Here is a 71,317-nt window from a genome sequence, read left to right on the forward strand (position 1 = left end):
TGTATGCCAGCAGAGGTAGAACGCTCTCTCTCCCTCTCTCTCTCTCTCTCTCACACACACACACACACACTCTCTCTCTCTCTCCCTCTCTCTCTCTCTCACACACACACACTCTCTCTCTCTCTCTCCCTCTCTCTCTCTCTCCCTCTCTCTCTCTCTCTGTGCCCTGTTGTTAGGACAGTGAACGTGGTTTTTGGTTTTTTTCGTTGTTTTCGTCTTTTTTTTGGTTTTTGTTTTTTTGTGCAGGTCTTGGCCGTGGCCCACACTGGGAGGGAGAAGGTGTGGAGGGCCGGTCTGGACGCCGGCGTGTCGACACGGTCACCCGTGGTGTTGTTCCTCTGGCCCCCTCGGTGACATTTTCCTGAGTCACGTCCAAAGGGACGTACCTCAAGATCACGAAGCAGAGAGGCCGTCGGTTTCAATGTCTCTCTCTCTCTCTCTCTCCACCTCGTCACCCTCATGCTTGTCTCGCTCTGCATGTTGCATTGTGTAATATCTGACAGTAGCGTGTATACGTCACTTTCGTTGTTTTCCTCTCTCAAAATACCTGGGTGGCATGTTAGGGTTCCAACTGTGTATGGCAGAGTGGTTTCATTTACTACAAGAAATGTGTCAAGAAAAAAAAAAAGGCTGTTGACTGAGGTCTGTTGACTGAGGTCTGTTGACTGAGGCCTGTTGAGTGAGGTCTGTTGACGAGCTACGACGTTAGCACCTTCATACGGATTGACTCAACACTGGGCAGACACTCCTAATTCCTAATGAGGCATCTAAATGAGACACAAACCCATACATTCCAGTTAGAATAATACAAACCCTCCTGCCTTCACAACCGGGGCCTATTGTCTGCAGTAGGCGTGTTAACTCATTGGGGCCTTGTCTCGCTGGAGAAAGCAATTAAGGTAAATATGACACAGATCCCAGACAGACGCCCCGTGTACCTACAAGGAGCCAAGCCCAAGTGCCCGGACACTGACTCACATCAGGGCAATAATAGGACATACAAGAACACGTACACACGCACGTACGCACGCACACCACGCATGTTTTTTTTGTGTGTGCGTGTGTGTGTGTCAGATTAATCACCTTTGCGTGAAACTCAAACATTTGTCTCTTCAGAGTTCTTTTATGAAGTGTACAATAGCAAGACCTTTACGGCGAGCTTTCGACAGTCCGTTTGATCGGGCACAAAAGGTAACAATGAAACGTGGCCTGCGTAGTGCGTGACAATACGATTTTCATCATCTTTCACTGTACAGGTGTAAACAGTATATTTCACAGATGAAGCACAACGCATTCTAGATCCTTCTCTGCTTTAACACACTTGATACGACTCGATTATTTATCAAACTGAAGCAGACATGTTAGAGCAGGGAAAGACCCAGGGCGAGCAAAGCTGTGGACCTGTGGAACACAACTGAGAAAGAAAGCCTAAAAGGATTTCAAGAAATAGCTTTTTTAAACAGCAATTACATGCTGTCGGATCTAACTAGGTTTTAACCAGTATGATCTGTTTCATTGCGTGGAAACCTTTTATGTTTATACTGTTACTCATTTCAACATCTATAAAACAGTGGGTGCAGATTAATGAGTAGATTCAACCGTTGTGGCATACCACTGCTCAGCCCCTTTTGAGTTCGTCCAAATTCAATTTACCTTAGTCTGTCTCCACCTAGCGGAGGTCTTATGTACTACGTCGAGCCTCGTGCTAACATAAGCAGTAGTACATTAAGTTCCAGTGCGTGCTGCAGCGGGCAGAGTTTATCCTCGGAAAGAAGATAAAGATAGCGGTATTACATACACATACTGTGAATGTATTAGCAGATTCCTCTACTTTTTTGTGAACTGTGTTATGTCTGCTCACAGTTTACACAACATGTATTTATGCGTGTGGTGAAAAATCTCAGTAATTAAGAATATGTTTTAAAGAATCATTTTAAGGAATAATGTAGTTCATTTATACTCCCAAGAAGTAACACAGATTTTTAAAATATTAACAACAAAGGCGCAGTTGGCCCCAGTAGGTTATCCAAAAAATCAACTTTTCCTTCGAAGTCAAATCTTTAATCCTCGTCGTTACAAGTTACACTGCAGATTTTAGAGATTTGCACGTACCAGTTTGTGGAAGAGATCAGGGTATCTTTCTCTCTGCAGAATGAATCTTAGCCAGCCCAAGCCTCTAAGTCACGGCTAGCTGACACCGTGCAGCAGCTGCAGCCAAAGGATCGACTGATTAGTGTTATGTAACGGTACTGAACTGAAGAACTATGTGTCTCAACTATTGATGCGTGTCAGTCTTTACTCGTGTTCCATCTTCCCGATGTTCACCAGAGACATCGCCAGTAAAGTTTGATCGCTGCTGGAAATATTACGTCGCAGTTATCGCCTGTTGACTGCAACTTGTTCAAGTCCCTTAAATAGTGTTGTAGCCTAATTTAAATGAAAAAGACAGTGGTTAAATGTGTTAAATGTATAATTCTGGACGCCTGTCAGTACTGGCAGCTGGCGATAAAGAGTGTCACTGTTCTCTGGAGACCGTCTGTTTCATGACCTTGGCCGAGCTCGCCCACACGAAACCTCCTCTCAGTTCCACATTTGAGCAAGTTTACCTCGGTGAGGTATGCCTGACTAAATATGGCCGTTAGAAATGACACTATAATGTGATATGATAATAGAGTACAGTGACATTTTCGTTCGAAGTTGAATTCATTCCAGAAAAGTACCCCTCAAAAACACAGAGATGCTTGCATCTCGCCTCAGCATCTGCGGTTGTTGCTAGGATAAAATCCATCCAATCGGCTGTCATTTTACCCTCAGTTTAGGGGTTGGAATAGTATGACATCATTCATATCTGTTCCGACCCACTAAGATAGTCAAACGGTCAACTACCTCAAAAGAACTGTTACTATACTTCATTTACAAATACAGTTTGACCGCTTGAACTGGAATGAGAGCCTATCCATTCAAAATAGCGTGTCCCATTATTAGACAGGTCACGGCATCCCAGTTGATGAGCACTACTGGGAGGGGCGTCCCATTCGCAGCGGAATGGCGGATGCGGTGGCTGTACGTTTGGAGAAAGAGAGAGATGGAGATTAGAGGGGTAGCACTCCATTCCTGCTTAAATTGTTGATCCTTTTTTTTAATCATTTGTGTGTGCCTACTGGTATGGATCCAGAGAAAACACTGACGTTTTGCCTGGGACTGAAAGCAGAGGAGGTATGTATGGTTCATCTAACGTTATTCTACTAATGTTCAGTATCAGTCTCGCCCATTTAGAGTTTTCTCTCGCAACATTTTACACCCATGACATCGCAGACAATACAGATTTTTCAGCTGAAAAATGTGTGGCCTGCATTGTTGACAATGTTTTTTTATCACAGAGATGCAATAGAGCGAGCTCCATTTGAATTATTGCGCTGTTACCCGAAGACTTCATTGTCTGAAATCAGAGGCTGTGAAAGGACATTCTTTGCGCCTTCCAAAGTTTTTCCACTGACTATTAGCCCCTAAAGAAACATTTTAAACTGTTCATTAAATATTGAAATATTCGAAGTTAGCTGGTGATGTACTGCATACGTTTTTAAATAGAAATGCTTGTGTAGCCAAATGGCGAAATTGGCAGTTCCTGGAAATATGCAGGCTCTTTGTGGAAAGTTGAAGTTCTCAGTCAGCCAGCTGCCTATTCCGGTACCGTGTTCCACAATGCAGCACGGCATCAAACCAGTGCAACAGGAAGAAAATAGGATATTTCGAGCTCAACTCGCTAACGAAGTTACCTTGTGATCCTTAAACAACAACTACAACCAAAAAAAATGAGGCTTAGGTGCACAGTGTATGTATTGTTTTGCTTTTAAAGAAATGTCACAGCCACAAAATAAGCTTTTTTGGTTATGCCCTCAAAATGCTTTTTAAATATTATACCACGGAGGTGCTGTTGTCAACTATAACAAAAATTAAGTAGATTTATTCTATTTTGCTAGTTGTTAAATTCCTTTAAGTACAACAGGTGTGTGGTTAACAGATCTGAAGTGTGTTTTTTTTTTAAATAAACCTCATCACACTATAATAAAAAAGAATATGGTTACTCCCAGATCACATTTGTATGAGCAGAGACACTGATTTTTTCCGTGTAGTAGATATTTTTGGTCCAAGGACTTGCCATGTTATTTGTCCTGATTCTAGAACAATCGTCACCTTTGTCTCAGTTGTAGATGCATGACGTTACATAAGTCGTCCTTTACTTAACTCTTATGATGTCTTTTTGAATATTTGACCTCTTCAGCGTCATACAGCATTCACAGATGCATTTTCAAGCCTGCATATATGCAAACGGTTGTTGTTTACGATCGCGTTTATTGGAAATGTTGTGGCAACAATATTGAGGCAACATATTTTGCAGACAAACAATATGCTTGACCCAAAAGCATGACCCCCAACGCTTGCTGCAAACAACAGATGGTTTTGATATTCTGCATTCCAGTAGATTGTTTTGTTTTGGAATAATAACCGAACTTCAGAGAGAGACAGACGGCAGTAGAGAGAGAGACAATGGTTTGGTTTGAACTGACTGACAAAAATAGGCTCCAGGAGTAAAGCAGAGAGTATTTCAAGCATTTCTCCGCAGACCCCCCACCCACCCACCCACCCACCCACACACACACACACACACACACACACACACACACACACACACACACACACACTCCACACCCCCCCCCCCCCCCCCCCCCCCAGCTGTTCCACAACTGAAGATTGATTGAGTGGAGCCCAGTGGAGTCCACTCCACACCTGCTTGTTGTTCATGTCTTCTAAGGAACACTGGAAAGCCACATAATCAATAATTGGCTGAGAGAGCAGATCGGGTCGTAGCACCGGACTGCAGTGGCTCTCTTCATCCTGTCGTTGTGTTTACACAAGCTCGGTTGTGGCAACAAAAAATTCACCGCTATTCTACTGTTAAAAGGAAACACTTTGATTTCCTTGAAGTGCTCCTAACTGTGCCACGGAGAACGCCACTGACTTTTTCTGAAAAAAAAAAACAAACAAAAAAAACGTTTCTTCCCAATTCATTATATTAGCTCGAATAGAGCTGGTTCTCATTTTTAAGCGCATGGTAGATACCTCTGTTTTTCTCTTGTTTACGTGTATTTTTTATTGTGTAACCGACCAGCTAGCTGATTTCTTTTGCAGGGCATTCCGTACTGTTACAGATACACGCTGGGCTATACCTTGTAATGTCATTACAGTTCTGAGAGAAGCTCTTTGTGAGTCTATGAATGAGTATAGCTGGTGGCCTGAAACAGTATAAAACACTGATTACCCAGTGGCCTGTATGAGAATCAATGGCTGGCATGGAAGACAGGTACTGAGGCTAGTGAACCACTGCAGTGCTAAGGAGAGTAGTGCTTGTCAACAGCGGTGCCGTCGATAAATCAGTTCATTTGCACAAGGCATCGAGGGTTTAGACGAAACAGAAAAGACACCCCAACCCCCAACTGACTGATTCTCCATGCAAGTCTTGCCTCTCTGTCCCATAATCCAAAGCGAAAGATAAGCATTTCTCTCTCTTTTTTTCTCTCTGTCTCTTTTTTTTTTGTCAACGTGACAGTCGCATATTTTACATACACACCTTTTCTGGTCAGCAGGCTGGGACTGAACTGCAGATCTCAGAACTGAAGCATTGTTCTATGGCCCGTCAGTCTCGAGCTGTTTTCCTGATGCGTTTCATTGATTTTGTGGCCAGCCCCCCACACCCCCACCCCCCCATCCCCCGTCTCTGTTTCATCTTCAAGTGCAAGTTCAGCTTTGATGGAGTCCTTCATCACCACACTCATGCATAGGAACAGGCCGCCTTAAAAGCCTATTAATCAGTTTCCGCTAATGTTGTTTTAGTTAAAGACGTAAGCTCCGCACAAGTGGAGCGTAATATTGCTGGAAAAAAAAATGACCCAACCTGACCACGGTTCCCCGAGGCTCTCACCTGAAAGCAGAGGCGACCGTTTGAAACCAGGCAGAGAGATGAATTATAAATGAGAGGTGACATCAGGGCTGTTTTGGACTCGTTCAGAATGTTACTGCATTCTGGGTACTGAGAGAGTGGAGCAATAGAAAGAGAGAGAGAGAGAGAGAGAGAGAGAGAGAGAGAGAAAGGAACTGAGAGAAGGAAGAGGGGTGTGTACGACCCTTGGTGTCTGGCTTTTTTTGGAAGTCTCTGTCTAGGAGTTCTCTATAGACCCTTTGAGAGGGGGGAAAAAAAACCCTACCGTTAAAAAGTCATTGTCCTGTATCCCTGAAAAGCAGACCAGAATCCAGACGCTGCATTTTGAATCGAGGCTGAGACGACAGTAGAAGCTGGTGCTTAAATATAATGACGTCAGATTACTCAGCGTGTTTGTCTAGACCTGTGAAAAAAAGACAACAACAACAACAACAACAACAACAAAAAAAAACAGCATCACAACTTAAACACGATGATTTTAGTAAGAAATTTGAAACACAATGATAAAAAAAAAAATTCTTTATTCTCATCATTAAGAACTATGTAGCTTCACTCTTTATGGTCCTTTTCTTATTGTCTTCCTCTGCTTATCATCCCTCTTCTCACCTGCTCTTACCTTCTCCTCTTCCTCCTCTTCACTCTCTCTCTCTCTCTCTCTCTCTTCTTTGTGTGCCATTCCCCATCTATCTGCCTAAGCAAATGTTAGATGCATTAAAGCTGATCCCTGTGTGTTCCTCCAGATGACTATATCCCTGCAGGGGCCTGATGGGACCACAGCTAAGGTATGGCTCATTGTCCACTTCACAAGACTTTAGGAGTCATCGCAAAGCAATGCAAGCTTTAACCTTGTGTCATATATACAGGCAGGGTGTAGTAAAAATGAAATAACTACCACCTCTCTAACACTCTAGGTGTGTTAAGGAGAGCCAAACAGTACATTAATACAAACATCTTGCTCAAGCGTAAGACTGCGCCAGAAACTAATTTAAAAGTAAATCTTTGAGAAGGTTCTATTTTCCCCCCAGGTGGCAACCTTTCGAATATTGCCGTTTTTTTTCCTGATGCGAAAACACATGTCGAGCGTTCAACTCAAGTCTGTCGGCAAAGTGGATAGTTAAGTTTAGCTTCCCAGCATTATACAATATTCAAACATTCAGTGATCAATCGATCGCAGGAAAGTAAGAGTTTTCATCCCTTTAAGAAAAACACAGAATTATTTTTGGTTATAAGATAAGGTAAATATCATAAATTCTCTCAATTAGATGAGTGAAGAGATCGTAAGAGTTCGCTCGCTTACTTACATTAAAAGGCTAACAACAGGACGTTCGGTTTAATGTAAATCAAACAGCTGTCGGGTAGTCCGAAAATAATTTACCGTAGTCCATAGCGTTTTTCACAACATTTAATCTGCTTTTGACAATAGATGTGTATCTGAACATCTATCATAATATTTTTTTGGCATGAGGCAATGACTTTGCTGTATTGTGTCTTCCTCAAGGTGACAGTATCTCCTAAGGATCCAGACATGGGAACCATTAGCAAGGTTGGAAACGTCATTTTCCGTTTGATAATCATATCACAGGCGACCAAATCTTTAAAATACCAGAAAAGGACACTGCCGTTGAGCTATCGTTTTGATATACATTTTGGTTTTTTGTTTTGTTTTGTTTTGTTTTGTTTTGTTTTGTTTTGTTTTGTTCTGTTTTGTTTTGTTTTGCTTTGTTTTTTTTAAAAATCTCTCCATTTTTCCTGTCAGGGTGTGAAGTACCAGGGGGGACAGCATGTGATGGCCAGCCCGAAGTACTGCCCAGGGGTCAATAACAACCCAGCCTACCTGTGCGAAACTGGTCACTGTTGTGGAGAAACTGGCTGTTGCACTTATTACTATGAACTCTGGTGTAAGTATAATAAACAAGGATCATCATTTTCTGTTTAAACTTTGGGTTGGATTCGCAACAGCCCGTGGTCGTGTGTGCATTTGTGGTTTTGGCAGCGGCTTACTCAGTGTGTTTTCCAAATTCCACGGGTACAACGAGGCTATGTGAATGATTAGCTTGGTTGCAGCGTTGATGTCTGCTGTAGTTAATTTTAAAGCTCAGATTAGGCCATGCTAGGGTTTCCACTAATCCCACGTGGTTTAGTCTCAGAATGGTTTTTCGCCAACATCATTGTGTGTGTGTGTGTGTGTGTGTGTGTGTGTTTCTGACTATTCAGGGTTCTGGCTGCTCTGGACAGTACTGATCCTGTTCAGCTGTTGCTGTGCCTATCGACATCGGCGGGCTAAGTTGCGGATCCAGCAGCAGCAGAGACAGAGAGAGATCAATCTCATCGCCTACCACGGCGCCTGCAACTACCCAGCCTCTATGCTTGACCTGAGTATGGTTCCTGCACACACACATGCACATCTCGTGTACACATGCGCGCGCGCACACACACACACACACACACACAGCTCAACGTTAGTCTCAGAGGTCATTTCCAGTCAGAACTGACATTTTTGACTGTAGGGTGTGGTGGTCTTTGATGTCGCTAATACAATGCTTGCAGACAAGTACAAGCTGTAGTCCTGAATTTGAAGGCCCGTCCTGTAAATGGGCTGAAAGAGGCAGAATAAAGAAAGAGAGAGAACGAGAGAGAGAGAGAGAGAGGCGAAGAAAATGGTTTTATTGAAACTGACTCCCAATGTATAAGTAAACACATTTTGTTCTATATCACAGGTTTCCTGGCTTCTCTCAAACTGCCCTCCTATGAGGAAGTCGCAGCCCAGCCAAACAGTCCTCCGCCCCCTTACAGTTCCGTGTTTGCCCTGCAGGGCGGCGCCACACAGTATGCCCAAGCCGGCCCCAGTGGCATGACTTCCTCCCAGAGTTCGGACAACTACACCTCCTGCTCCTGCGAGTCCTGCTCCCTCACCTCCCCAAGCAGCACCTCCTTCTCCGTGCAGGTCACAGACGAGACCGACACCAGCAATGCCACCACGCCCAGCGACCACGGAGATCCGCGACTACCCGCCGCCGCCTCCTCCCTGGAATCATCTTCAGCTCCCAAGTGTGTTCCTGCTACCTCTCCGCCTCCGCCTCTTATTCATACACCTCCTCCATCGGAACTTCAAGCCACAGCGACTCCACCTGTGCCTACTCTTCCACCTCCTGCACCTGTGGCGCCCTTGGTGCTGTCTGACCCACTGGGAGCACTGGTGCAGCAGCAAGAGGAGGTGGATTTGAAAGATAAGGCAGCTGGAGAGCAGAGCCCATCGTCAAAAGCCACTCAGTCTCCTCCTAAACATGCCCTTTTCTCCGCGAGCGTGCACTTCTTCGAGCCCGACGCTAACGTGGGCGGGGCTTCATATGCAGACGGCGAAGGGGCGGAGCTAGAGGAGGACGAAGAGGACGAGAACCACTTCCGTCACCGCCGTCTCACGGGCGACTCCGGCATCGAGGTTTGCCGATGCAGAGTGAAGAGTGAGGAAGACGAAGAGGAGGACGGGGAGACGGGTCGAGGGGAAGGGGACGGCGGAGGGGGGAAAGACGCGGTCGGAAAAGACGAGGCGGGATTCCTCCACGATAGCGTGGACTGCTCCCTGCGAGCCCAGGCCCTCCAATCACAGGTCCCGACCGAGGACTACGCCACGCAGTGCGGCCACGCCCCTTCCATTCAGAGAGGTGGAGAATCAGTCATCACCGTGGAGTCCTCATGAAACACCAATTATAACCAACGTGTGTTAGCTGTCAGTCGTGACTTTTGAACTATGAAGCAGAGTACATAGGGAGTATTACAGCCTTAAAACCCCTGTGTAACCAGACTATGGGGAGGGGCTTGGTCGTCTCTCAGCGCTCTGTGAGACCACTGGTGTTTTTTCGGTGCTTTGTAACCTACACAAAAGAAAAAAAAAAAAAGGCAGAATGGTCTTTCACGCAGGTCGGAGCAGACGAGGACACAAACGCGTGGATGCCGCTGTCGTCCGTTTTCTGTTCTTCCTCCAAGAACAAAAGAGCGCCTTTTTTCTCTGAGAGAAAAATAAAAGCGCTTGTGAAAAATGCTAATGGGGTCTCTCTCCCTCTCTCTCTCTCCCTCTCTCTCTCTCTCTCTCTCTCTCCCTCTCTTTCTCTCTCTCTCTCTCTTTTTGCTCCCTCGCTCTCTGTCGCCTCAGGAAGGGGAGCAATAGCTCTGAGAGACTATGTGAAGTCACATAATGCCTACATAGCTCTCTTTCTCTCTCTCTCTCTCTCTCTCTTTCTCTCCACCCTTCACCCTCCTCCACACCCTGCCCCATCTCTTCTTCCCCCACACGCTGTTTCTGGAGCCTGGCCCTTGCCCTTTTCCTTCCCTGCAAAATCTGTCCGCCGTTTTATTTGACTCTCCCTCTCTCTCTCTCTCTCTCTCTCTCTCTCTCTCTCTCTCTGTCCTTACCTGTCTTTCCACACGGGCTTTGCTCTGTTAGAAGCTTTTTCCCTCTCTCTGTCTAGTTGTCTGCCGATAGCTACGCACACACTCTCTCTCTCTCTCTCTCTTTCTCTCTCTCTCTCTCTCTCTCTGCCTCTGTAACTGAGCAGTCATAGTGGCCTCTTAGCTGTCTTTGATCTGTATTGGATGTTGCTGTTGTAGTTTAAGGGCAGGTGAATCTGCCGACCAGTCCCTCGTGTAACTGGATCCCGTCTCGTAGACTGGACTCGACGTCACCCTTATCGATCGTCGTTCTTTAGGCGCTGCTTGGACCACTTGTCGATTTCATAGGCAATAACGATTTGTTTGCTTTTCTGACTGAGGTTGTTTGGGTGTGTGGAAAACCCCTTTAAGATGAATGTAAGATTTCTAAGGTCGAGGTTAATGGTTGGATAGGGCACTAGCTTTGAACTGTGGTCCATCACTTTAGCCAGATACTGCAGTAAAAAAAAAATTATTATAAATATGCGCTGAGGTAATATGAAAGTATGCGAGGGAAGTGTAGAGGTATGATGCTTGTGTTGCTTCCCGACAGCCGTGTGTCGTTGGCGTTTATCTTGAGGCCTGTTTGACTTGCTTATTTTCGAGAAAAAGAAAAAAAAAAAAAGAAAACCGTTATTGATGCTTTCAGAGACTAACTTGTTAATCCACACCACTGATAATGAATGTAATCTTCTTTGTAGCAATGGACACATATGTCTTCACTTAGCTGAGCTGACTCAAAACATATCTGGAACTCTCTAGAAAAATCTGGAATAAAAGAAATGTTAGCTGAAACCTCTGAGGGTTTCCTCTAATGTTTTTTTTTTTTTTTTTTTTTAAGACCCTTATTCATTTTTGCCTGTGGTGGTTTTAAATGAATAGCACCCGTTTTGTTTGATGTATTGTATTCCAAAGTGTACACTGTTCAATTTCATTACTTGGTACTTGTTTATATTTTTTTTTGTGTTTAAACCATGATTATGTTTTAGCATACTCTGCTTTAATTTTTTTTTTTTCGGCAAAAAGTTTGAAGATAAATTGACGTGTTTGTCCTCCTTTATTATTCTTGGGGCCGTGCACATTGCTCTGGTTTATTACGGACGTCTTGTGAATGCTTACATTAAACACGCCAGCAAAGATCATCTCTCAGACGTGTGCGAAGCGATAGCACATTTAAAAAAAACAAAACAAACAAACAAAAAAAACCTTTTACGTGTGGTCGGTGCTTGTTGTGGAAAAGTTAAAATACTTCTAGAGAATTCTAGAGAAATTTTCAGAAATGGTATTCTGCGTTTGCAGGTAAATTCTGCCTGCGTCTTTATCCAACAAGTGTTTCTACAACAACTGTTGATCGGGCAAGTGCAGAACAAGAGCAGTCGCAGTGGAAACCCCAGTTGTAGGTTCTCTTTGGTGCTAGAGCCTGACTGTATACTTGTTACTGTTATCGCTAGTTTTCGCCAGAATTATCATCAGTTAGCTGTTTCCATACATCTCTTTGCTGTTTTTCTTTACACCGCGTTGTTTATGGTGACCGTATTATTTTTCTTCAACTAGTGTTTACTAACTCTTTTGCCCAAATGGGTTAATACCTGACATGACCGTGCTTTTAATGAAGTATCATTACCGGTTGAGTGTGCGCACTGGGTAACAAACATTGTACTCATTATTTTATATAACACACTATTTGCCTTATACATTCAAAAAGACATAACCGTTTACTTTGACCCTAAGCTTAATATTACTCATATTATTGACTAAACATATGTTAAAATGCAGTAATGCTGTAATGTAAGTGATTACAATGCTTGTTACCGTGCATGTACATGACTAATGAAAGAAGAAAAGTGCTGTGGAGGTGAAGGTCTGAAGTGCTTGTTTTGATTTCTCACAGGAAGCCATTTTGTGCAGTAATTCAGTAAATGAAGTGATAGACTAAAATACCAGTGTAGCAGGGAGATGCGATGAATATATGGAGCGTGAGCGGGTGTGTGTGCTTGTGTGTGTGTGTGTGTGTGTAGAGGCTGGTTTTGATTTTATAAAAAGTTATATTTGGTTGCTTTTCTGTCATGCATCTTTCTTTGTGCACATACACAGCCTTTGGATTTGTCATGTTGTAGAAGGTGTGTGTGTGTGTGTGCGTGTGTGTGTGTGTGAGTGTGTGTGTGTGTGTGTGTGTGTGTGTGTGTGTGAATCATGTGTGCGCGCTGTGTTCTTTGTGTGTGTACGTGCGTGTGTGTTACGAGCTCTTATGTGGCAGCTGTATTCAACGATGTCTTATTTTAGAACGCTTCTGTTTTGTAGGATAAACATTAGCCACGAAGGCATAGACTGAATCATCTGAGAACAGCTTTGATTCTGAAGGATGCACAGAGCTCATTCAGGCTCCAAAGACGTTTCGACATATTATTAATAACCCTCTGTTTTATTTCACCGTCTGCACGTGGCTTCCGTTAATAAAACTTTTTTAGTGCAATAGCAAAAAAACAAAAAAAAAAAAGAAAAGTTTTGTATGTATCCATATAGTTTTTCATGAGAACACCAACAGCGATACGTATGTTCAAATCACTTCCAGGCTTTTCAGACTTTTTTTTTTTTGGAAAATATCACAAAATCACAAAAGCACCAACAAATGAGTGAAAAACAAGAGAGAGCGGCGAGACGCGGGCTGATTTTCAGTCATTTGAATGGTGCAACGCCGCGACCATCACGGAAGATCGCGTCAGGCCCGTCAGTTGGCTGACCCAAATCAAAGACCGCACAGTTCATGACATCAGATAAGAGCCTGTTTGCTCCCGCTTGTTCTCGCTCACCCAAAGGCCAGCTGACATAAACCGCGACGCACGCCATCACGGGATCGGCCGTTTCTCGAATGCATTCTTTTTTTTTTTTCCCCCCATTTGTGAATTTTTATGTGTGAGCTGATACATTAAGCAAGGGGAGCCGGTGTTGCATGTAAAAAAAAAAAAAAAAACCCTGCGTCGTGACTTTGTTTCTGGTGTCCGATCCAACTTGAATAGTTTGATATGAAGCATGTTTTATTCCCAAAAAAAAAAGCCTCTGAAAATGTCAGAGAATTTAAGAAGGACGTGAAGTGCAATAAGTCATATTGAATTTCGTCACATTGAGTTCTTACATGCTCTCAACTCCACCAAAGCACTTTCCATGACTCAAGCCCGGTGACAGACTGTTGCTTCTATTCCAAGACTGCGGATGGATGTTTAATGCTCGCATCCCGAAAAGAAAAAAAAAAAGAAAAAAAAATTTTTTTTAGTACTTTTGTTTTATATCGTCAAGTCACGTTTAAAATGTGTCAGCTAGAGAAGTCCATAAGAATAACTGATTTTATTTGATTTTTATTTTTTTTTCTGGAAAACTCACTCCAGAATCCTGTAAAAACAGGACGTAACAGACTGTTCCTTTCTAGAGTAGACTAATATTGTCTCGCAGAGACAAAACGGCTCATGTGTAACCAGAAATCTCTTACGGTTAATACCTGTCAAGTTGTAACAAGTAATACGTACATGTGACTGTTGAGTGGTTTGATTTTAAAAAAACAACAACAACAAAAAAAAAACCTACTGTTTTGTGCTGATAGTTTTCTAGTTTTGTATTTTCAGAGGGTTGTGGGTATAGCCAGCTTGTGTGTGAACGTGTGATAACTTAGTTGCTTCCATATTTTGAAATTTACTTTTTTTTTTTTACTCGGCCTGCATTTTTGTTTGTGTTGCGTTGTGTGCTTTCATTACTGTTTAAATTCATAGCTCTTCAAAAGGTCACACTCATAGGGATTCTTAAGTGCTTCAAAGGCCGAATTAATTGTATATCTTAATTGCCTACCTAGTCAACAACCTTATCAGACTCCATCTGTCTGTTTGAGCGATATGTTGTAAAATGAAATAAGCTTTTTTTGAAGGGGGGGGGGGGTTAAATGGCAGATCTAGTTCTGGCTGAACCCTAAGGCCTCAGTTTGAAGTGTGTGTGTGTGTGTGTGTGTGTGTGTGTGTGTTCTTCACAATAACTATGTGCAGCCCAGAGAAATAACTCAACAAACACATTTTACAGTAAAGCATTGCAAGCCTCATTTTTTTTCTATAGCTCAAACTAATGTGTTTTTGGTTTTGTTTTACCTATACTGTAGTTACAAGTGCAATGTGTAGAGGTTGTTGAACTGTGTTGAACTGTTGCTTTTTTATCGACCCGTTTCAGAGGCGATAAGGTTCTTTAACCCGTCGTCTTTCTTTGGTCTGTCAAAACATGTTACAGCTTCTCTTGGGCCTTTTTTGTTTTGTTTTGTTTTGTTTTTGTTTGTTTTTTTTGACTTGGCAGTCTGCGGTAATTATGAGAAGAATTTATGTTAATTTGTGTGAAAATAAATGTTGGAAAAAGCTCTACCTACGAATGTTTCCCTTTTTTTTCCCACTTCCTGTGTGTAGAAGCTTTAAAACTCTAACGCAAATAACAAAATAACATGCAAAAATAAAATAAAATAAAATAAAAAACAGTGTGAAGCCAAGGGATGTCCACAAAATTCTATTCTCATATTTTTGCTACTCCCGACACCTCAGCAAAGGGTCGTTATCTTTATATATCAGTTTGTTTACTTAAAATATTCTCTTACTGAAAAACCAGAGTAACCACTCTACAGAAGGGGTTCTGTAAACGCGGAGGTTGGGGTACCTGGGGGGAGAACGGTGGGCCAACGTGTCTGCTCTACGGATGTTTAAAGGCTACCCCTCACATACACTGCAGCCCAGCCAGCCCCTCTCAAATTTCCACCGCTCGCTGCTCAGACACTGACGGGGGAAAAAAACGAAATTTTGGATACCGCTCACCGCTGTCTCTGCCATTATAGAGACGGAACCTCGTAAGTGTTCCTGTAGCATTTTAATACTGCTTAGTAATATTGATGATTTGTTGAAGAATAAATAGGAACCTCAGATCAAATATTCGCATTAATATTTAGGATTTACAATGTCTGTTTTTTGTCCCGGCCTAATTGTATTTTGAACTTATCTTTTTTTTTTTTTTTTTTTTTTTGAACGTCACAAAGATTGATTTTTAGGTTTAATACATAATGTCATTCAGTGACCTTGAGATTTGCACAGACACCCACCCCCCTCCCGCACCTTCTCTTCCCCACCCCCTCCCCACTGCTTTGCAGTGAGGTCTGAACATCCCTGCTACGGTTTCATGTTTAAAGTGCAGGAAACCAGTGGAACGTTTTCCTGTCTCTGGCTCCACCTACTGGCTCATATCAGAACTGCAGGAACATTCATCGCTCGAAAAAGCGTTGTAATGCATAGTGATTGCAGAGTACTGCTCGTTATTTTACACGTTCGTGATGTCTGCTGTTTTACTCACAAAACACAGTCTTTCTGGATATGCCTTGTTTGACATTTACTTTCATGTTTTTGTTCAGTGAGCAGGAAATGTGAACACAATCAAATGCACACACACACACACACACACACACACTACCCAAAATGAAGCACCAGCTCTTGTCACTCTCACACATACTGTTAGCAAGCGCACACAAGGGCTTCAACACCCTCTAGATTAAACCAATAAAAATGGGGGAGTAGATATTTCAAATATTGCCTGTTACGTTTCTAAGGCCTCTCCTGCCACGGTTCTTTTCTCAGAGGGGTTTGTCTTTCAGCCAGTAAACATGACCTTTGACCTTCAATGTAATCACAGATCCATGAAGACAATGCAAAAACTCTGGGTAAAATGGGTCAGGGTTTTGTGGGTCTGAGGTTTCTGACTTGAACTGTTCACAAAGTATTGTGTACCCAGCTGGTAAAGGCACAAGTCTGTCCAGTTTGTGTGTGATCTTAGGTGGACAGTGTTCCAAAGTAAAGAAAGAAAAAGAAAAGCGTACAGTTTGACTCAGTTTTCTTCTAAGAATTGAAATAATACAGTTTTAACGTGACAAAACAGAGGAACGTAGAGTTCATTTTGAGGCAATACCTCACTTTATTGGGTGGCATTTGAACTAAGAAATCTACATATTTAGTTCCTTCAGGGGTGGAAAAAGTAACAGCAGAAGTATTTTTGCTAGGAAAAAGGAAAAAAAAGTACTCTAAGTAGAGTTAAAGTATCCCTCCTGAAAAATACTTAAGTAAGAGTAAAATAGTCACTCATTTACAATTTACAAAACCGGTTGTCAGTTTAACTCTACTCAGAGTACTTTTTTTTGTTTGTTTGTTTAGGAAGAGTACTTCTACTTTTACTATATCCACCCGCGAGTTCCTTAATATACTACAGAAGGACTATTCAGTTCTGTAAAGAACCACGTAGAATCCCCTCAAAAAAATATGACTGAGAAAACAGCTATAGTTCCAAATGTAATTTTTCTCTACTAAAGACCTTCCCCTCCCCACCAAGTAAAGACAAATGCCTTACAAAATAATAAAATAATACCTTTAACATGGAAAAAAATACACTGGGGAGTGTTAAGTGTTCTCGCTTTAACTGAAAATGGTTAAATAAATAAATTATGTGGGGAACATGATAAAATATACATGATAACACACACACACACACACACACACACACACGCACACACATACACAAATCTCTGAAAATGATAGAAACCGGTCTTCTGCGGCAGCCAGACAAAAGACATTCTCCCCCACTCTTATAAATGATACATGGCCAGCGTCTGCAATAGCTTCTCGTGTCTGGGGTCACTACATGGCTGGGGTCAGAGGATTGACCTTTTGTAACCTCACTCCCCCCCTGAGACCAGCGCAGACACCCCGCTGAGTCTAAGCTTCTAGATCGTTCTCTCATTGCAACCGTCTGGATCAGACACACAAAAAAGAGGATGAATATCAGATAGCAGTGGATTCTGAAATATGAATTATGAATTTTGCATTCTCCAATACTTTTCACTGATAAAGCAGTGCAGGTGTTAGGACTGCTGTCCATCAATCAAAATCGTTCAGCTGTAAAAACATTTTTTTGTCAGTCTTGTGTTACCAGTCATATTCTTTACAGTGGTTTTATTTAGACTGTTTACAAAATGTGAGGACAAAGGTTTGCAAGGTATCATTTATATGGGAATTCTGTTAGACGTTTTTCCGCATGTACGTTCCCTATCTATCGATTTGAACGTTAATTTACATTTAACTTTTTTATCTTTTATCTATGTTGTTAACAGTTTCACTTCATAACGAGAAATAATTTCTGGTGAATATTAGAACTGAAATGATTGAAAGTAGTATTAATATTTTCCATTGTCTATGTGTTAAATATTATTGCTATCTGATTGGTCAAAGCGGGACAGGTCCTGCCCCTTTATAAGCCAACCCCCATTCGCGTTTTGGCCACGTGGTATTCTCCAGGTCTTGCAAAGTTAAAAACACACTTTGTTTATCTTGTAGCACACTCTTGCAATGTGCCCGCGGTAGTTTCAACGTATATATATATATATTTTTTTTTGTATCCTACTTTTTTTTTTCATAGACTTTAATCAGTAACAACTATATCTTTTTTTCAACTGCTTGTTTACATTTCTACGAACAAAATCTTAAGTTACATTTTTTGTGCAACGAACTAGTTTAGGTCCAAGGTTGCCTAGAAAAGTGGGCAAGCGAGCTTTCAATTCAGAGGGTAAGATACGCGCTCCGAATAGTTTTTTTAAATGTGAACTTGCGTGCATGCATATTTAATTCAGATAACATTTCTCATTAGAAACGAGCACGCAGAAAGATTGTGAGGCATGGATGCAAATTGTTTTTCATGACAGGCAGCGCGCTGGGAGTGCAGACAACTAGGAAGACGATATAAACAAGCGTTTGGGAGCTTTGAGTGCAAGCACAATGGCGACTGAAGTCGACACATGGTCCACAGCTCCTCAGCACGATGGTAAGTGCCGTGTGCATATGTCTTCTTCTCTATTTTCCGCTTTTAACGTCTTAATAAGCGTGACTGTATAGCTGGAAAAATTGTCGGGTCACTCTTCGCTATTGTTTGGTGAAGGGATGGGCTGCATGCAGTTCCAGCGACGCTCCACCATGTGCTCTCTGGGCTATTCCGTTAGCACACTAGCTAACGTTAGCCCCCAGTAGCATTCTCGAGGCAGAGAGAAACAAATAAACGTTGGGAGCTTTTAAGGAGAACGATTTTATTTGTACGAACTATGCTTGTCCGTTTCTTTTTGACAGTGACACGTGTGAGGACACGCTTCAGGAATTAACCCTTTAATGGAAAGTATGTAGTTTGCAGAGCTGATAGCCCCTCTTTTCAAACAATTATTGTCTTCGAACTCTACGGCTTGTTGGCAACCTAGCAAACGCGAAAACATATTTAATATCACAGAAATAGGCCGTGTGGTGGTCAACCCTAATGAAAACCGCGCGACTTCACTTGCATTGAAAATATGAAGTAATTAAAATGGCTAAGAGCTCTTCCCAATATTTTTTTATCTAAATTCTGACCGTGGACATGGAATCTCACGGACGTTCACAGAGGCTGTGGTTTAGTGATGTGCAATGAGTATAATAAGGTTGCAGAAACAGAGGTTGCCCATTTTTAACTATATTTTTACCTGTCGCATTGCCATGGTAAACACCCTTTTGTTTGCACAGCATGCGCCAAGACGACGGTGTGATTCATCGGGTCTTAAGCACCACGCCCCCTTTACTCAGATTATCTTTTGTGTTTTTGACATGTATACCCCTAAGTACGACCTAACATGTCATATACCTGCAAAATAATGTGACTTTGGTGCCAGTATCATTTTGTTGGAAGCAAGTGTTTGAACTAACGTATAAGCAGTGCAGGTACACAACAGTTTGGAGATCGTGATACAATTCCTCAGCTTTGGAAACACGTTAGAAAGGAAGCGTTTTGCATGGCTCTTTTAATTTGCATGTTTAATTTATAACACGGTGTATTATTTTGTTTTCGCCCTCTACTAATTCTAAGCGTGCTTGAGCTTCGTTTATGTCTGTGGTGAGCAAGTCCTGCCGTTTAGGCGAGTAGTGACGTTTTCACATATATGGCACTATAAGGACCAATAACAGACCCTTACGTAACCTATATTTTTCGTTTTAGGTTACGTAAGCGGGAACGCATGTATGTTCGTAGTAGCCTAGTCCTCGCAAGGGGGAAAAAGCAATGTGTAGCTAAACACAGTTTAACGTAAAAGCTGTGAGAAGACTCATTACCTCTCAGTCATGTCTTACGTTAGCCGTAAATGAACTCCCTCTCGCAACTCTTGTGCTCTTGTTCAAGACTGGGGTGACTGGTCAATGCTCTAGAGCCCTAATGAGCAGTTTTGGGCGCAGACGTGCAGTTCTCCTTCCCAAGGAGAGACTGCCACGCTTGATTAGACAGGCCCACTGGCGTGGGTCTATTATGTAGTAAATGGCGCTTTTGTATGTGCGCCATAGTTTGTGGTAAATATAGGCTGCATAAGCTTTGCAGCGTGTAGTTTATGGTATTAAATCTCGAATCCGATAGCAACGCATTAATGTCTTTACGGCACAGGCGCAGCCGAGATTTTACGGATTGCTGCGGTTTCTTCAATTCGATATTTTTTTTATCCAAACATTTTGTGTAGTAAGCAAAGTATTTGATAATGAGTACAATTTTTTGCTGTAGTTTTATTACTCAGACCACGTTTGTCAATACATTCGTGTAACCTCTGACGTAAACGTTGATTGAAATGCAGGACGAAGCATGCCCACACTTTTTGAAGTGTCGCGCGTAATTTGGTGTTGGCCAACTGAAGACGCACAATAAGTTTTTTTTTTTTGAAGACTGTTCTCCTTACGCCGTTCTTCACTCTTAAGTTCAGGATGTGATTAACTAAACTAAAAGGGAAAACAATAGAAATTATATGGAACCCCCCCTCCACACACACACACCCACACCCGAGAGAATTTTCTGGCTTGTGATAGTTAAACCCCTAATCAGACCCCACCCACTTCAACCCCCTACACTCCAGTGTCCACAGACAGATCTAGTTCATTTTTCTTTATCTGTGCCGCCTTAACCGTTTGTGAAAATAAGACCGCACACGTGTGCGTCGTCCTTGATTTTGGAAGTGGCGCGTGTCACTTATCTTAGTTAAAACTCGCTGCTAAACTGTGGGACTGGGTTAACTCCTCCTCCAAAAACCCAATTTTGAACAGTCACTTTCCTCTTTCAAAAGAGAAGCTGTGCTGAGTATAGGTTCTGTGCCTTGCGTGGGTTGACCCCCAGAGCTTGCCTTGCTGACCCGATATAGCCGTTTTTGTTCACGCTAAAACCAGATCCGCCCCCACCATCCAAAGCATAGGGGCAAAGTGAAGGGAAGGCATTAGGAGGAGATCCACAACCGTCAGCGTCATTTCAAGTGGTCTGTCCGGAAGTTTCCAAAGCCGAGTGCCAAGACGGGACTGCGAGACCGTTTGTAATCTGTTTTAGTCTGTGCTGCGGGGATTAAAAAGACGGCAATTACTGATGTCACCGAGTGGAAAGAGTACCTCATGCTGCTTCACTCAGCTGCTTCAAGCAGGGACCAAACGAAACAAACAAGAAACAAAAAAAAGAAAGAAAGAAAAAGAAACTTTCCAGCGTTTTCAGTTCCTCCTAAAGATGGTTATGGGTCACAGGGCCTCCACGTACGCCCCTCCGCACAAAAACATACACACGCAGACGACGCGTACACCAAGCTGGTTTTTTTTGAGAGTTTCGCTGTACCGAGATTTGTTGATGTACGTTTTGTTTGACAGATTTGAACGGGACTTGGCTGGAACCCAGTGTTTCGCGCTTTTGGTGGTGTTTTGTTTTTTGTTTATTTATTTATTTTTTTCCTCCCTCCAACTTTTGGTCCAGCCCTCTGCTTTGACACGGTGAGCTCGGACAGGGAGTAATCTACTCCTCTCCTGTCCACTCCTGTTATGGAGGTAGAGGGAGTAAGACGGAGGTGGGGCATGAGTAGGCCTCTTGTTTACTGGACTGTAGGTCAAGGGGAACGTGAGGCTTAAGAGAACTGCACTCGTGGTTACAATCTCGTAGAGAAGCTTCCTGTGTGTGCCTCTTCACAAGCGTCGCTCACGGCTGTTTGTTTGTGTGCGTGTGTGTGTTTGCACACTAGAGCTGAGTGTTTTTTGTTTTGACTACTTCTTTTTACTGTGTTTTTGATCAAGTTGTTTATGTGCCACTAAATTGTTAAATCTGTTGAAAGCACACATACACACACACACACACACACACACACACACACACACACACACACATTGTTTATTAATTTCCTCAAAGCAACAAGTTTCTCATTGTTTTTTAATGTAATAGGGAAGATAGCCCTGAGTGGTTAATGGCTGAACCCAAACCAATTTCGCCTGAATAAATTTACAGCCAATGTCTCTCCTCCATGTCAAACTTGGAATCCAGTTAGCATCCTCCTCGATATAGAACTCCACAGAAGGTTTCACTTCACACAGGGCAACATCAAGATGTGTAACTCCCCCCCCCCTCTTTTTAACTTCTCCCTCAGATGAAATGTTCTTTACACAGGCACAGTAAATGGTCCCAGATATTTAACAAATTTACTGAGGCATGGACAGTTTTGTTGATAGAGAAAATTGACATGTAACATGCACTCTGAAAGTTTGAAGATCTCACTAAATCCTTGTTGTTTAGAGTGCGCGTGTGTGTGTGTGTGCGCGCGTGTGCGCGCTCGAAATAGCTGGAGAAGAGATACAGACAGACTATTGTGTCGTGCCAAACAAACACGCCCATATATCATAGACTTCCAGCGATGCCGTTGTCCCAAATGCACTCCCGTGATCATCGCAGTTTTATTTATTTATTTATTTATCTATTTATTTTTACGGTTTGGATGGCTTGAACACACTTCTCCTCTTTATTCAGGTCACTGCCGTCCTCCACATAGTAAACATGAAGGCTATGGACTCTCATTCTTTGCTCGCGTTCAGCCATAGATCCGCGCGGAGCCGGTCAGGTCGAGTACGAGACCCAGCACCGGGTGTCTTCGAGCGGTCTAGTGCCGTCCGCTTCGCCGTAACAGGCCGACGGCAGCCCCCCCCCCCCGTAACCCTCAGCCCCGTATCATCTCAGACTGGCTTTACGAGGGGAGTATTCATTACTCCTTGGAGAAATTCCTAGCGCGCCCACACCCCCCCGCCCCGGGGGCTCCCTGCTCACGTGACCGCTGGCAGCCTCGGACACTGCCATATGTAGTCAGCTCTCGCTTAGGGAGCGTTTGCGCCACGGAGAGAGAGAGGGAGAGAGGAAGGAGTGGCAGCTGGACTGCCCCGTCAGCATTTTATCTCCACGAGGGCTCCTCGCGTCTGACCCGAGCACACTGTAGTCCTCCATTTACCCTCTCTCTCTCTCTCTCCTCTCTCTGCCTCATTCTTCTTTTTGGTTTGTTTGTTTGTTTGTTTGTTTGTTTTTTTATTTTAATGTTTTTGTAATTCAGAGAGAGAGAGTGTGTGTTTGAAAAGCTACACATTAGCTTGTGTATCAGTATTTCAGAGAAATAGTGAGAGAGAAGTCAAGCAGTGTAACTGTATGGAGTCTGGTGAGTTAGCGGTTATGCCGTGTGTTCCGTGGGCATTCGTTTTTTGGTGGTTTAGCCCTCAGGACCTGGGGTGTTTTGTGCGTTAAACCCGGCTGTTCTGAGCGTGAACCGTTTCTCCGCGCTGCATGCTCCGTGTGTCCCTTTCAGCGGGGCCAACTCAGCTGTAACCACAAGTCTATTTTATTATTTCTCTCGCTCTCCCTCTCCTGAGTGTTTATGGAGTTAATGGGTGTGAAGTGACCTAGTATGTAAAAGACACAAACAGCCCTGGTGGTTGTGGAATGTACGCCGTTAAGCATGGCTTTCTTTTGCCCCAGCTTGTTCCTAATGGTTACCAAAAGAGGCATTAATAAGGTTTTGATATGATGGATATCGTGGGGGGGGGTTTTTGCTTGTTTTTTTTAACTTCCTAAAACTGCTGCAAGAGTTTACAGATTGCACCCCCGCTCCCTCCCTGAAAGTACTATCACACACACACACACACACACACAACTTCCACATGCACGTTACTCATTCTCACTGTTGTGAGTCACGTACAGTGTCAAATCGCCAGCGGAGTGAGGTCTGTCCTTGCGAAGCTGAACCTAACCAAAAACATGTTCCAATCTTATCGCTTTTGGCCACGCTGTGCGTGTGTGTGCTTGTGCGCGTGTGTGTGCACGGTCGTATTTTCATCAAACTGAACAGGGCACGGAGAGAGGTAATCACAAGTCACCTGATGTTTGTGTTGATTTGATAATAAAGTCCAGACAGTGAAGTGGGTGTGGAGTGGCCTTGGGAGACACTTTTTTTTTTTCCCCCAAACTGAAACCTGATGTCAGCGAAAAATAATGTTGTAATCAATGCTAGGTTCACCATTCAGCCAAGTGATCACTTGAGTCCATATGAGGAAAGCCCTGCAATACAAACAGTAAACGTGCATTTTTCATCTTAAATATACATGTCAGTAGCGCTTTTTTTTTTCCTCTGCTAAACACATGCCCTTGTTAGCCTTTACAAACTTCCTTTGCAATCAGAAGTTAATAGATGTCCGGTCCGGCATGAAAAAGTCCCAACAGTGAAAAAATTCTCTCTGTGAATTATCCTTGATCTGCAGGGAGGGGGGAAAAAAACCCCTCCAGGCACATTGTCAAACCAGCTTGGCTTTTCCCATAGCATATCACGCTGGTTTGAAAGGTTGAAGATAACAAGGATGAGGAACAGAGAATTAAGTTATGGCCTGGATGCGCGTGCAGTGTTGTTTTTTTTTAGAGTTTGTCAAGGTTCCTAACCATGCATAACTGTATGCGGACTATCCTGTTTCGCAAGCTTTCGAACCAACGCTGAGCCAAACACATCGCTATCCGCAACGCAAACAGAGTGCTGGCACTCTCCTGATCACTGTAAAACCTCGCTTGCGCTGTGGAGAAAGTGCCACAGTCAACGGGTTTTTTTTTTTTGTGGACTTCCCGCCTGGTCTGTACAGTTTAGTCTTATTTTGAGTCAACGGCCCAAACTGTAATCAAGTGGTTATGGCGAACGTTTCGCTTTAAACGGAGGGGGAGAGAGAGAGAGAGAGAGAGAGAGAGAGAGAAAAAAACAAGCTTCCAAACATCTGCAAAGCAGGGAAGTCACGTGGTGGTTGTAGAAGCACCATAAAAATGCATAAACCGAAGTGTAAACAGACCTGAATGGGCCATAACTTATCACCCAAATTCATCCTCGCTCTGTGTAAAGGCACATCAGTCGCACAGCGTAAGGCACGTACTTCGCGTGTGAGATCAAAGTGCTGACAGTTTAACCGACATCGAGTGAAAACGGGGGAGGTTATTAAGAACGTTCTTTTGTAAAGAGAATGTCAGTCTGAACACGGAATTCATAAAGATTTGAATGATAAGCATCCTGTGTACATAGCCTCTTTTTTTTTCTTTTTTACTGCAAAGATGTTGGCATGACATTGTTTGTATTTTCTTTAGGGAGAATGTAATAAAGGAGGCTAAACGGTAGTCGTTCAAAATGCAGCTGAAAAAAAAAAGTCTGTTTTCTTTTAAACACCGCTGTAGCAAGCAAACAAACAAAAAAAAGAGAATCCACTTATGGTAAATTTGAGTTCAGGTATGAACTGTTTATCTTAAATTAGGCAACATGCTCATGCAAAATATAGTTCACCCCACAAATCTCTCTCTCTCTCTCTCTCTCACACTCTCTCTCTCTCTCTCTCTCTCTCTCTCACACTATCTCTCTCTCTCACTCTCTCACTCACACACGCACACACACACACACACACACACACATCTTCTGTCTGTCAGCAGGAGTGTTCTCCTTCGAAGATGAGCTGGGAGAGTTGGATGGCGAGGAGGACATGCTCAACGACGGGGAGGTGAACGGAAACTGGACCCCTCAGGAGAAAGCCCTTCACGAGGCGCGACTCAAGGCCAAGGCCAAACGGCGCCTCCGCAAGTCCTCCTCCAGGGACTCCACCCGCGAGTCGCTGTCCGAGTCGCTGTCCGGCGACCCGGGGGCCGACCCCAACAGCCCCAAGGGCAAGGTCAACACTCACGACCGCAAGTCCAGGACTGGAAAGGGAAGGGGACTGCCTAAGAAAGGTCAGCACAGGGCGGAAATTTCCCCCCCCGGTCCTACCCCTTGGGCACGTTTTAGGTCTCTCTCTCTCTCTCTCTCTCTCTCTCTCTCCCGCTCTAGGAAAACTCCTTCAGCTAATCACACTAATGACTTGGGTCAGGTGTTTTAGACCAGGGAGAGATCCAGTATGTGCAAAGTTGTTGGTCCCAAGGAGTAGGATTCTGAAACAACAGTCGTAGAGAGCAAGTGAAAGAACGGTTAAGTGGTAATTGCGGTTGTGTTTTTTGACGCTGAGGTATTGTAAACCCGAAATGACTCGGTTTGTACTTATGGGGGCACAGGTGGAGCCGGCGGAAAGGGTGTATGGGGTGCAGCCGGGATGGTGTACGAGATGGAGGAGCCTGACGTGAAGGACCCCAACTACGACGAGTCGGCGCAGGTGAGGCGGGGGTGACGGGAAAAGGCCCTTAACCTTTGTCTATGAGAGTGGACTTCATGCCGCTTTTTTTAACATGTCGTGTAGTCGGTGGCTGATTTTCTACCGTGTGAAACAAGTGTGTATGTTTCTCAGCCAATCAGAGACATGTAGCGGCGGGTCAAAACCAAATCCAACAGAATGTGGGCTTGAGTTGTGTTTCCGTGGGTTTAGAAGATCCTTTGTCCTGTGTTGTTCGTTACAGACCAGTCTCCTCTACTCTGACTGTTCCATTGCATGAGGTAAAAACTGATCTCAGATCAGCAGTGCTGACAAGAAATACAGACTGCTAAAGGATCTCACCAACCTCTGTCTTGAAGGCTGCTGGCGAGAAGGTCTTCTCAGATTAGCTGTTTTGAGAGACTCGCTCAGACGTGCTTGCTCAAACACCGTCAAATGCCGTCAACGGGCAAATTCAGACAAACGTTTCGCTAATGTTGAAACGGCCATGTTGAGAATCCCGCGTTGTGCCAAACATCACACTCCTGCTTTACAGTTCTGCCACCGCCCGCTGTCCCCAACAGCCTGTTTGTCATCATGTTTGGGCTATTTGTCTCTCGGCTCTCTTGTCTTTTCTCCTGCTCTGGTCATGTTTACGACTGACACTGTGCGCGCGACTCTTTGTTGAAAAGTGACTACTCATCACAACGCCCCCTGCCACCCGTCGGGGTCTGTCGGATCGGACCCCCCGTGGCTCAGAAGCAAACATGCTGATGCCCGGACCTCTTCTCAAACAGATGAATGGAAGGAACACACGCTGGCCGCCAGCTAACATTGTACACAGGCAGAAAAGAGCATTTGAAACACGACGTTCCGAAACTAGCTTTGAACTAGCGATAGCAATGCGGCTACTCGCTTTTTTGGAAGCACATTTTGTAACATGGCTTTGGGATGTTGTGGCTGAATTTTTATTGAGTTTTGTTCGGTTATTTCCATATTTTGCCATTTTCGTCTCTCTTTTTTTCACAAAACCAAAAGAATACTGTTGACCATTAAACTGCAAAAAATGTTACTTGGTTTGGTTTCTGGAAACAAGTTGTTTATTGTTCTTTCCTTTTCTGGATGTTGTGTCCAAACTGAGGTAGGCAGCTGGCCGGATGCTGGTCTCCTAGTTAGCCCTTCTTGTTTATCTCCACTCGGTTCACTTGCTCCGGTCGCAATATATAACCCCTCAGGTCCCTGACACTGAAAGGCACAGACTTCAACTGACTGTGTTGAACAGAAAAACCTTTTAAACACTCTTTTTGACTGTTCAGATCTGTTTGATTTTAACGAATTACATTTCCATTTGCAAAAGAAGAAGAGAGACCAAGTGGGTTTTTTGGGGGTTTTTTTTCTCTTGGTGGGGCTTTTTTTTCTTTCCATCTCTTAGGTGTTTTCAGGAGCTGCCTTCATGAGAAATATTGTGATTCACACACATGCGCATGCACACACACACACTTGACTTTAGGAAGGAAAAACAGGAAAGTGAGTCAGTGTGCTGGTTGGCACAGAAATCCTCAAAGTTTCTCCGGAGACGTTTCCTCCGAATGTCGAACCTCTCAGAACATTCAAGAACAAAACAATAGATCTAAGAACACCCCACCCCCCCCCACCCTTAAACACACAATTTCTCTTCTCTTTTTCTTGAAATCCCTCATTCACACAACTTTCTTTTCACCTCTTTTCATTAGTACTGGTGTTGAGTGTGTGGGGGGTTTTTTTTGTTTGGTTTGTTTTTTGTTTTTTTTCCCTTGAAGCAAGAAGGTGCAAAACAGTATTTTAAAGTTTTTATTTCCCAAAGCGAGAAGGTGTGAAACAATATTAACCGCACGTTCACTAATCTTCGCAACAGATGCGGTTTTGCCGGCCTTGACCTGGTCCTGTGTGTGTGTGTGTGTGTGTGTGTGTGTGTGTGTGTGTGTTCTGTTCTACAGGGAGACACGGTGTATGAAACCGTAGTACCAGAGCTGGAAGAAGGAGAGCTGGAGAAGACAGTTAACCCTATAGTACAGGAGTACTTTGAACATGGAGACACCAAAGAAGTTGAGGTGAGACTGTTTGTGGCTCTAAACAGGCCAGCCCCGTTCCGCTGACCTGCCTTTTGCATTTACATTCATATCTCTGGGGGACAAAAGAAGTGCATGCTGTGTGTTTGTGTTTGGTGTCCTGCTCTTGTTTTTTTTTAAGCTTAACGTACATGCGTTATTTAATAGGTAGTGTGTGCTGAGAGAATTCTTTATGTATTTACGTAACAATCTGGACTTTTTAATCGCAGAATTGAGTGCCGAAATCAGGATTTGATTAGAAGTGTGCGCCTGTCGCAAGCTTTCGTGTGATAAAACCACCAAGTGGCCTGCTTTGGTCTCAGCGTGACTCTCGGTTTGACTGTGTGGTACACGCTTGGAGACAAACACATATTTGCAATAGCTGCAAAATGTGAAGGGTTGATGAATGCCAAACGGCTGGGTTGCCTGTCTGTCTGTCTCTGTCTGTCTGTCTGTCTGTCCGTGTTGAGGAGCGCGTACCTGAGCTTGTTTCTGGTCTCTCTACCTCCTAGATGCTGTTGAAGGAGTTGAACCTCGGCCCTCACAAGTTTGAGTTCTCCTCGCTGGCTGTCTCTCTGGCTCTGGAGGGCAAAGCCAGTCACAGGGAACTGACCTCTCGCCTTCTCTCTGACCTGACCGGGAAAATTCTCTCGGAGAGTGACGTGGCGCGAGCCTTCGACAAAATGCTCAAAGAGCTTCCTGATCTCATCCTGGACACGCCCGAAGCCCCGCAGGTAACCCAGCAGTCGGCCAATCAGTCAGCCCCAATCGAACAAAGGAGAATTTAAAACAATAAATCGTGTGAAGCGTAGTCACTGGTTTGTTTTACGTTCAATAAACTTGCATGCCCAGCAGCCAGTAGGAAATCCACTATGGGAAGCGGTGTTGTGAGGACGATTAGTACCATTTTGAGGGCCGTCTTGTTTCATTTAAAACAATGCGTTTTTATTCCTCTATCCGTCCACCTACCTGTTTGTTTATCCGCAGATGCTAGGGCAGTTTGTTGCGCGAGCCATCGCTGACCACGCCCTACCCATGAATTTCCTCAACCGCTACAAAGGCAAAGTGGACTGTGAGCATGCCAGGTGAGGAAGGCCCAAGTGCATCGTGGCCTTTGTAGTTCTTTAAAACATCAGAACCTCTCCAAGCAGTAGGTAAACAGAGACAAAGCAGTTGAAGAGAGTGGAAAGGCTGCTTTATTATTACGTAAACGGCGAAAAAGAGAGCGAGACTAACATTTTACTTCTTATTGCAGTTTGGTTTTACTCTTTGATATCCAAGCAAACATTATGATGACTCTCAAAGTCGTCGCTGATGCGTACCAGGGGATGTTTGATTTTGCTCTGCAGGCATGCATGCCATACTATTGTGACAGGCACAGTGCACTGTGTGTTCTCATTTTGACTCTTGGAATTGCTTTTGTTATGGGTTTTTGTTTTTTTTGGTTTTTTTAGGGGAGGGGATATTGCCGAAATCTTCCTTGTGCAGTTCACTGTAATGGTTGTGTAACTTTTACGTGATACTGAGAGTAGAAGTAAGTGTGTGTGTGTGTGTGTCCTTCCCCAGAGCTGCGTTAGACAGAGCGTCCGTCTTGCTCTCCATGAAGAGAGAAATCGTGCGGCTAGATAACGTTTGGGGAGTGGGCGGCGGCCAAAGACCCGTCAGACATCTCATCAAAGAGGTAAGGCGGGTCTAAGTAACCACTGTTGGGTGGGGGGGGGGGGGGGGGGGGGGGAGCCATTCATATACACACACTACTACTGACTTGTTGAAAATGATCCAGTCTTGTGGGTTGGGCCCTGTGATAAAATGACTTGTCTATCTTATAGCCGCTTTATCTTTGACCAATCCTGCGTAGGAACAGCACAATTAGATTACGAGTTAATGCTTTTTTTTTTCATATGCTGTAAAATGGAATTCTTCCAGATATTGTTATCTGCTGTTTTTCTTGCCTTTGCCAATAGTATTGCCAAACTTCAGAGTGTGTTCCCCATAGCATAAAGTGTGGATTATCTCTAAAAACAAACAAACAAACAAAAAAAGCTGAGGAAGACTGAATTAGGATTACTCGGTTTCATCAGAACGTCAAAACACGCAAGAGGTTTCTCATTGGCTCTGGGATTTGAGGTTTAACCTATTTACTGAGTGTGATTATATCTGTGGGTTTAGGGCTGACATGATTCGATCTTGTGCAAGGCCTCTAAGACACATTGCTATTACATAATACAAGGAGGAAAATGCATGCTGGGTAAAGAGCTAGCAGCCAGCCCCGTAGTGATTTGTCCTAGTCAGCAGAACACACACACACACACACACAGATACTTTCACACTCTTCTCTGCCAGCAAATCTGTCGACAAAAACTTGATGTGTCCTGTCCTCTCATTCACACCCACACAGACAAACTGTCAAAGTAGCTAAAACTCACCTGACTTAACAATCACACACGCGCACACGCCCTATAAGACCATGCTTATGGGTGTGGAGAAAGGGTTGAGGTGACTTGGATACATACAAACGTAAGAGAGGAAAACTCCATTCTCTCAGGTGTGTGCGTGTGTGTGAGCACGCGACATGCAGGACTCGCGTGAGCGGTTCTATGTCGGATAGCCAGCCGTGCGAGATGTTGTGCAAGTCCTGTGATCTGCGCGGAGGTTTCCTCCTGTGCATGTGTTTCCTGTGAGGTCTGCTAAACTGCCCGCCCACGACTCCCAACAGCACGCACACCACGGCAAAACCTCCGCGGACGTCGGCACTCCTCACGCGCGCCCAGAGCGGACTGCTCAGCACAGAAACAAAGTCACACCAGCGCTCTCTCAAGCCCCGTCCCAGGCTTTAGAGAACATTTCTAGAAAACGCAATCCCATATCTTCTCTTGCCGGTGCCTTTATCAACCGAAGGAAGGAGAAAAAAACAAAAAAAAAAACGACATTCTCTCTCTCTATCGCCTTTCATCAGGCTTTATGAAGTCCGGACTTCAGAGGTCAAAGTTAATAGTGTTTCGTTAAGGCTTTGGTTTGACCTGTTGCATTAATGGAATTCCAGAGACGTGAGTGGGCAGCACTGGGTACATTTCATGCATGTATGAAACGTTTCATCTCGGCCGACTGCGCGGGTCACTCCGTACGCTATATTCCAGCGCCGTCTTATGACTGCTAGCATAGCATCTCTAACTATCCGGCTGCCTCGAGAGAGATTAACATCACTGTTTGTGTCTAGGTCAACGTATACTGTACAAAAACGATCAAACAAAACAAAACATAACATGAGGATGACCGGGGTTTGGCGAAGCCTGTGCGAGAGAGAAAGCTAGCATGTGTAGTTGTGAGTGACGTAACAGGGTTGCGTGGGTTTGTGAGGGGGCGTAGCGAAGGTGGTGTTGAACTTTTCAGGCCCAGTCCAAAAGGGATACTGTCAGTCTTTTCATCTCAAGAGGTCAACAGAGCCCTTACGTACGTTTGTGTGTGTGTGTGTGTGTTTCCACATGAAAGATTTTAGACCCCAAGGCTCTACAGGAAATTGATTTTTTTTTTCCTTCAGCCCGTCCTTTGAGGGCCTGCGCAAACGCACAGAGTTAGTTTCTCCCCGAAACTTCCACCAGGAGGATGACGCAGGCAATAAAACAATGGTTTCGTGCGTATGGTTTGAATACCACAGCCGTGCACCCGTGCACTGAGACGGTGACGTGATTTTATCACTTCACTTTTCTTGGGCCAATCCGAATCCTCCAGGTTTTGTTTTTTTTTGGTCTACCCCCCCCCTACCCATGAAGAACAAGAAAGGTAAAGCACTCTTTTTAAGGCCTCGTGAGGTGGTGTTTGTGCTTAGTTTGACGTTTATTTTGTTCTGTGTCTTTTTCAGATGAACTTGCTCCTGAAGGAGTACCTGGTGTCGGGCGACTTGTCGGAAGCCGAGCATTGCCTACGGGACCTGGAGGTGCCACATTTTCACCATGAACTCGTCTACGAGGTACACGCGCGTGCACACGCACACACGCTTTGTGTAGCCTTCGATATGAAATGTTTTTTTCAGTACAGTGTGTAGCCTATGTGTGATCTAGACCGTGATCAGGTTTTACCGCGTTCACACTACAACGTCAACCGAAGTCATAGAAGCAGGCGGTTCTGTTCTTTTAACTGTACAGAGACGAGCATTTTTGAAGAACGGGGATGCTCTCCACATGGATTGATGCGTTGGACCCGATCCCATATTGTCGATACCGCTCGAGTTTTTGAATAACGCAGAATGTTTTGCGTGAGCAGCCAGATTTGTCATTGTCTGGCACTTACAAGACTTTAGATTTCAGATTGCATTGCTGTGCTTTGCATTGCAGATGAATCCGCCCTCGGAACATACGCTTTACAAAGTAGCAGATTATTTCTACTTAACGTCTTCCTTTGGCTTTTACCATCCAGTTTACGTCAAGTGTTACGGAGCCAGGGAAGCGACCTCTGGAAATGTAATTTTCTGAAAGCGTACACGCGCTTTAGGTGAATGAGAACAATTTAGTCTGTGAGTACAACTGGCTGCCCTTTTCTCCAAGGGTGAGAGAGAGAGAGAGGGAGGGAGGGAGAGAGGGAGGGAGGGAGGGAGGGAGGGAGAGAGGGAGGGAGGGAGAGAGGGAGGGAGATGTTAATAAGAACATGCAGAAAAAGAACACGGCAGCTGAAAGGTTCTCATAGATTTTTTTTTTTTCTCTCCTTCTCAGTGGTTTCTAACCAGCAGCACACACAGGCACTGAATGTACCCACTGAAGCAGGGGTTCGCTCGCTCGGTGCAATTATAAATATTTATTTTTAGGCTGCCGCGTTAATAGCTGCACACAAACGTTACAGCGATTTTCACCCCTCGGCATGTGTCTTTTTTTTATTCCCCTCTCGGAATGACTTTTTTTCTTTTTCTTTCTTGTCTTGATTTTTTTTTCTCTCTCTCTCTTTCTCGCTCTCTCTTTTTTTTTTTTTTTTTTTCTCCAGCATAATTCAGGCCTTATACGTTAGAGGGGCTACGCAGCCATACTCTTGTCAGGGTTGATTATTTTATTACCATCAACGCTACCCTCGCGTGTCATTATGTGCCAGAACAGCTTTCACGAATGTAAGCACTTAGGGGTAATAGATCATCAATTATACCTGAGATTTTAATTATTCCAGATTGCGTCGAGGCCTGACCCACAGACACCCATAGTGCCTTTTTTTTTTTTTTTTTTTTTTTCTCTGGCTCACGCTACGGTCCATATGTATGATGCCCCTCAAGGTGAGGATGCTGATCCAGGATCAGCTCTACGCGAACAGTGTAATTGTTTGTATTAGGATCGTGAGAGGTGCGCACTGATTCTGGATCAGTACCCTTATTCTGAGAAAACTGTTAGTCACACACTGAGCTCACGGATATATAGTGTCTCTTCGGCTGTGTCTTCTAGTGTGTTCTTGTACTGTGTTTAGTTTAGCCTCTGTTTTAAACTGGAATTTTTATTTATGTATTCATTTATTTACTTTTGTCAGGCAGAGGGTTAGGTACAGTGAGCCAGGTAATGATAGTCAGCCTTGGTTGTTGTACACTAAACTGATGTGAAATTTAATTAGAATCAGTTGCTGCTGCTGTTGTCGCCTGCTTCAAGCAAGACTAGTGATAGCCATTGTCATCTCCTTATCAGATATATCCAAACAGGACTGTATTTAGCACAGAAATGATGGCTGAGATTGAGTTGTGGTGTAAATGTATCATTTATTTCTTTTTTTAAATTGCTGTGACAAGCATTTTTGATAAAGCTGGTCAGTTGGCGTAACAGTTCGTTTTTCAAGGTGCCGAAAAAAAATAGACGCCCCCTAGTGGTCAGAATTTGTTCTGTCAGTGGCGCTTAGTGGTTAATTTGAAGACGATGTCTCTGTGATGATCAGGCTGTCGTCATGGTGCTGGAATCCAAAGGAGACACAGCTGTGCGGATGATGGTCAAACTTCTCCAGGCGTTCTGGAAGACGGGCCTCATCACTCTGGACCAGATGAACCGGGTCAGTACCAAGTTCTTTATTACGTGCGCTCGACGTCGCAACGCAGCCACGACGTCGGGTTAAAATTTTAGCTTGCTGGAAATGTCAGTGCGTGACTTGTCTTGCTTGCTTTGGAAAGACTACGAAAGTAGGTTCGTGCCAGCCAGAGTTCATACCGTATTTTCAGCTCAGTATTTCAAGGTCTGGCAGCATTGAAGTTAAAATTGCTGTGAGTTTATGCATTTTATACCGGTTCACCCACGTAGAAAGTAACACACTGACTTTACAGTGTATCTTTTCGCTTTACTGGGAGGTTTGAGTATATCTGCTAGCCCGTTCAGAGTAAACATGCTTAAGCGTGCGAGGTTACTGATTACGTGCACACCTGTCGCCCGTGACGACGCAGGGTTTCCAGCGTGTCTACGACGAACTGCCAGAAATCAACCTAGACGTGCCCCACGCTCATTCCATCATGGAGTCGTTTGTGGACCTGTGTTACCAGGAGTCGGTCATCACCAAACAGCTGAGAGACGCGTGTCCTTCGAGGTGAGTGAACGGAGGCCCCCGACCAGGACAAATCTCTTTTAAAAATGAACGGATTCACCATTTTTATTTATTTGTTTGTTTGTTTTTCAGTAGCCTGTGTTCTGAGATTCTGTCACTGGATGTGCTGTGTGCCAGATTAGTGAATAAATCTCTGTATTTTGATGCTTTGGTACAGTTCGTCTTGTGCACGGACATGAAACTGTGATACGTTAGGTTTAAAAAAAAAAACTGCTTTGTTTTTTAGGGGGAGCAGTTTTAGGTCAGTGTGTAATATTGTGTAAATAAAAGTTTAAATTGTCGCTGGAGTCCAGAGATTTTCTCACTCTGTATTTCCGACTTTTTTTTTTTTGCATTGTGTATTGCGTGCGATGTAACTTTGTAACTTTGTAAGATGGATCTGGTTTTGTCCACCAGGGGGCGTAAGCGTTTTGTGAGCGAGGGCGATGGAGGAGTCATCAAGAGCTAGAGAGCGGAAGGGGAGCTCCGCTGTTGCCCCTAGCCCAGTCTGCAGGCCTTTGACTGGGCAGGCCAGTGGACAGACTCCCTCTGTGCTCTGCCCTGGATCTCCGCAATCACCACCCACCCATCCACCCACTGATCTCTCTCTCACACACACACACACACACACACACACACATCTACCTTCATGCTTTTGTCATTGGGAGGGAAGTTGTGTAGAGGTGCTTGGACTTTTTTTTTTTTTTCTTTTCTTTTTTTTCTTTATTCCTTTTGAACAGTCTCTCATTCATTTCTAATGGCCTTTTTTTGTGACATTTTTGTTCTTGTTGTTTCCCCTGGAGTTTTTGGGGGTGCGGTTTTGGTGGCAGTTGAAAACTGTGAAGGAGGCTCTCGTGCAGAATGGAAAGACAGCTTCCAGTCAAACAGCTGATTTTTCAGGGTAACATGGCAGGGCTGTTTAGGCATGTTCAGGTGGAGGTTTGTTTTTCTGTTTTCGTCTATTTGCGTTTGCTTTGCTCCAGTGAAAATGTCATGGTTCTGTTCTATGTTTTTTGTTTGTTTGTTTGTTTGTTTGTTTTTGCTTTGCATGTAAAAAGCTAAAAAAAAAAAAAAAAATGCATAAAAATAACGAAGCGCTTATGAAAAAAAAAGAACAAAAAACGGCATATTTTTGGAACACAGTGCTTGGTCACCAAATTTGTGCTTCTTTCCAGAGAAAATTATACCACATTATGTCTGGCCAAACCTTGAGATGTTGTTTCACTGAATTCTACAGATCTGTAATACTGCTTTGTTGTCATGTTTTGCATGGATCAATATGTTCTGGATCAGTCAAACTGGCCTCTGTATCTGGGAGCAGTGCTGCTCTGGTCTACAGCACTGGGTCACATGATCAGACACTCATCCGTATGCTCGACAACTTTACGCATGTCTCTGTGACTTCTAGTTACTCAGGGGTCTACGTTTTCATTGAGTTAAATCCGAAAAATGTAGTGTATTTGCAAAAATATTTGTAACATCTTAAACAGTAGGGAAAGTGTGAAATCTGTCCCATTGAGTCTGCACTTCCGTAACCAGTTTACACGGGTTTTCTACAACCTAACCAGTAAAATGGACATCTTTTTTCAATGCTTCATATCACAGTTACAAGATAAGTGTCTTTTGTATGGTACGTTTTGGACGTCAGTGCAGTTTTGCTCAATGAAAACAGAGCCCACGATGACTGGTAGGTCCTAAGTTCTGTCTAAACTCGATGAACAAAAACAGAATAGAAATTTCAGCTTTGAGATCCAGGGAACTGGACTACAGGTCACAAACATGGCCTGTTTTTTTTTTTTTTGTTTTGTTTTGGTTTTTTTCTCCTACATGCTCCTTCTGTCAATAAACACATGCTGTTGTTCACCTCTTATTTTTGACCTTTCTTTGAATTTTTTTTCTTCTCTCACAAACTTCAGCATTTGGTGACTAGCATCACCAATAGTGCTTGTTTACAATATGCAAATGTATCTTCCTGACTTTCTTTTTTTTTTTTTTTTTTGCTTTGGCAGCCGAATGGCTTACCATAAACCTTCATGATTGGTTAGTTCCCAGGGGGGCGGAGGCAGAGGAGTGTAGGCGACTGACGTCAGCTTTGGCAGGTAGTCACTACAAGTGAGATGTTTTCCATCGTCCTGGGCAGTCCTATGTGAACATTGCATTTACATTTACCCCCTTTTTGTCCGTATTTTTTTTTTCATAGGCATTACAAGTTGTTTTTTTTTGTTGTTTGTTTTGTTTTTTTTTTAAACCCCCTCAGGGCTGTTCCTGTTGAATTTGCTTGCCTCTTGGTGGTAGTGGGCAAACTCATCAATTAGCGCATGCTCCCAGTTTACTCTGATCATCATTTTACATTACAAGTCCACCCAGGGCCAAATTACACACACGCACACACACAGACCTCTGTGTGTGTCACATGTGAACTGGACAGTATGAAACCAGCTGCAACTTAAGAAAGGGTTGTAGATGATAACCTGGTTATGGGAATGGTTCAGCATTTTAGACATAGCAATATAATTGTTCTTGTTTAGAAGCTATCCAATATCCTGATGTGAGTACCTGATGGGGGGGGGGAAAATACTGTACGAACAGATCATCTCAGAATTTAGACTTCTACCGTGTCTCTCCAGTGTCTCTGTTCAGTGCTGTGTGTCTTTTCTGGTCGTCCTTGTCTGTGATGTGAAATGAAGACATCTCAAATGGTAACCAAAAAGTGTTACTTGTTTTTGTATATAAAACCCATCTTTGTATCACTGTCAATGGGAAACTTTTTAAAAGGCTAAAGCATTATTTTTGATTAGCTCACTGAAACAGACTCCCAACCATTAAGACTACAGTACATTTTGACACTGTAATTATTACAATAAAAAATCATTATGCTCTTCATTCTGCTTGTTTGTTTTGTTTTGTTTTTTCTTTTATTGTGTATGAACATTGCATTCAGTGGAAATCATAACATATTTGATGCAGCAAAGCACTGCCATGGCTGAATAACTATATTACTTTTTCAAAGCACTTGTTGAGAGGTGTGTGGTTGCTGAGCTATAAATACTAAGCAGTCATTGTTTTCTTCTGAGCCATTCATTCAGTTCTAAGAAATTAACAATTTAAGATTATGATATCTGAAAATTACTAAAAGAACACTTCAATTGCTTTTTTTTCCTAACGAGTAGGACATGTAGAACTCTTATTTTGCAAAAACGTCCCCCTAGCGGTTATTTCTGGAAATTCATAAACCTCTGACGTTTCGCAGTTGACGTCACTGCTCATACCGAACGGGCAGCCTCCACGCCGACAAGGAAGTAGCTTACGCTAGACATCTACCTGGTGATAATGCACAGCTGAGAATTGACATAATTTTAAGGTAATGACACCCAAACCACCGTTGTCTTTTTGCATTACAGAGATCGCGTGTCATTACTCAGTTTAAACTCTCAATAAGTTTTTGAGTCCATTAAACGGCGTGTGCGATAGATTTTGCCCAAAACCATTCATTTGCTAGCTAGCTTAGCTACCGTGTCAGTAGACTGCTCCCTGACAGACGCTGAAAATTGAATTCCCACAATGCTGGATTTGAAACAACAAATCATATTGAACCGCTTGACACTGAACAGATAATACCATTCATTTATTTAGGCAACTGGCCTAGCCTCTTTCTGCTTGCGACAAATCTTTTCATTCAGTTTCCAGATTCTGTCGTAGCTATCGACATTGGAAGCTGAAATGAATGAACACTTCTGTTCTACTTGTCAAATGTCAAGCTTTTTTATTTCTTACATTTACCAGACATTTTTGTGGCATCTGAATCCATTGACCGACAAAACCTTCAAGACGGTTGTTTTATCAAGACCGTACCACTCCTAAATGTCTTTGTGTAGTTTGTATTTGTGATATATGATATGTGGATATGCTATTTTTTTTTTCTTTCACTCTGCTTTGCTTAAGTTTATGAATTTTTTTTTCTGTATCTCCTTCGATAATGCAAAACTCTACACTTTCAGCTTGTTAAGTGACATTTTGACTCTCTTTTCTTCTACTTTTTATTAGCACATCTTTCCTTCTTTTTACAAGTTTTACGGCTCATATCTTTTGGTCAGCGCGTGAAACACGCCACGCTACTCTTCCTAAAAAGATAACTGACACACACTCGATTGATTCTCATATGCATTTTTCAGATGGTGAGCTCTCTTGCTCCCCTCAGTATCACCAAATGACTTTTGTCTCCTTCTGGTGTTAAAGTAGTTTCAGGAAGGATGGGCAGGCAGAGGAAGAGGGTACTGACAGGTGATGGCGTGCCCCACTCAAAGGAGGAGAAGAAACCCTCTGCCCCTCACCGCAAAGAGAAGAAGAAGAAAACTGACGTTGGCAAAATCTTCATCAACATATCCATTGGCTTGTGTATTTTCAGCCTCATCTGGTTCTTTTACGCCTTGTATATGCGCTCCTACTTAGCGAAACGAGTGGTGACCTTACACCCCTCCCCCCACGTTTTGGATGCCAACAGTACCAGTGCAGCTGTGGCCCCAGAAAGGTTCTGGGGCTCCTACAGGCCCCAGGTGTATTTTGGCATGAAAACAAGAAGTCCGAGATCGGTTGTCACAGGTAGGGATATTTTACCCATGTCGTGTTCTGTGTGTACGGTTCTATGTGCAACTACTTAAGATGTAGATTTCTTTCCCTCTATGATGGGTACTACATAGCATTTATGTTTGTGATACTTCATGTCAGAAGGTACATAGTAACTTTATGTTATTGGGCTATAGACTGACTTGTGATTGTCTGTAGTTCACTCCCCTACTTCACCCTCAACTTTTCTTGCAATTGTATCTGGTCCAATACTCCAGTGGCACACTAATGCCACAAGCAGCTCCTTCATGGCTACGTCGTAGGTTTGTATTGTGCCTGTCCTGGAAGTCACTTTGTATGAAAGCATCTGCCAAATGGGTAAATGAATATGTAAATGTAAACGTTCATAGATTCTAATTCAAATGCTGACAGAGCTGTACAAAACTTCATTCTTCCTCACATTACAGCTTCTTCATCACTTTTATTACTCCCTGCACTGCAAAATGTCAGGGTTTTTTTTTTCTGTCAAATCCAAATGTCTCTGAGTGGGGTAACAGGTGACAGGTGTGTGCATCCATCAGCCTGTCAGTGACATCTAGTGGTTGACACAAGAACAAAGTCTGGAGCCTGCAGGACTCCTTGATCCGAGAGCTATGGCTGAATAGCTTTTCACCGCATGCGGCACTCCGCTCTGTCAGGAGGTTGTTTATTCTATGTGTTCCCTTTTAAGCAGTCTTGGCTCATTGCCTTCTCTGTGTCTGTCTTTTCGCTCAGGCCTGATGTGGATGCGGCAGTTCTCAGACTTGGACGTGAACCTGAGGCACACTTGCGAGCAGGGGGACCGTCTCCATGGTTACGGCTGGCTGATGCACGACGGCCTCAGCTTCGGAGTGCAGGAGATCCACGATAGCGATTTCATCCTCACCACCGAGTTTGTCAAGCGCATGGGAGGCGAAAACGGCGGAGACTGGACGTGGAGGATCACAGCCAAACAGCATGTAAGTGGAGAAGAGATCCCTCATGAACCTTCATGATGCTCTTGTTCGTCCTGTGAGTCCACGTTTATTCATTTCCTCTTTCGATTGATCTCCCACTGAACGTTTGCTCTCGGGCCAAAATGATGAACCAGTTGCATTTATTCAAATGAAAGACTTTTGTTTTACAACATCCTCTTCATGTTCTGAGATGGGGGGTTTTTTTGTTCTGTTTTTTTTTTTATTCGGAAACACAGGGGCAACAATAAATCGATTTTGAGTTCGTCAAAAGATTCTCAAAACGTTGATATCCTTTGTGCAGTCAGGCGTTTTAGCTGTGCGGAGATACAAACATGCCTCGCTGCTGTTGATGTTTTTGAGAAGGGCTAACCCATTTGCCCGTATGTGTTTCTCCAGAGTTCTGCTCCACAGCCTCCCGTCGTCTCATTAATGTTCTACGTCGCGACAGACACGCAGGGTTCCCTGCAGGCGCACGTGGAGGACAAGAACCGCCTGGGTTCCGTCACAGGCGTCTCAGAAGAGCTTGGCAATTTTAAGATCACGTTCCGCAAGCCAACCGTTGGGGAGGCTGCCGGCAACAAATACGCCAGGTATAGACCGCGGTCATGCCGCATAAACATGCCCGGATCTTGATTCTGCCTTGTTTTGTGTGATGTAAACTGTATGAGACATCTTCACATGATATTGTATAAACCTTTACTATGAAAAGCAAGACACGTAATTACACACAAGTCTTCCGTGATTACTGTTTAGTCCTCACTTGCCTGTTATTGGTCACAGTTTCCATATAAGGGCTCGTTTGATATAGTTCACCTTTAATGCACAGATTACTGGGGAACAACGCAAATGTTTGACAAGAACTCTCATCTTAACTGATCCAGTTCGGACTCTATCCTAAACTTTGGGGGTTGAATAATTTTGCACTTGTCCGCTCGCCACAGTTAACGTGTCAGGTGCATTCTATACATGGCTAGTTATTGTTAAAATTAGAATATGGTGATGAGAGAAGAATTAAATATTACACATAAAAGAATTTCTTTGTAGCTGTCAAAACATAAACAAGTTCCTAGTTGTTCATTTGTGGTGCCAAGATGTGGCCAGTTGCCTTCCATACTGCTCAGCTTTGATTTGCTGTGTTTTGATTGATGAGGGATCAGAATAAAAGCCAGAGAGACAGCCGGATGATCAAAACATGCAAAGGCCCGGGTTGTTACTGTTCGCCATTGGAGTCAGAGGTGTGAGGAAAAGAACAAAAAGAAAACAAAGGACAGTTATGGTCCAGTCCGTTTTGTTTTTAACTATGGCTGTGGTGTGTCTCTTTCTCAGCTATAATTATTTGCAGACCAGGAGCCCTGGCCTCGAAAAGCTTACGGACATAGTTAAGAACAGTCTGAGCCGCAGGTTTGTCTTTCATCCGCCCTCCGGTGAGAAGAGACCGTACATCGCCGTGGATACCTACAAGCCTCCTCATCACCAGCATCAGCAGAAGGCCCAAGACACGAGGCCAGAAAGCGACTTTGTGGTCCATCAAGTGACCGTCCAAACCCCATTTCAGATTGAAGTTCTTTTTGAATCCGGAAGTTTCTACGACCGGCCTGATCAGCTGGTTGGTTCGGTGCTTTCGGAAGAGCTGGAGAAGAGGAAGGCGGCATTTGACCAGAAGTTTGAGGCTACGTTTGGCCTTCAGAGAAAAGGTTTCACCCCAGCACAGATTAAGTTCAGCAAAGCAGCTCTCAGTAACATGCTTGGTGGGATGGGATACTTCCACGGCCAGTCGGTTGTTCAGTCAGCTTATAACGAGTACCCTATCCTGTACCCCGAGGCTGCCTTGTTCACCGCTGTGCCGTCCCGTTCTTTCTTTCCCAGAGGTTTCCTATGGGATGAAGGCTTCCACCAGCTTCTCCTAAGCAAGTGGGACCCACAGGTAACTCGAGAGGCCATAGCCCATTGGTTTGACCTCATTAACATTGAGGGCTGGATTCCACGTGAGCAGATCTTGGGTGACGAGGCTCGCAGCAAAGTCCCGGCTGAGTTTGTGGTGCAGCACAACGAGAACGCCAACCCCCCCACGTTCTTTCTGGCCCTGCAGGAACTTGTGGAGAAGCTATTAGCCCAGCCGGATGCTCCTTCCACCCGGGACACCTTGCCCCTCTTGCGTAGGCTCTACCCCAGGCTACAGTCGTGGTTCGAGTGGTATAACACTACCCAGACTGGACCTTTGCCTAACTCCTACAGATGGCGGGGTAGGGACAAAGATACCAACCTCTTCCTCAATCCGAAGACCCTTACCTCCGGGCTGGATGACTACCCACGGGCATCGCATCCTTCCACGGATGAGAGACACGTTGACCTGCATTGCTGGATGGCCTGGGCATCGGGCATCATGGCCAGTGTGGCTCGTCTTTTGGGGGAGCCACACCAGGAATACGAGCGCACGCACCTCACCCTTAGCGACAACGACCTCCTAAGTCAACTGCACTGGTCCGAGAACCTGCGTGCCTTTTGTGACTACGGAAACCACACCCAAGCAGTGTCTTTGCAACAGGAGAAAGTTTACGTGCCTCCCGGCCAGCCCCGCCACCAGTTCCCTGTGACGCGATTGGTGCGATATGTACGCAGGGGACCTAAGCTACAGTATGTGAATGCGTTTGGCTACGTTAGCCTGTTCCCCTTCCTGCTGCAGATCCTGGTGCCCGATTCGCCCAAGCTGGAACACATCCTGCGGGACATTAGGGATCCCGACAGACTGTGGACGCCTTACGGCCTGCGTTCTCTATCCCGCACAGACCCTCTCTACATGAAGCGCAACACGGAGCATGACGCCCCCTACTGGCGCGGAGCCATCTGGATTAACATCAACTACCTGGCTGTCAGGGCATTGCACCACTACGGCAACACTGAAGGGCCATACCGGGAGAAGGCAAATGCCCTTTATCAAGAGCTCAGGACTAACCTTATCAACAATGTTTACAGACAGTATGTGGAAACTGGATATTTCTGGGAGCAGTACAATGACAGCACCGGCAGGGGTCAGGGAAGCCACCCTTTCACTGGCTGGTCCGCTTTAACAGTTTTAATGATGGCTGAGCAGTACTGAGCTGTGCTAACAGTTATGCTAATTAAATTGCTTAACGGTGCCATTGTTCTATTTTAATGTTATCAAAATTTCATCGAAGTATTGATAATTACTGGGAATAATGGGTATGCTTATTGTTAAAAAGGAAATATTTGTTTGAAATGGGTCGAGATTTTAATGTAAATTTTTTGTTGCTGTTGTTGTTTATACCAAAAAAAAGGTTTCAATCACACAGTGTAAGATAAATGCCAGGTGTATTTGTGGTCTTTGTAAGTGCTCAATTAGTAATCCATCTGAAGACAGCTCATCTCAGTCTAACCAAGTCAAAGATAAAAAGTTATTTTTTACAATTACATGATGAAATAGGCTACTTTTGTAAATTTAACTTTATAAAAAAAAATACTCCAAATCTGTAAGCATTGGAAAAATGTCCATATGATTCAGTGTAAGTCAACAATCTGCCCGTCTGTCAAAGAAAGGAACCGCTTAATCCTCAGGTAGAACCTGCCACGGACATTGTTCAAAAATTCCCCACATACAGCCAACAAGAGTGTTTGAACCTCAGTCAAGGGTTTTAAGTTCAGAATGTGGCTTATTTCTTTCCAGTATTAGGCCTACACTTTGAACATAAGCAACTGAATAAATCTAAAATTCTAACGACATCTGTCTTTGCCTTTGCCTGATTGGATAATTTTGTACCCTACAGATAAAAAAAAAAAAAAAAAAAAAAAAGGCAGAACAAAAAAACTGCCGCCGCGTGAAGGAACTTTGGGACATTATTTGCCTTTCGCTCTGTTTTGAGCGCTTCGGTGTCAGAATTTTCTGTTGTTTTTGTGAACGGTTGCTAGCCGAAAGAAAACCTCTTCAGTATTAATAAACATAGTGTCTGCTTCTAACCTCCACAGACCTTCTATCACACAGTGTATAAATGAAAGGCAATTAGTCAGTAACATCATTAGGTATGTGCACTATGTAGGATGTAGGATGTAATTGGAACACGCCCCGCACTGTGTCTCTGTGCGACAGCGTGTACTCCACATGCCAAGCAGACACCTGCTGTACAGTGATGGACAGTTCTGCTGTTAGCTGTTGTATCTCTGCCCGGCCAGACCGAGGCTTATTATCAGATATACGAAATCGACATAGGGATGTTTGTGAAATAGTGATGTGTGTGTGTGTGTGAGTGAGAACTCAGTTCAGAGCAGCGTCATGCTGCACAGCCAAATGAAGGCCGATGACTGACGTCAGTCCACCAAGGTGCATTGTTTCTATTGCACATTGTTACCATGGAGAGTCGTTGTTGTGAGGACCCTGGGCGCAATGAATTGGCGGCAGCATAGGTAACAACTCTTTGTCACCCTCTCTCTCTCTCTCTCTCTCTCTCTCACACACACACACACACACACACTGTCTTTTTCTGTCTGTCTGTCTATCTCACCTTTTCACACACCCTCACTAAACCTTTTCAGACACTCTGGAAGCGGTCTGGGAGAACGCAATTTTGGTATACCATCCTTATTTGGCTTGTCAGCATTGGCACCTCATCTTTTACTTTAATGTGGACAGTTTGAATCTCATCATTTTAAGGCAGAGCTCTGCACAGTAAGGTTACAGTCCTATAAACGGGTGTCTCTCTGACAGCAACCTCAGGAAAGCACCTTAGAAAGGCCATTTTGTATGAATTTACACTTCAAGACACACAAGATTCTTTTTTTTTTCTATAATTCTATTCAGTAACTTTTTTTTTTTTTTACTTAAGAAAATAGCTCCATCATTCAACTATCATCTGAGTGTATTCCTAATAAAACTACACATATTATCACACAAACAAATAGCAAAAAAGAGAGTAGTGGAATGGCAGGCTTTTGCTTTGTTTTTTTGTGTGTGTGTGTGTTTGTTTTGGGGGGGGGGGGCACAAAGCAGCTGTCTGTCTCCACTGTAGCAGCATTTCAAGTGGATTGTTGTGCTGTGTGGCATTGAATCGGGGGCTAATGACATCACGCGCACTTACAAGCGGCTGAATTGCGTCAATTGCTATGCCGTGGAGCCCGGTGCCTCTGGGTTACATGTGGGTGATAGACACACAGTAGTTTGACCCTTTCCGCATGTTACAGCCAAACAAGTTGCCGTGGGACTGACTGACGGAGTGATCGGATCTGAGCCAAGTGCACACACACACACACACACTAACTCACTCTCCTTCTCTTACACACACACACAACATACAAAATACAGCCTCATGTCTCCTCAAAGGCTTCTCTTTCAGAAATGCTGTTTTTTTTCCCCTTGCCTTTTCGATGTGCTGCTGATCAGTGTGACTATAGCACTCAGTATGCTTATCGCAACCCCCACCCTCCACCACCCCCCCCCTCCTTTCAATAGTCTGTCCGTCCAAAAGACCCCCTTTTTCACAGCAAAATGGGATAATAGCCAAAGCAGCATTAGTGAGATCAAATGCGAAGGCATGAGCAGATGAGTCAGAGTGGCTCTGTTTGCGCACTGATGAGATCCTGGGTCCATGTGTATCTTCCACTCGTCCGAACAGTTTTTTTTTTTGGGGGGGGGGGAGGGGGGGGATTTCTGTGAGTCACTGAATCTGGAGGCATCATCATGTGCCCCCTTAATGGGGCAATTAATGCTTCAAAGAACCCCAGGCTCTTTGGATCAGTGAATAAGTCCTAAAAGACACATTGAACTGTTCCTGGAGCGTCAGGAGAAGCCTCGTTCACAGAGAATGTGATTGCTGTGAATATATGCTAGATGGAGCTGTTTTGTCAATCTCTCTCTCTCTCTCTCTCTCTCTCTCTTTCAGTACCTGGTTACTGAATATGACACGCTGTGAAAGTGGATAATTGCTCTTCTAGATCTATTTTCGGAGTATGCTACTGATAATGTTATTAAGCCAAATCTGTCATAACAGGGTTTCATTCACTGTAATGTTAAATTGTTTTCCTTTTTTTTTTTTTCGTAAATTGTACCTCATCTGAAGCTGAGGCCTTCAGCCAATACGCCCGTGTGATGTCATGAATTGACGTTGTAGCTGAAGTTTATGTATTATGGTTTTGTTTTCTGTGTGTGTGTGTGTGTGTTTTTTTTTTTTTCAGAAGAGCCTCATGGCTAAACCTGCATGTATTGTTTACCCCACAAATGCTCTCGGATAAACATTTGTTACCTCAGCAAGTTGAGATTGAGGCAATGTTGTTGTCGTTACGGTGACGCCAAGCGGCGTGCGGCCGCGTTCCGTCGCTGCTCCGGGCTGGCATCATAGATCCCATGGGACTCAGGTTCGCTGCTAGATAGACGCACGAACATGCAGAGCTGTGCGTTCGCCCGGCGGCAAAACAACCATTGAAATCAAATATATTTCCCCCCCCTCTCTCTCTCTCTCTTATACTCTCCTTTCCTATCTACCTCTCTCTCTCTCTGTCTCTTTCTTTCGCCCCGTGGCTCATATCACACACAGTAGGCCTTTTGGCTTCCTCATCTTCAGCCGTGTAACCTCCAGGCCTCTCCCTCGCTCTCTCAGTTTCGGTGGGGGCCAGTGCTCCCTGTGACCCCTTTTCCTCTCAGGAACCGCGCTCTCGCGGCACCTCACGCCGCCTGCTTCGACACCCGGGCCGCCTCAGCCAGCGCTGCCCTGTGTGGTTGTTATGTAAGCTCCGTCACTATAAATAGTCTAACCCAGGATCTTTTGTCTTTACCTACTCGCTCTTAGCCTAACAGTTTCATTTCTGGAGAGGCTGTGCAAGCAGTGCCATGCAGAGCGCCCGTTACCATAGTTACTTGTGTTAGTGGAAAAGCGAGGCGCCGCATTCTTAGTCTGTTTCCTCAGAAAAGCAGCGATCTGTTTGTTTGAATAGGGGGGGTTCGTTCTTTTCACACGGTTTGCGGTTGTGCATCAGAAAGGAGATGAATCCACACAAAGGCGCTTTATTGAATTACCTTGAAGGGGGCCAAAGAGTTAGGAGGTCTAATCTGCGCAGAGCCACGAGGGCCAAACTATTACAGTGCAATCAGACATCAACTCGGTAGGGAAAAATGGCTGTCCAACGTGGATCAACTGTGTTAAAGCCCCAAAAGGTGACTTACATAGGTGTTATGAGCATTTGAAACTGCAGGGGAATAAAATAAGATTTCTCAGTTGACTGGACAACTGCATTATTGCATGTGGAGAGATTCAGATCAACCAGTAGGACTCCTACAATCATCTCTTCTTCTGGAATGCCTTGATTTTTTGACAAAATGTCGCATAAAGCGTTATACCGTGAACTTTAACCACCAATATGTGTTCTCTCCTGTATCCTTGAGTTGCTCAAGCATTTCCTTGTTGTTATGCCATTCATTAAAAATAGACATCCTTGTTGTTTTATGTGTTCCTAGAAAAAAAAAAAACGGGCATAGAAAGGGGACTGAAGCACGTAAGCGCTCATTGTGATAATCTGAACTCAAACCGCGTTAGTGTGGCGGTGTGAGACACCAGTGCTTCTCATAGACCTGTAACGGTTAGATAACTCCAGGTAGCTGGAAAGAGTCCAAGAACTTGGCAGCTCGAGTACACTCTAGCTGGGGCGTGGTGTAGAGGAGGGGTGAGTCGGACTCTGGGAGTGTGTGGAGGAGTCAGGACAGGCAGGGAACCGCTGGAGCTTTCCGCAGTCACGATCAGGAAGAAAACGGTGTTACACCAACATCTTATAATGCCGGAGAGGGGAGGACGGGTGGCAGGGAACAGGGGTGGGCGAATAGGGGTGTATTTTTGGAACACAAGGGAAACCTGCCGTTCCGCAAATGGGGGCCCTGTTAAAGCGTCGGGCTTCCCTAACCCCACTCCCACACTTTGAGGACGGTGAAAAAGAGAGAGAGGGAGAGAGAGTCGAGCATCTCCTTCAAAAGAACCACGCTTCCGCTCCATTCTCTCTTACATGCACTGGTATATAACCCTGCGTGGAAAGAGAGAGAGAAAGAGAGAGGGAGAGAGAAAGAAAAAAAGGGAGAGATACAGCTAGGGATAGGAAAGAGAGGAGAAAAAAAAAACAGACTTGGCAGCAGAGGCGAGAGTCTTGTATTTATAGCGAGTTGTGTTTCCGGCCGAGGTTTCTCTGATGGTAGCTCTCCCAATCCCTTTTTTCGGTTTCTTAGAAGCTCCATTGTTCCTTCGGCGTGATGGAGCTGAGCCTTCATCCGGTGCCTTCAGGGGGATTGTAATGTGGGACATGGTGCAGGAATGTGATGTGTGGGGGGGCGTATGATGATTTCTCTTCTTCTCATACCACCCTGGCTTTCATTCTGGTTCTCCAAAAAAAAAAAAAACAAAACAAAAAAAAATCTGCTTATCCCCTGAGTGTACATCTGATTGCAAAGTGATCTCAGCTGTGTTGAGACTATCAAAATGAACGTCCTGAACCCGTGAACCAAAAGAAGAAAAAAAAAAACCCTGAACATTGTACGAAATATTATATTTAAATGAAGTTGTTGTAAGTGTGGCTAGCCATAGCATGTTTTCTTTTTTTCTTTTCTTTTCTTTTTTTCTTCTTTTTTTTTTTAACTGCATCTTCTCTGATTGTTGTGCTTGCATAGAGTTCTCTTTGCTGCAGTTACAAAAAAAAAAAGTTTCCGCTGTTCTCAAACCCCAAAGTTTGTATCATGCCCATACAGAAGAAATGTCAAACCAAATCTCAAAGCTAAATATTTCGTACACTCCTATGGTCTCAGTCTTTGCGGAGACCGTAATGACGGTGCATTTTACACTTTCAAACAGACAGCGGTGAACAACAAAGCTTTTGGCTCTAATTATGAAAGCCAGGGTCACTTGGTAGGGTTCCAGGTTTGTTTGTTGCTTTATGTTTGCAGATCCAATTACTCATTCGTAAATGCATATCAACAGTGTTTTTAAGTATGTGACCAGCATCAATTTAACAGCGCTCCGTCTCCAACAGTAGAGAAGAGACGTTCAGTATTTTTTAGCGTCTTAATGGTGTTATTCTAGAGCGGAGACTGGATGCGTTAAAGTTGAATGGACATGGGTAAGATTAAGATGATTAAACTGGGGTGGTAGTACTGGAAATGAAATTATGTGCAGGAACAGATGGGTAACATGTAATAGCACTCCAGAAGGGAATAGCTGAGGATACCAGACAAGCTCATTGAAATGGATGCTCTACAGTCCTCGAGTCGTTTTTGCATTCCTGTATTTCTCTCAGCATTTATATAGTACCAAGCAAATGCTAATATCACAGCGAGACAAGCGCGATTTTATATGTAACCCCGCTGTTCTTTATTCATAAGTATGAAACGCTTGCGAGTCTCTCATGTATCGCTTGCGTTCAAAGTCATGAATTTAGTATCTGTATTTGTTTTATATGCATACTGAAAGTTTTTTTCCCCCAAATTAAAATCACAGCCCGAAACGAGTTATATGGGATTTCGGTCATACTGCGAGGATCCAGACATCCAAATGAAAGTCCATTTGAAGCAATCGACACTTCTTTTCGAGGTACATTTGAACGAATGGAGAGGCGCCCGATAGTCTTATTACACTTTACCCACACCACATTACTCCCGTGTAATAATCTTGGTAAGTGCTGGCATTACATAAACCCATTACTGAACTTCGTGGCATTTTGCAGAGGCGAGAGGTGAGCGCCACTCGGCAGTTATCATAACAACGTCTTAGTGTTGTGAACTATTCAAGAAGAGACCTTTTTTAATAGATTTCGTCTTACTTGAAGACACCATTGCGAAGATCAACACACGGGGCCCTTGAATAAGAGCGCATTACTGCGGGGTAAAAGGATTTGTTCCGGTGAATGTCAAACCACCGATGAGAATGAGCTCGACTGTGTCATTATCATATGTTAAAAGGCAAGCTCGAGCGCGCTTGCATATGCATCTCTCAGATTAATCTGAACATCCAATGTCCCGGCTTGTCCTTTTCAGATGGTTATCAGTTAGCATTTGTCTCAATGGAACTGAGGAAACCCAATTCATATTCGTTTTGAATAAGTAGCGTTATAGTTACAGACAACCTCTAACAGCATCCACGCGAGCTTAAATAGATCTATTTCAAGTCGGAGTATATTATGTCTTCCAGAGATGCTCATAATTCCGTGTTGAGACGTTACAGTCAGTGAACTGCACAATTGCACCAAATGGGACTATGTGCGATTGAGGGCTAGGCTTTGAAGTACAGCGCTCTCCATGGTGCTAGTTTTCCCGAGCGCCCTCGCTAACATTCCAGAGAAACACGACAGATAGGAGCGTATGACTGTCTAATCAGACAAACAAGGGAACGAATATTTGTCTTTATAGACATGTTCTTGAAATCTAATTTTCCTGTTTTGCTTTTGTAAGCCTATTCAGACTGTGCAGACATTGAATGCAATACATTTTGACAGAGCGGCAGTATAGCAGAACTACTGAAAATAAGGGTGACTTTTTTGTTCGAAATGTCAGCGTGTGAACAAGTGGGTTCAACCACTGAACTCATGGGGGGGTCTTATTGATTTTCCTGATGTTTGAAAGGGCAGGAGCTTGATTTAAAATTTTATAGTTACAGAATGGCAGTACCCACTGCTTAGTCTGTCCAGTTCGACGTGGTCAGTGCATGAAAAAAAAAAAAATTAGAGGAATGTCTGAAAGCAAAGCCCTTTAAGCGAACAAGTCAGAAATCTCTACCCTGAGGGGACGGTATTATCAATTCATTAGTCACTTAATCACATGTTTAACGACACTACAGCGGTGTTTTGAATATAATAAACATATTTTGATATCTCCTTTTTTTGTTTCAACTCATCAGACTTCATTAACAATCACTGTTGAAACAACAGAAGTAGTGACAGCTTAAGATACATCTGCAGTTAAATAAAACTCAAGAGTGATATATAGGCAGCCCAAGTCGTAGTTTTTCCCCCCCTGTATTCTGTAGAGAGACAAATGACCTTTCAGAAATATTAATTTCCTCACAAGTTCCATCCTGAATTACATCATTCGTCTTTCAATTCTGCCTTTGATTAGAAAACATCTATTTCATGGGATCATTAAGCAGCCTAAGACTGATTTCCACATTATAGATAACTCTGTGTTTAAGATTTACCATGTTAAGTTTTCTGTTCATTTTAAGCTTTTTTTCCCCCTTTTTCTTCTTCCAGCTTCTCGGATTGATTTTTTCTGTGAGGTCGTGGTTAAAATATTTCAAATACTAACATAATATCGGTTTCACAGCCTGCGCACATTGACTGAAGATCGTACTTTCAAGTAATACACTACAGTACATTCCACTGAATAGCCTTTTACTATAGTCAGATGAAAGATGCAGATTATTAATTTTCTCATAAACATATTCATATTGCTTAAGCTTCGCGCTGCCTTGTTCTCATATAGCTATAAGAGACTTGTTGAGGCGTCATGAACTCTCCTTTTTTGGGGAAGCCCGTCACATCCTCTGTCCATATATGGGCATGAAGTTGACACGCAGCGGGGAATCCTCTCACTGGAGACGATGAATGGGGAGGAGGGCCGATCGGTCAGCCGAAGTGTATATAAGGCGATGGAAGGGAAGCCGTTGGTGTGAAAATACAGCAACAGATAACAAGAGCACTCTAAACGCGGGCGCAGGTATTAGAAAAAAACAAGGGGAATTCCTTCCTATTTAGATTTTCCCTACAGGACGACAAGTTTGGGTTTTTTTCGGACGTAATTGACGAGCTTTCTCCTCAGACTGGACACATTCTTGCATTTGTATTTTAATACAACACAGCATCACTTGGATTGGCAGCTTTCTCATACCTCGATCTCGGAAACATGCTCAACAATATGGATTTAAACTCTCAAGACTCGTTTTATCCTCAGTTTGAAAATTGTAACAGCTCTTCCCTGGGGATGGAAACTAACGGTGGGAAAGATAACCAAGATGCTTTCATGGATGCTGAGAGGAAAACAGCATCTGCTCAGTTTTCACACGGTAAGTGTTCTCTACAACTACAACGTAGTCTAATAAATTCGTTCGTGCATTGATAATTTAAGCTGTGCGATATCATGTCTTTGCATTAATATGCTCCATCTTTTCGTCTCTTCTAATTTCTTAAACAGTGCGTGATGCGTGTTCGTATACACTTATATAACTAATGCATAATATGCGTCCGAGCTGTTTCAAAGCCATTTTAATGACGTAAGATTGTTCTCTCTTTTTAGAGGGGACACCTGTTACCCCCAAAACTGAACCAATCAGTTCGGATTTCCTTTACAACTCCTGCCACGGCCCCAAAGAAAGCTACCCCTCCTCACTCGCCTATTCCGGCAGCTTTTATGTTGAAGCATCTCAGGGGGCAACCTGCAGCACAGAGACACTGCTCAATATGATCACTGAGATTGTCGGTATCTCAACGACACCCGTCTCTGAAGTTCAGCAGAGTGCCACTGGTACATCGTATGCCAGCCCTCCTTCGGTTGACAGCGGCCATGGCAGTTTTTGCGACGCAGGAATGCAGAGACAGGCCTCCTCCTGCTCAATCGGCAGTGCCACCCCCCCGCTGTACTCCCCAGGGCAATCCTGCCAAAGCTACCCCGACGCCCAAGCTACTGCTCAGCCACAAGAGTCAGGTCCATCGCAACTGAACTTCAGTTCGCCCGCTCACACCACAACCGAGCACACAGAACCTCAGTCAGAAACTACGACGTTTCCAGTGGTTGTGAAGAACGAATTTGAGAGCAGCTGTTACGAATGGGGAGCATTCAGTAAACCTGACAACTACTTGGACACGGGCTTCCAGTCAGAGACTTTCCCAATGTCGAGTGACATCCCATCTGACCAACAGGTGAACGTGAAGGAGCTTCTAGACTCGTTTTCCCCCATTTGCCCCAATCCAGAAATGGAGTTCAAAGCGGAAGGTACAATTAAACAGGAGCAGTGCTTCACAGATACTTGTTCCCAGAGTTTCGGCTCCCCCATGTTTAACTATCCTGCCCCGCTCATGGATGCCTCATCCAACAGTCTTTTGAAGCCATCCATGTTCCCAAACATTGAACTACAGACATTGTCGAGTCAGTGCGACGCCACTTATACGTCTTCGACCATAGACTCGATTCTCTACTCATCTTTATTGCCAGAATCATTCAGTCAAACTTACACACGGGCTCAAAAGCCACCCCGTGTGAGGAAGAGCAATGCCAATTCCAACGGTCCGGCAAAGGAGAAACCTTTCACCTGTCCGATGGAAAACTGCGACCGGCGGTTTTCTCGTTCGGATGAGCTCAACCGGCACATCCGCATCCATACCGGACACAAACCGTTTCAATGTCGCATCTGTTTGCGCAGCTTTAGTCGAAGCGACCACCTAACCACTCACACCCGGACTCACACGGGTGAGAAACCGTTTTCTTGTGACGTATGTGGCAAACGCTTTGCCAGGAGTGATGAAAGGAAACGACACGGCCGCGTCCACCTTAAACAGAAAGAGAAAATGGAGCTCAAACCTCAAGTAATCAGCGCCTGGCCGTTCTCCTTGCCCGAGGGCATATGAAATGTTGGAGAAACGCGCTGCAGGATGTCAAATGCACGTGGTGTCAAAATATTTCCGTCTTGGAAGATTTAAGCTTTGTAAAACAGTTGATTACTGATTACAAGTTCCTACGTCTCAGCGTGTACGGTGTGATAGTTGGACCAAGGTAATCTGGTTTGACCGTCAAAATCCAGAGAGGAACGAGAAAGAACGCTTTCCATTTTGCAACTGTCTGCTTTAAAAAAGGGACTGTATATTGAAACGAGCTTTGCCTCCTTGGACCCTATATACGTGCTGCTGCCTCTCTATGCAACCATTGCATAAGCTGGCGTTTTTTTGTTGTCAAAACGATACTGTTTGTGAGGGTGCGCAGCTACAAACCTTTTGAACTGAAGTTCAGCACTTTACCGTTGAACAGCTCCAACTTCGACCTTGAACCATGGCCGTAATACGGCGCTGCAATGAAAACGCTGGAATGTATTGCACTTATACTTCTCTTTCGAACTTATATTTTGTGCTTTTGAGGCTTTTATATTTCGTCGCCGCCACCCGTTTGGTGATATTACTTTTAAAAAAATGCATGTTAATGTACACGTGGTATCAGTAATAAGAGACAATCTCTACATTGTTCCTCGCAGAGGAAGAGAGAATGACCTCTTTTTCTAACGTGAATGTGATACATACATATATATATATATAGATAAATATATATTTGGTTTTGACCTCGAAGTGGTACATTTGTGCCAAGATTAGGATTTTTTGGTTTGTGTGTATGTCCCCCTCACCCCTTTCCCCTTCCCCATTATTCTATTGAATGGTAATAGTGTTGTATTAAAACAGTTAAATAATTTTCATTGTGAAGACCATATCATCCATGAGTGAAAAATAAATATATTTGTATGCTCATAATTAATTTGTATTTTTCTAACTGTTTCTCTATATTTCCATTTTTGCTGTTTTATTTTGATTCGTTTTATATGGATCTTATTTATAAACTCAATCACATTGTTTCCTATGTGTGCTCTTGAATGATGGAAAGACCTCAGGATAGGAGAAACTGATTTTGTAGAATCCAAATGTCCAAATGGAAGACTAAAAGAATGCTTTGGAATGTACTGAATGGCTTTTTTCCTTCACTTTTTTTAATGGGGCCTTTTTTGATAGGCTGCAGTTTTAGCACAGGAAAAATTGGTTGGCCCCTAAAATGTAACATCAACTTTGACGTGTGTCTCTGTGTGTGTGTGTGTGTGTGTGTGTGTGTATGTGTGTGTGTATACGTGTGTGTGTGTGTGTACGCGCACGCGTGCATGTGTGTCTGCCAGTGACACCTTTTGAACCACTACGTATGTAAATAAATGGAGTTATGAATCATCTAGCCTAGTTTTACATGGCTGTTTTATAGTTTGTGATGTGAAAAATAAAAAAAAAATAGGCTAGAACAATGCAAAACATTGCTGTTGAGTAATAAGGTAGCACACATTGCTGCAGAGGTCTGTGGTTATTGTACATGAAACATGAAAATCTTCACATAAGGCAATCTGATGGTATGTATTTGTACTATACTAAGACCGTGGCTTGTTGCGATTGTCACACAGAATCAGGGTAATTGCAACGGGAAAAATACAAACTTGCCTTAAGTTATATTAACTACCAGGAAAATGTTTTTTTTTTGTATATATATATATATATATATATATATATAGATATATGTATATATACATACATATCAACACAGTTTATACAACATGCTTGGAATGATCATTGATGTTGTTATTTTTATGACAAATGTTTATGAATAAAAGATTTTCTTGAAAACTGGGAGATACATCTGTTTGACAAAGCAATTGTCAAAAAAAAACAAAACCAAAAAAAAAAAAAAGCCACTCAGCCACTATACACGCATACACCGTGTTAGCATGTTGAAGCCAATTATACATTTGTCCACGGACACAGATCAATAGACTGTTTTCTGTTGCCTCCCCATCCCCCTCATTCATCATTATATCATCTACACAAAGCTTTGAGAAAAATGTTTTCTCTCTCTCTCTCTCTCTCTCTCTCTCTCTCTCTCTCTCTCTCACACACACACACACATTTATACAATCATCAGATCATATTTTATGCTTATGCCAATGCTCACTGTGATCACAATGGCTGTTGCCTGAAAAAGCAAGGCCTGTGTATGTCTGCTTTCACAGATAAGAATTACTGTCACTCCCTCCATTCAGAGCCTACAGACACAGTACACAAAGATACCCCTGTCGGAGATGATAAAAACAAATGTACCCCCCCCCCCTCCCCGTACTGGCGTCCAGGAGGCCAATTTGTCAGTTTTACCACGGTGGCCGTTAACTTGTACCCAATGTCTGTGCCGGTGGCTCTGATGATGCACAACAGTGTCACCGGGAGATTTTGAGTGGAATTCAATAGCACGTTTGTAGAAACGCATGGGAAGACGCGTGAATGCCATTGTATTCTATGTGTGTGGCAAAGTACGGCCAACTCATTGCATTTGCCACAGGTCTGAAATGAGATTAAAAATCCACGTGAGACTTATAGATTATGCTGTTTCGCTGGTCGTAGTCAGCTCAACTGCGACGGAGCATCAGAGGGAGCTCCTGCGGGGGGGGGGGGGGGTGGGGTGATGTCCGATTTACCTGAGTCTTGCGGTTAACAGATCCTCCCCCCTTTTTTTTTCTGGATTTATAACCTTTCCCGTGTCACGATGAACTGCTATCAATAGTCTCCTGTACTCTCCTCTCCTCTCCCCTCCGCTAAGAGTTGGCTCAGAATGTCTAGACTGGGCACTTGGCTTTTGCAATCTGTCACAGAGAGGCAGACTGCAGCACCAGGGACTCCTTTGCACGTAGGACGTCCGTGTGCACATGATGCTGCCTGCTGGCAGAACATTGCCTGCGTGCGGCCCACGCCAATGCGTAAGAGCCTGCGTTTTCTCCCTTTCTCTGACACAGTGATCGCCATGTGACCCGACCGCATGGGCAGACGTGCTAGCGTTCTGCTCCTCGTCGCCGTCACCGAGCGATAAGGCAAGGCTCTTCAACGTTGCCATTATGGGCCTCTTTTTATCCACCAATAGGATCTTCAGTTATTCCAATGAGTGGAGGAAAAGATCTGCTTAGGAATGGCACTGGCAGCAGCAGTTCTGCTGCTCTTCATCTCTGAAGGATTGTTGAACTTGTGAACCGCCTGAGGTCTGTATTGGGGGATAGGCCTGTTTCGCTCAGATTGGGTGAGAGTTTTACACTGCTGAAGTGGAGCAGTATAGACCATTGGGTATGCAGTTTTAACCATGTAACCAGAAATAGGGTATTAAAATACTGAAATACTGATGAAAAAAATACTAAACTAGATTAATCACAATGCTTTGGCCATACACAGTCACTGAATAAAAGCTTGGATACGGACTAATCTGTCACACCAATTATGGGACAAATTAAAACCTCTGTAAGCAAGTTATCAAACAATTTCACGTAGTCTGCTTTCGTTATTCTTGTCTCCTTATTAGAATACCTTTTCAGTCTGGGTATATCAAGGCTGTTAATCAACGTGGAAAAAAACATCTGTATCACTCTGAAGATTAATTAGAAATATTCTCTCGCCCCGCGCGTATTAAGTGAAATCAGATCAGTTTTGGTTTATATGGGTCGTTTCCTTTTGAGCGCTCTTTTGCGAAATCAAGTAAGTTTTTCTGATGAAGTTTTTTTTTTTTTTGGCTTCTCTGAATCAAGGGGTAATGAATTGTAGTCTAGAGGAAAACGGGGCACTTAAAGTCAGAAAATGACACTATTGCCTTGCTCGTCAAATTAAGTGTTTGTTTTATCACAGTGTAGACGAAAAACCGACTTTTGATGTGGAAGCCGGAGGTCTAGTTAAGAGTCGTTACCAGCTATATAGATCTCAAGTGCGCCTTATTAATCATAGTCGCACTTCAGACAGGCTGCGCGACGCTGCGGCCGCGCAAGATTGATCCGTCCCAGTGCAATCATTGCGCGATTTTATATCCACCTTGACAACTTGTAGCTGGCGCGCATGGTCCTCGGGTGGTCTTCGTAATCAGGGTGCATAATGACACGGTTCTAATAGCAATCAGGCCTCGCGGATTAATTCCTCCGATGGCTCCGCTGCCCGACGGTCCCGTGTCTGATCCTGAAGAAGGGTGTAGGTGTTTTGGAGAGTGTAGGTGATTAATACGAGAACGGCGAAGCATAGGAGCTCGTTATGAAAACATCTAAGTGCCTAATTCTCACCATTGTTCAGAAAAACGAATTCTCTTCATTAATTTTTTTCTGGTAAGGGAAGACACCGACGATGGATTCGAGAACTTGTTTAGGTGTTATCTTTCAAATCTCTATCTTAAATGTCACGATAAACTACAGGGCTTGAGGGGTCTTGCCTACTGCTATTTTCCTGACGAAGCATCACTATGGCAACAAGGGTCAAGTGTCACCGTGCACCAAAACGAAAAGGAGCTATGAACTTCTTGAGTCAGATAAATACCTTCAGAGCAATTCAATCAGACGGTGGGACAATTCAGAGCTGTCCTTGAAAGAATGGTAGGAGTTAAGAGACTTGTATAGGTCCCCAGAATAGTGCCGGCAATCCAGCTGAGGTAAGTCATGTAAGAAGCCCCGTTACTCTGTGTACAGCACACGTTTCTGAAGTAGCCCGCTACAGCCTACTGCCTTTTTCCTTGTCATAGTTTGATTTTACGTCTGTTACAAAGAAATCTTTGTTCAGCTTTACAGAAAGTGCCCCCCAACCTGCAAAAGCCGACATGTTTCCTTCAAATTCTTTCAGGTTTCCTGTCTGTCGATTTACTTCGTACGCACTGAATAGGCCTGCCGACATAAAAAGGCGGCGGTGAACATTTTTTTCAGCAGGTTCAGTGAATTGTACAACTAAGTGTAAAGTAAAGTGAATATACAACACCTGTGGAAATATGCAGGACTTTTTGAAAATCTGCTTTCTTTAATATGACGTTACATTGTAATTGAGAAACATGGTTCAAACCCCTCTCCTCCCACCAACACACACACACACACACACATAAACATACACTGCCCTCCATCTCATGAAGACCTCTCACCAGACAGTCTTCATCAGTTAACACTGTCATCAGTGGTCCTGACAGCGCGTTTGCCGAGACGTGCGTGTCTGCTCTCCCTTTTATTTTTGGGCGATTGATAGCAGGATGGAGAGTTAACCATTAACTTGTACAGGTAGCAGTGTGACAGTGCACTGACAGTTACAGCTTCCTCTGCTATGACAGATTAGCTGGAAACAGGCCGTTATCTTTGTGTTCTCTCTTGTCACTGGGCAGGTCTACACCAGGGGTATTCAGATATGGTGCTTTTGCTGATGGATCACAGCCCTGAATCTGTTTGGCTGACTTAGCAATTCTGTCTCCTCTCCTCTCCTCTCCTCCCCTCTCCTCTCCTCTCCTCTCTGCTGACAACATCCTCATAATGTAGCAACATCTTGTGAGTTGTCATACATTTCTGCTCATGTTGACATTAATCAAGGCGTCATTAGTAAGGAACTCAACACTGAACGTAATGATGTTGCGTATTCTCAATGACTGAACGAGCTGCGCATGTTTTTTCAGCGTGAAACTACTGTATTTGCTCCCACGTCTCTATCCATTTGGATCACGCCGCATAGCCAACTAACCGCAGAATCCTGCGGAACAACTATAAAACTTTGAACAAGCTGTAAAAACCGTGTTTAAAAATCCCGCTAAGGCAATGAGTTCCCCAAAAATAGCTGTCACCCCTAAGATTTCAGGTTCTACAACCACATCCGTCATTCCTTATCAGCGCCCGTGAATGTTAATGCATGCATACGGAAGGCATACCACAGTCATGCTCCAGTCATAAGTAAGAAAAAGCCTCTTGAAATAAAGTGTTACCCTGCGCACAGCGGGACAGTGATTGTGGTGCAGTTGACATTTGCGCTGCAGTAATGAGGCTTAGCCAGGGAAGGCTGTGTCACGTCAGGCTGCCCGTGTGTCATCCACTCAGACAAGTCCAGAGAAGGAAAGAGAGAGAGAGAGAGAGAGAGAGAGAGAGAGAGAGAATGTGAGAAGGAAACAGAGAGTAAGAAACATAAAGTGAGACAGGGACCAACAGGAGAGAGAGAAAGAGAGTGAGAGAGCGAGCGAGAGAGAGAGACAGAGAGAGAGAGAGAGAGAGAGAGAGAGAGAGAGAGAGTGTATGTTTTAGAGTGCAAATGAGAGAGGAAAAAAAGAGCGAGAGAGCAAATGAGTGAGAGACCAACACAATAGCAAAAAAAAAAAAAAACCCAAAAACTAAAAGAAAAAGCCTGTGTTGTAGGGTCTGACAGCTGCTGGTGAAAACACACAGACAGAGACATACTGTGGTCAGTCACTGTCGCACTCAGCTCCCGCTGTCCATTCTTCTCTCCCAACATCAGGCGGGACAAAAGGCATGGACTGTCTGCTGCGAGGCAATAGTTCCCCTTAATGAAGTACGCTGAGCCAAAACACATTGCACACACACCACACACACACACACACACCCACACACCCCCCCCCCCACCCCCCCCCCACCCGCCCTCGAGTGTGACCCCGAACAGTCACCCCCCACCCACCCCCCCCGCCGTTCGGTTTGCCACGCTCAACCACAAGACGCGCGTTTTTTGCGTTCCCCACGTATGCGACATCCCCCTCCGCGTTCGCTTACAGCAACCAAGATGTATATGTTCACAGTTGTTCTCGCGGAATCTTAAGAATCAGACTCTGGTAAGAAACGGTTGTACCCAAAAATAGGGCATTATAGCAAACGTTGTGGGTTGAGTAAGCTTCACTCACGGAGCCGTCACTCAGCAGGGAAAATCTATGCAATGCTCTTGCTCGCTCTAGTTCTCTGCATTCACTGGCAAAGTGAATCATGTTACCATTAAGGATTTGATCAGCATGAAATGTATGCACATATCTTGTTCATGCGAACAGGAAAAAAAAACCAAAAAAAAAAAACCACGGCTTTTTTTTAGGAATGACATTTTCTCTCCCTACGAGAGCTTAATTATTCTCTTCTGTAAAGTGAAGGGATTCCTCCTCTGGTTTTGTTACTGGGGCGGAATTTAAAGATGTTAAAACGTCTTTTCTCAATGAGATGTCTTCGGCGCGCTGATCCGGGTGACCTCGCTCTAAAAATCGAAATGATGACCAATTACGGCCATTTTGACAGATTCTTTTAAAAAAGGTAGTGGGTTTTTATTCTGGACTTTGTTTGGTACTCTCTGCATTCTCTGTGATTTCTCATGAACCCGAGGCAGTGAGGCCAACAATACTGATGATCATACATTGATCAGCGGACTATGACTTAAGTGTGGTAATGATGTTGTGGTCATATGTGTATACATGCATACATATATATATATATATATATATATATATATATTGCATAGAGTGTGTTGTGTTTTGCATGTTTAAAGATGTGTCGTCTGTATTTGTGTGTATATATTGTACTGCTGAATATTATGGACACTTAAAAGAGCCATAAATATTTCACAGCAATAAATATTCTATCGCTAATGCCCACAGACAAACCTTTTTTTTTTATTATTTTCCAAGAACAGACAGTCAATTCAACATCCAATTAAATCTGATTAATGTAAGTACTGTATGTGTGGTAGATCTTTAGGGAATGCAAGCAAGATGAGATTTTGCAAGGAAAAAAACACGGAGAGAGAGAGAGAGAGAGAGAGAGAGAGAGAGAAAAGAACAAGGCTTGTGTAGCATCTCGGTTCACAATAAGTGATTGTTTTACATCCCTAGTGAACCAAAACAGCATTCCCCAAAACAGCAGCCCCCCCCCCACCTCACCCTCTGTCTCCCTCCTCACCCCTCCTGGTTTCCCTCCCTGTGACGCATAGTGATCCTGTCCCACCTACTGGGGCCTTTTAGCTGAAGACAGATTGCCACTAGGATCAGAGGGAGGTCTAAAAAGTGGGACTCTCCAATGGTAAAGGGGGGGGGGGGTTTACAACTGAAAGAACTGAAGACTGTTTAAAAAAAAGAAAAGAAAAGAAAAGAAATTGACCGGGCCACGTCGCAGACCCAAACTAACTGTCCTGCTCTGGACACCCTCCGCGAATGCTCTCAGTGTAGAAACTAGCCCCTCTTTCAACGCCTCTTCAAAACAAACGCAGTTCATAAGGACAGCGATATAGATGCAATTCTCAGGGGTACTGCTCGAAGAGCAGCGAACAGGATGTATTAAAAATCGAGCCAATCAAGTCAAAAGATCAATTCTGTCTGACAGGAGCGCTCCCGATGGTTCGGCTTTGGCTCCAGTCGTCCGTCCACCGGTGAAATTTCGCTTTATGGAACAGCTTCGTTTTTTTTTTTTTTTAATATGTAATTCGTGTCTGAGGTTCCTCTGATAAGTCCCTCTTGCCTATCCTTAATTACTGTAGCACAAGTAGACATAACAGAGGTATGATATTATGCTACACAGGATAATTACTCCGGTGACACAGGCGGTTGTAAGTTCAGTGCATGTGCAAATTGAATGGAGGAAATGGGTTCTGAAAATAGAATAGGTAAGAATTACTGTTCCTTTATTGTTCAGGGGTATGAATTGCCTGATCTCCTTTCCCTTGTGGAGGAGACAAGTGAGAGGGACTGATTGGAACCCACTGGGGGGAAGGGGGGTAGATTTGTCTTTTTCTTAGCTGTAATTTATCGGCATTAACTGTACAGAAAAAGTAAGTCAAAATTGAGATTTAGTGGCTTTATCCTGTGAGGTTTAAAGAGTTGTGCTGTGCCGTGCTGTGCTGTGTGGTGAACAACATGTTCATGGTTTAATTCATATTAGTATCACATCAGTCTTTTTTTTTTTTTTCTTCGTGTAACGCAGGATTAACCAGAGTAGATGCAATTACCTCACTAAGGTAGACGGCTGAAAAAGGAGTTCAGAAGCTACAATTTGTCATTAACAGCTCAAGCTGTTTACAAAACTGGATAAATGAAATGTTTCTCACACAGGATGTGGTAATTACACATGCAGAAAAAAAAAAAACCAAGATTGTCAACATCTTCTGTGACATCTCACAGCTTTTTGCCAGTTAGCTACGCGTGCAGCTGTCTGACAAGATCCTGCAGACCAGCCACTGGCTGACATGTCACTATTCAACTGCCACCAGCTCCCTCGATGGAGTGAGCCCCACCGGGCGATCGCTTTGAACCACAACAGCTCCCATTAAAAATTAACCCACGGTCAGTACATTCCAGGAGATGTAGATATCCAAGGGAAGCTTGAAAAACTTTCAATCCTTGACAATGCCTCGCGACGTCCTTTTTTTCGTATGTACTCGGCTGAATGGATACATTAACCATTAACCAGGTACAGTAACGTGAGGGGGGGGGGCGACCCCCCCCCTGGGGACAGGAGCCGATCATCGCTGATGGATGATCTGACGGGTCGGCTTAACCATTTACCGTGTCACCGTCAGAGCCTGGGGAGTGTCAATGAAAGCCCCCCCCCCCCCACCCCTCCCCCCATCCCCTTTCCTCTCCTGTTTTTCCTTTGCATCCCTCCTTTCCACGGCATCTCATTCACGTAGGCGTGATTTTCTAGAACGTTCGCCATGAAAGACCAGCCGTGCGCCACACATATGACTGAGTGACAGAGGAGGCGGCGTGTCATCCGATTGGACGGAAAGAAGTAGATTGACGCTGTCAAGTGATCAAGCACTTCCTTTCCTACTCCTGTCTAAAGCACGTACCTGAAACCTTTCTAATTCGGTTCGCTTACGATTACCTTATCGGGTCACGTGATACTGTTAAATTTACAACCCGTTCATCCTACAAACACACCTTGAATGAGGGACAGTAATGGCATGTGATTGGCTGATGAACCCCTGGAATCACAAAGCACCGTTTGGAACGCAGCTGTTGTGTCTTTAAAGGGGCCTCTGCAGGATGTGACTCGTTGCCTTTTTCTCCTAATTAAAGACACACGATCTCAGTCAGGTACGATGCGGCCGGTAGCCGTCCTCCTAATGGCCTGGTGCAGTCCAGATGTATTGGAGAGCTTTAATGTTGCCTGATCGGCTCACTTCTCTCATTACCCGCCATAGTCACCCCCCCCCCCTCCCCAACATCAAACACGCTCATTATTTTCAACGAGGAGAGTTGGACCAAGCCAGGGCTACAAAGCGACAAGAGTTCAAACATTTAGACTCTATGGATATAACAGCAACATGCACAGAGAGCTCGGGCCCCCCCATCTGGCTATATGTTGGGTTTGATTTGTATTCAGTAGAAACTAAGCAGAGAGAGAGAGAGAGAGAGAGAGAGAAAGGGAAAAAAAAATCTCTTTTGATAAAGAGGTATGAAGTCATGCGACTGTGCTCTCTCTCTCTTTCTCTCTCTCTCTCTCTCTCTCTGTCTCTCTCTATTACTGTTCACTGTTCTCTGCAAAATTTCAAGAACATCAAGGCCGTAATTTTTGCACACTATTCAGCACTTGACATTTGACTACTGCTCCAAAACGGTGCACATATTTGGAATAAGGAGTTGCATTAAGTCCGTTTAATGGTGATCATTATGGAAAGAAACCCTCTGGACTCACTTAAGCAGGAAACCATGGATTTGGTAAAGCGTAAAATCAAAACATACAATACTGACCAATCAAAACCATGTCTCTCTCTCCATTTTCTGGTTTTACTATAGATATGGACTCCAAACTGAACAGTGCCTATTTTTGGGTTACAAGTGTTTTACACCATTTACATAAAAGCATCTATATATATATCCAGATACAAGCAATGTGACTGCCATTTGTTGAGGCCACTGCTTAGGGGTTAAATTAACACACTATGGACTGTGGATAGGACTATTGTTATGCAAATCAATGCAACTACTCAACAGCCAGTTGTCATACCTACTCTCAAAGCCCAAATAAGTTCCAGTGGAAAAAAAAAAAAAGCCCACAAGAGCAGTACTTGATAAGACATACTCTGTTACTATGGCAACGTCTGTGGCTCAAGCTAAGAATGCAGAGGTCTGTAGTATTGTCATAGCGGTACATGAATTTCACACGTACATTTGCGCATTGTCATTAATGGATGTTCAACATGCAACGTCTTGGTTTTTTTTTGTTGTTTTTTTTTTTTGCAGTTTGTAGATTTACCATCAAAACAGCCAATGAAAACATTGATCTACATGTCTATACGGCTAATATGATTTCATAGCACTGAGGCGTATTCTCCTTTTCCATGGATGATGCACTTAATGGAGGAAAACGGGGTTTTGAAGATGGAGATAGTTGATCATTTCTGATGAGTGATCCTTGAATTTTAAGGTGATTTGGTGGCGTTGATTTAGCCGTGGTTAAATTGATATGCACGTTATGTCTCTGTAATTACGGAGGCTCTGGCCCTTATTATTGTTGTTTTGTTGATATTTCATCCACTTCACGGGTTCAAAAACCACTCCAGGTATTTTATTAGTGTGGACCCCAGTCAAACTGAATTGCTGTTTTTCATTTTTTTTTTTTTTTTTGTTTCCCAACTTTTCCCTTTGACTCACTCGCTTTTGAATTTCTCCTAAAAAGGATGAAATTTAGATACTGAACCATAAATTTGAGAAGACCGCTTTGAGAAAATGTTTGGTTCTCTGTATGATGTTTTTACATCTAGTGCAAGTCCACCAAACAGTGTACTGCTTCCTGTATTGCATGCCCTCGACAGCAATTTAAATCGTAATTCAAAATTTTCCTTGGTACCTTTCCAAAATAACATGCAGAGCAGGTATAAAAATCCCAAATGCATTCCTACTGACATCTTATGCCACTTTCCTATGAAAAATAAATGAAAAAAAAAAAAAACCCATTAAATATAAATAGTATGATTCAATTTTCCTGAATAGAAAGATTCTGTAAAAGACAGAGGTACCCTCACACAGCACATAGTTTTGAACCACTCAAAACTACTGTGCATTCGGATAGACTTTGCAGTGGATAGCTTCATCTCTTAAAGATAGGTGCATGTGAGGTTTCTGCTTTGACTACCTTAAAAATGAAACGAAATGAAAGTAAATTAAAGTATCACGCTAACTGTCACAGCACAATGTTTACTATATGGTGGATCACAAAAAAATCAGAAACCATATACACTCTCTCTGCCGTCTTTTTGAGAGTGAAATATGACATAGGCATAAATAGAGTCCTCTGTATTACATTGTCAGTGGAGGATTTTGTCTTGAATAGGTGTCTCCTGAGATTAAACCTTAATCAGTGGAACATAAATGGAGCTTTGAAGAGCAGTCTCTACACAGAAATGAATATACATCGAAATCAATAGGGCAAAAGGCGAGAGGGAGAGAAAGACAGCGAGAGAAAGAAAGAGAGAGAGAGAGAGTGCGAGAGTGAGAGAGAGAGAAATGAGCTGCCAACTTCTTTTGGTATGTCTTGCTGCCGCCTGTTGGTGTGAATGTTATTGCACCATTAATGAGGTACTTAGGTACTTCAAAGTGCCACAGAGAGAAAAAAAAAAACAAAAAAAGCGGATTTGGAGACGTCAAAAAACCAGGCCGTTTTCGCGGTCTTGAAATGTACAGTACGTGCTCTCTCATTTAGTGATGTGCTGACATCATATCGGTGTAACCGTCATTTGTCACCGGCTTGTCATTTTCCAGACGTGCTCAGATGGACGAACTAGATGTCCTCATTCATGAGTTTACTTGCTTCTCTCCCACTGTCACCCAAGCATGTCCTTTCAGTCTTTGTTAATTTAAACACAGAATAGGAAAAAAAAAAAAGAACAACAACGAAGTTATTGAAATTCCAGGCACGCCTTATGGTTGCTAAGCAAATGGTGACTAATAATATCTGTACTAAGTATTTGAGGATAAAGAGCATCAGAAAAGAACAGCATGGCTCAAATGGAACCAATCAGAGGACAAAGCCGGCTGATAGGGTAGTAATTAAGCCATAATGCGGCTGTCACGTTTAATATGAATGACAGACTAAGAAGGGGGAGTCTATTTTTTTTTTTTAGCGTTTTTTTTTTTCCTTTTTTTTTAGTTCTGGAGTAAAATCATGACTGATCAACAGTCTCTTTGACGTGAACGTTTCAAAGAGAGGATTTTTTGTTTTGTCTGTATTGCGTGAGTACACAGTGCGCTGCTTTTTTTTTTTTTTTTTTTTTTGAAAGTCTGTAATCATGTTGCTACCAGAGGTACAAACGTGTGACAGACTCCCCATCAGTTTTGCTCTCTGTGTGACGAGGTTGCCAGGGCAGCGTGGAGCCCTCGCTACGTGCGGCTTTTACACAGACCACCGGCTGTGCCAGCTTTCTAGAAAAGTCCGGCAATTGCTATGAGCACCGGCGTGAATTTCGCTCGTAAAATATTCAGGTGAATTAAGAATGCATGAGGCCCAGAAACATTGGGTTTATCCCTCAGGACACGTGTCCTGTGCTTTTTGGTCAGAGACCCTCACAGTAAAATGGCTACACCTTCTTTAGGAGCTCAGTTGATTTTTTTTTACTTTTTTTTTACCTCATCTACATTATAACTCGCTGCATTGCTTCACTACATGATAGTTTCATTCTGAATTTGTAGTATGTTATAGCTTTGATATGATTACAGCTCTCCCAGTGCATGGAACTGAATGATGGTCTGCCCCTTGGCGGGTACAGAATAAAATAGAATTCTGAGGAGATGAAGGTGAAAAAGGTGTTGACTACTAAGTCTACTAGACATGCCATTGGCTCGGTGGATTGTCTAAACGAGCCTTTCTTTGAATGAGCCCCACTGGTCTCTTTCAAAGGGGTTTGTAACCTGGAGATAATCATTACTTTTTATAGTCAAAAGTCCTAATTACTTAGAAGAAAAGAATTAGGATATTTGTCGTTACCAAAACCGCCCAGAGACCTTAATGAAGTATGCTCCTGGTCGTTTGTGTACAAATGAACATTTAATTAATGCTTAAAATTCAATCAGCTACACTGGAGGATCTGTTTGACTATTGAAATATCATGTTATTTTTCACCCAGCGAAGCATACCATTCAACACACAATAACTGAATTTCTTCCACTAACATAAACTTGCATTGAACTGCAAGCTTAGTCACCTTTTGACCCCAACTTCTCAAAATAGCACCTGCTGCAGAGAAAAGCTGTATCAATAATAGCATACACCATGAGTCAATAATTTTAAATGGCTATATTAATTATAATAAAAAACAGTGCTGTTTTAGTTTTTTGTGGCAAAGGATTGTAACTATGGCGACTGAGAGATTCATTCTGTTGGATACTGCTGTAGTGGGAGTTTGGCATGCTTGCTCACAAAATGAAATGACAAAAAAAAAAAAAACTCTTTTAGCAAAAAATATTGTACAAATGGACTGTTTAAATCCAGCATAAATAACTCAAAAAATATATATTTATCTTGACGCACGTTTGGGTAATAGAAAAAACACATTATTTAAAGTACTCTGTAAAACTGTCACTGTTATGGCGTCTTCAGGCACTAGCTTCAAACAGTCACCAGGTACCTTCAGTTTCCTGCTGATTTTTCTCAGTAGGATGATAAGTGGGGTGTGATTTGCCGTATATTAATGACTGTTTAACTATTCATCTCCCTTGTATGTCCTACCGTGTCTAATTCTCGCATTTGTGACAGTGGCTCCGCTGAACTCACATCCGTGCCCTTGAGGCGACCTTGAAAGATTCCATCAATCAGTAACTGATTTTAGCAGACTGGCTAATTGCTCCTTCACAGACACAATCCACACCAACTGACACTGACAGCTGAGGAAATCAAGCTCAGTTTGGAAGGTTGATTTTTTTTTTTTTTTGTTCACACTTCATAATTTAAATTTCAGTTTGACCATATTTCAACACAGTCTATGGCAGTGCTGTCTCCCCTATAGTTTTCTGTTTTCTCACTCCCTTAAATAGACTTACTGTGAAACGTCTGCACTCTAGCAGCTTGATGCCAGACAGAGGAGGATGGGCTCCCCCTACTGAGTTTTGACTGAACTCAAAGTTTCCTTTGTATTTAGGGAAAGGGTCCTTTTGTCTTGCTATTGTTGCCTTTGGCCTGCTCAGCAGGACACTCAGGCCTGGTATTCTAAAAAGCTGCTTTGTAACAATGTCTATTGTAAAAATGACTCTACAAATACTGAATTAAAAAAAATCCAATTGAATTGAATTGAATTGTATTTTTTGAGCTTCGGCCATTGAAGCCAGAGGTCTTGCTGGTTTCGCCCTTGCTCTCCAATTAAGGACCTGTTTCTCTCTAGGATCAGGACGTGTGTCATTCTTTAGCCAGCCAGTGACATGCAAAAGGGTTACTGAAAACAAAAAAACAGCAAGACTTCTGGATTTGACTGCCAGAGTGAGATAGTCCTACCTTATATGGTAGAAATACGTGCGAGAAAGAAATATTTTTAGCTGCAGTTCTACACTCTGACCACAGGAGGCTGCTGTTGCCTATTGAGAATTGACTGAGTCATCGTTTGACTACTCTCCAAACGTGAATACACCTGCAGCGTATGCCGGTACGCACACATGGACTGGGGTACCCTCGCGTGGCAAATACGCTAGTGTCCCCGTAATGGAGTTGCTGTATATTGGAAAGTTCTATAGCCCCTCCACAAGCCTGTGTCAGTAGTAAATGTTTTTTGGTTAATATGCCAGAATTACGCGATATTATGTTCTTGACATGCTCTTGTCTGGTCAAGCTAAGATACCGCTACAGTCCGAACAATGTCATGGCCCATTTTCAACATTATCATTCTGTGATAACTAGATGTTAGTGCTTATTTATCCATACATTGCGCAGGAAAGGGGGGCGCTGATATCTATTTCAATAACACAAAGACAGCACCTACAACACCAAATGTCAAATGGCAAGTTATGATGTAGGTTATTCGCGAATAAATACATCCGTTGAGAATAGGTTTGCGTTTTCAGGTATATTCTGTGTTGGATGCCTCAACATCTCCTTGACCACGGTATTGTATCTTCCGTTTCATCATCAGCCATTCTGATAGTCAGTGACGAGTATTGCATTCCAGGCAGGGTTTTGACATGAGACACAGGTAACCGATAGGACATGTTTTGATTCGTTGCAGAGCGCTCTTCTCGCGGCAGCATCACACCCCTCTGTTTCCCTGCGCGCCCTTCGCGAGGAGGCGAGCATACAGTATTCTGCTGCAGAGTGGAGCGCGTGACGTCAATGCTGGAGCTGTTCCTTAGCTCGGGCGGAAAATGGGGAGAAAACTGCGAGGTGAGAAGCGCCTTTTGGAACACATTATGCATGTTGTAGCGGTTGGCAGTGCAAATGGTTCGTTTGTCACCATCTGGGTCAAAAAATAGCGTTGCCTCCATATGTCAAGCAAGTGACCATGGAGGGATTCAGGGGAAAACGAGCCGCACCGGGGGTTCGCCAGCATTCTGAGAAAAAATGGTGAAAAACTGTAGCTGGCAAAGCCTGCCGGATACGAATTATTTGCAAGGTTCTATACCTGAAGTGAAATTCGTTTAACAACGATATGAATGATTCGATATTTCGATGATATTGTCATGGCAATATACGAATTCGTTGACTTGTCAAAATGTTTGTGCTGACAAGGAATGGGACATAAACTGAATGCCGGTACCATTGCACTTGCCCATGAATCCTATAAATTCATACTGCACGCAGTATAATTAAGAAAATCAACTCCGCTTTGTGCAGTCTACAAGTGATGCATGTTAACGACCGGGCTGATTTGATCGTTAAAGATTTTAACAGCTGTCAATAGCCAAGCGTGTTGTGCAGACCCGCGGGGACGGATGCAAAATGAATTGCAAATGTCACCAGTCCTGTTTCGCTCCGGTGACTAGATAACCTCTCCGTAGGATCAGAGGATCAAGATTTAGTTTGTGATGATGTTATTTTGCGGATTACGGTCATTGATGACCGTTGGTTTTACGTATTAACATTCTATGAAGCCAAACACGAAAAACGACCATTTCAACTTCATTTCTACTTAGACCTATATGGAAAGTGGGTTAGTTGTTGCTAAGAGAAATGGCAGTCACTCACAGGCATATCGGGTCGACAGTATATTAAACTTACGAGAAATCTGAATAATTGTATGACATTTTCTCCAAGTTCATGACAGTCAGCCTTAGGGTAAAAGCAGTGACCTTATATGACTTTTCTGCCCCTTTGGCCACTCGAAAACTATCACACAACATCATAACTAGGAGCACAACAGTTTTGACTCAAGTTAATGGCGTAATATTGAGTGCTGCGTAAATACGATGTGATCTGTGTGGGTATGCCTGAGTCACAGTGGTTAGGGTCTCCCTTACTCCATGGGGGAAATCCGATTGACTGTCAAGCCACTGAGGCTGAAAAATATGATTCAGCTGTCAGAAGTGTACTAAAGAATAGAATAAAACGCTGAAATTATACAAGTAACAGCAAACAAACACAAGGTCTTTTTTTTAACAGTCATCAAGAGATTCGAGCTGAATTCGTCTGTATGTCTGACAGTTGCTCTTAGAAAAAACAAACAAACAAACAACCAAAAAAAACCCCACCTGGTCTAGTCAGAAACAGGAGCTCTCTGTTGACATCTGTTTGT

At 43.4% G+C, this 71,317-nt stretch overlaps 3 protein-coding genes across 5 annotated transcripts; all 3 read left to right on the forward strand.

Moving 5' to 3' along the window:
- The first annotated feature begins 17,894 nt into the window (after positions 1-17,894).
- pdcd4a (programmed cell death 4a) lies at positions 17,895-35,146 on the forward strand. 2 transcript variants are annotated; one of them, XM_030787997.1, is made up of 12 exons: positions 17,895-18,040; positions 18,177-18,295; positions 25,253-25,549; positions 25,868-25,965; positions 27,918-28,031; positions 28,541-28,762; positions 29,016-29,113; positions 29,595-29,709; positions 31,888-31,995; positions 33,924-34,034; positions 34,420-34,559; positions 34,974-35,146. In XM_030787997.1, the coding sequence occupies exons 2-12, from the start codon at positions 18,250-18,252 to the stop codon at positions 35,023-35,025; spliced, it is 1,401 nt and encodes a 466-aa protein (XP_030643857.1). In that variant the 5' UTR covers positions 17,895-18,040; positions 18,177-18,249; the 3' UTR covers positions 35,026-35,146. The 2 variants fall into 2 exon arrangements, with proteins under 2 accessions (XP_030643857.1, XP_030643858.1); XM_030787998.1 differs by having other exon boundaries at positions 25,256-25,549.
- Positions 35,147-37,829: 2,683 nt separating this feature from the next.
- On the forward strand, positions 37,830-43,825 carry mogs (mannosyl-oligosaccharide glucosidase). Of its 2 annotated transcripts, none has more exons than XM_030788323.1 (5): positions 37,830-37,917; positions 38,793-39,155; positions 39,894-40,117; positions 40,511-40,704; positions 41,441-43,825. In XM_030788323.1, the coding sequence occupies exons 2-5, from the start codon at positions 38,807-38,809 to the stop codon at positions 43,209-43,211; spliced, it is 2,538 nt and encodes an 845-aa protein (XP_030644183.1). In that variant the 5' UTR covers positions 37,830-37,917; positions 38,793-38,806; the 3' UTR covers positions 43,212-43,825. The 2 variants fall into 2 exon arrangements, with proteins under 2 accessions (XP_030644183.1, XP_030644184.1); XM_030788324.1 differs by having other exon boundaries at positions 37,846-37,917; positions 38,796-39,155.
- Positions 43,826-51,986: 8,161 nt separating this feature from the next.
- Positions 51,987-53,704, forward strand: LOC115824243 (early growth response protein 4). The gene is made up of 2 exons (XM_030788354.1): positions 51,987-52,146; positions 52,377-53,704. The coding sequence occupies exons 1-2, from the start codon at positions 51,987-51,989 to the stop codon at positions 53,702-53,704; spliced, it is 1,488 nt and encodes a 495-aa protein (XP_030644214.1).
- The last annotated feature ends 17,613 nt before the right edge of the window (positions 53,705-71,317 follow it).

Source organism: Chanos chanos, chromosome 11 (assembly GCF_902362185.1).
Source record: "Chanos chanos chromosome 11, fChaCha1.1, whole genome shotgun sequence".
In the NCBI taxonomy this organism is placed as follows: Eukaryota; Metazoa; Chordata; class Actinopteri; order Gonorynchiformes; family Chanidae; genus Chanos; species Chanos chanos.

Excerpts from the sequence above, each read along its gene's own strand:
- pdcd4a (XM_030787997.1), top strand. The coding sequence starts at position 18,250 with ATGGCGACTGAAGTCGACACATGGTCCACAGCTCCTCAGCACGATG. Across the intron at positions 28,763-29,015 it reads ACACGCCCGAAGCCCCGCAG|ATGCTAGGGCAGTTTGTTGC; the intron begins GTAACCCAGCAG and ends GTTTATCCGCAG. Across the intron at positions 29,710-31,887 it reads TCAGACATCTCATCAAAGAG|ATGAACTTGCTCCTGAAGGA; the intron begins GTAAGGCGGGTC and ends TGTCTTTTTCAG.
- LOC115824243 (XM_030788354.1), top strand. The coding sequence starts at position 51,987 with ATGCTCAACAATATGGATTTAAACTCTCAAGACTCGTTTTATCCTCAG. Across the intron at positions 52,147-52,376 it reads ATCTGCTCAGTTTTCACACG|AGGGGACACCTGTTACCCCC; the intron begins GTAAGTGTTCTC and ends CTCTCTTTTTAG.
- mogs (XM_030788323.1), top strand. The coding sequence starts at position 38,807 with ATGGGCAGGCAGAGGAAGAGGGTACTGACAGGTGATGGCGTGCCCCAC. Across the intron at positions 40,118-40,510 it reads GGATCACAGCCAAACAGCAT|AGTTCTGCTCCACAGCCTCC; the intron begins GTAAGTGGAGAA and ends GTGTTTCTCCAG. Across the intron at positions 40,705-41,440 it reads GCCGGCAACAAATACGCCAG|CTATAATTATTTGCAGACCA; the intron begins GTATAGACCGCG and ends TCTCTTTCTCAG.